The 65,918-nt window shown below is 55.8% G+C and overlaps 4 protein-coding genes across 4 annotated transcripts; all 4 read right to left on the reverse strand.

Moving 5' to 3' along the window:
- Positions 1-552: 552 nt before the first annotated feature.
- KRT14 (keratin 14) lies at positions 553-4,833 on the reverse strand. The gene is made up of 8 exons (XM_042966065.1): positions 4,260-4,833; positions 2,971-3,053; positions 2,255-2,411; positions 1,927-2,088; positions 1,694-1,819; positions 1,382-1,602; positions 1,242-1,288; positions 553-682 (listed from the first exon to the last, which is right to left on the reverse strand). Exons 1-8 carry the CDS (start codon positions 4,788-4,790, stop codon positions 585-587), a joined length of 1,425 nt encoding a protein of 474 aa, XP_042821999.1. The 5' UTR covers positions 4,791-4,833; the 3' UTR covers positions 553-584.
- Positions 4,834-24,460: 19,627 nt separating this feature from the next.
- Positions 24,461-27,428, reverse strand: KRT16 (keratin 16). The gene is made up of 8 exons (XM_042966115.1): positions 26,815-27,428; positions 26,255-26,337; positions 25,961-26,117; positions 25,706-25,867; positions 25,488-25,613; positions 24,961-25,181; positions 24,818-24,864; positions 24,461-24,706 (listed from the first exon to the last, which is right to left on the reverse strand). The coding sequence occupies exons 1-8, from the start codon at positions 27,358-27,360 to the stop codon at positions 24,606-24,608; spliced, it is 1,443 nt and encodes a 480-aa protein (XP_042822049.1). The 5' UTR covers positions 27,361-27,428; the 3' UTR covers positions 24,461-24,605.
- A 7,294-nt stretch (positions 27,429-34,722) lies between these two features.
- Positions 34,723-39,784, reverse strand: KRT17 (keratin 17). The gene is made up of 8 exons (XM_042966116.1): positions 39,253-39,784; positions 38,069-38,151; positions 37,532-37,688; positions 36,780-36,941; positions 36,235-36,360; positions 35,922-36,142; positions 35,785-35,810; positions 34,723-34,942 (listed from the first exon to the last, which is right to left on the reverse strand). The coding sequence occupies exons 1-8, from the start codon at positions 39,682-39,684 to the stop codon at positions 34,848-34,850; spliced, it is 1,302 nt and encodes a 433-aa protein (XP_042822050.1). The 5' UTR covers positions 39,685-39,784; the 3' UTR covers positions 34,723-34,847.
- A 1,809-nt stretch (positions 39,785-41,593) lies between these two features.
- Positions 41,594-48,430, reverse strand: LOC102970723 (keratin, type I cytoskeletal 42). The gene is made up of 8 exons (XM_015540021.2): positions 47,731-48,430; positions 45,843-45,925; positions 45,559-45,715; positions 44,266-44,427; positions 43,551-43,676; positions 43,076-43,296; positions 41,997-42,046; positions 41,594-41,874 (listed from the first exon to the last, which is right to left on the reverse strand). Exons 1-8 carry the CDS (start codon positions 48,247-48,249, stop codon positions 41,777-41,779), a joined length of 1,416 nt encoding a protein of 471 aa, XP_015395507.2. The 5' UTR covers positions 48,250-48,430; the 3' UTR covers positions 41,594-41,776.
- Between the last annotated feature and the right edge of the window lie 17,488 nt (positions 48,431-65,918).

The following is a 65,918-nucleotide window of genomic DNA, read 5'->3' on the forward strand; positions in this document are numbered from 1 at the left end:
AAAGAATATCTATAGCTTTCAGTATATTCTCAAAGAAATCCCTGATGAAAAAACTGTTAAAAAAAATCTTTAACCTGCTGCAGTGCCTGGCACACAAAAGGCATTTGATGATATTGGTGAATAAACAAACTAATAAATAAATGAGTAAACAAATAAGTGAGTGAGTGAATGAATGAATGTGCCTCCATGACCTTGGAGACACCACAAACAACCTAGTACACACATCCATCTCTACCTTTTGAGATGGTGAAAGCCATTCCAGGACCTGAGCCCAGTCCGCCCCCAAACCCTTTTTCCCAGTCCCAGAGGCCACAGCCAGGTGTTAACGACAGGCTTCAAAGAGAGGCTTCCCCCGCTTTCTCCCCACCTCCACTCCTGACAATGACCAGGTAGAGGCGGGAGCTGTGCAACTCAGATAATGAAGCTTTATTGAATGCCAGGAGAGGGCAAGGGTGAGGCAGGACTCAAGTGTGAAGTTCTTGGGGGGCAAGAAAGGGGATTCCCTAGTGTGGTCTGTATCCACACGGCGGGGGAGCAGCGGGGGGGGGGGGGTTGCTCCTAGGCCTGAGCAATGCTGAGCAGCCTTAGTTCTTGGTGCGAAGAACCTGCTCGTGGGTGGACACCACCTTGCCATCGTGCACATCCATGACCTTGGTGCGGATCTGGCGACTGGAGGAGGTCACTGGGGAAGAGGGGAGAGAAGGTGTTACCAGCAGAGGACAGGCAATGGAGAAATCAGGAGTGGGGAGACCAGGGAGTTGGGAAGACTTAAGCAGACTATCTCCCTGTTGCCCTCTCCCCTGATTATCTCTTCACTCACTGCTCTTATCCCAGCACTGATCCCATCTACACAGTTTTTTCAGCCTAGAGCTCCCAAAGGTAGGACAGAGTCTGTGTCCTCGAACTGGAGGCTCCTAAGAACTCAGAGCAGCTTGGTTCAGTCCAGATCAACCCAAGTGGACTGGTCTTGAAGGGAAGACCCATGTGGTGTCCTGTCTGTGGTGCTGACCATCAGAACATTGGAGTCTGCCACAGACACCAGTGACAGAAGTAAAAAGTGGAGGCCACTAGCTCCTAGCCCTAAGGAAGGTTTATAAAATGGCTTCTTCTACCCAAGTAGCTTTATAAGGGATCTTGGGTGAGAAAACTCTAACTCAACCCCTCAAAAAGCCAATTCTCTAGACCTGCTGGGAGACAGGAAGTGGTCACGAGTCCAGGCTTGATGAGAAGGAAAGTCTTACCGTCTCTGGACGACTGAGAGCCAGAGGAGAACTGGGAAGAAGAGAGGCTATGAAGACAGAAAAGGGCAAGATCATTAGACACATGGGATACAGCAGGTGAATGGTGGGGGCAGGACTGGGAAGGAGGGCAGTGCACTCACTGGGCATCCTCGCCCTCCAGCAGGCGGCGGTAGGTGGCGATCTCCTGCTCCAGCCGCGTCTTCACGTCCAGCAGGATCTTGTACTCCTGGTTCTGCTGCTCCATCTCGCAGCGCAGCTGGGCCAGCTGCTCCTCCACGCTGCCGATCAGGTCCTGGATCTGGGCCAGCTGCATGCAGTAGCGGCCTTTGGTCTCCTCCAGGCTGTTCTCCAGAGATGCTTTCTGTGACGGAGGGAAAGATCAAGGATCAGTGAGGGTAGTCACTCCCTCCCTCCCAGTCCTGGATCAGATCCAAGCCTGTCAGCTCCCCTACCATGCTGAGCTGGGACTGCAGCTCGATCTCCAGGTTCTGCACGGTGCGCCGGAGCTCGGAGATCTCGCTCTTGCCGCTCTGCACCAGCTCGCTGTTGGTGGCCACCTCGCGGTTCAGCTCCTCTGTCTGCAGAAAAGAAAAAAAAAAGTCATTCACACCAGAAGTTCCTGGAAGGCGGGTCTCCTGGGTCCCTTCCCCACCCCCCACCCCCCCGCCCCCGGGATGACACCCACCTTGCTGAAGAACCAGTCCTCGGCGTCCTTGCGGTTCTTCTCCGCCATCTTCTCGTACTGGTCGCGCATCTCGTTCAGGATGCGGCTCAGGTCCACGCCGGGGGCGGCGTCCATCTCCACGTTGACGTCTCCGCCCACCTGGCCTCTCAGGGCGTTCATTTCCTGCACAAGCAAAGAACGGTCCATAGTCAGGAGCCATGGCGACATGGCAACCAGTTGGGGTTCCCTCCTCTCAGGTGATCCTGGCCTGAGCATTGCCCACACCACCACCACCCCATCTCAATCCCATCCTTTCCCTCCCAGCTTCATCTTCTAAGCTGGTTCTCACCTCCTCGTGGTTCTTCTTCAGGTAGGCCAGCTCCTCCTTCAGGCTCTCGATCTGCATCTCCAGGTCGGCCCTGGCCAGGGTCAACTCGTCCAGCACCCTGCGCAGGCCGTTGGTGTCAGCCTCCACGGTCATCCGCAGGTTCAGCTCAGTCTCGTACCTGGAATGATCCGAGACAAGAAGAATTGGACATCCATCCTGGCCACACTGAAGGCTTTGTTCTCTGCCCCCTGCAGCTTCTTCCCATAGCTGGCACCCTGTAGGTGGTTTAGGGAGTCAGTTTTGAAAATGGCGTGGTTGGACACAGCACCCATTGAGGACTCAGATCTGAACACTCCTGGGGCAGGGAATAAGGCAGTTCATTAGGCTGCAGAATTCAGGGAGGGGAGACGCTTCTGGCCTCACAACCAATAGCACACAGGCCTCCAAATGTGACTGCCTCCTACACTTCAGGGGCAGGTGGAGGAGTGGGGAGCCCCTCTCCCTTAAAGCAATGGCACCCAAACCTGGCCGTGGATCAGAATCTCTCAGGTAGCCTGTTAAGAATAACTGAATCAGAACTCCAGGTTGGGGCCCAGGAGTGTTGTATTTTTACAAGCACCCCAAGGGGTTTTCATGTGGCCATCCTGGCAACTGGTCAGCCCTGTTTAGGGGACGCTGCCCCCAAAATTCCCCACCCTGGGGAGATTGGACATCCTGAGTCACTGCTGCGAACTCACTTGGTGCGGAAGTCATCAGCAGCAAGGCGGGCATTGTCAATCTGCAGGACGACATTGGCATTGTCCACGGTGGCCGTGAGGATCTGCAGGTAGAGAGGGCACAGGTCGTCAGCCAAATGGACGTCACTAGCCAGACCTCACTGCAGCCTGCATACATCAGGCCTTTGCTTTCCTGCTCTCACCTGAGTCTCCCCTCCTCCCAAAAACCTTTGCCACAGCAACCTAAAGGGTAACCCCTGATGGCCCAGCTTCGACCCACGACTTTGCTGACTCCGGGTCAGAAAAAAATGGATAGAAAGAGCCCTGGCCCTGGAACCAAAAGCCCTTGAGTTAGAGTCCTGGTTCTACCACTGATGAGTCTCAGGGTCTCAGTTCCCCTACCCACAGAGTGGAGGAGTGACCTAAGGTCCCCAAGTCTCCCTTCCTGGTCTGAATTCTCCTTTTTCTATAAGGGCCAATCTGCCCATCTTCACACCTTCCTTTTAAGCCCGCAGAACATGGGACCTCAGGTGTGGCTTTCCCAAAAGAGGAGACCCCACTAGCACAAGGGATGAGAAAAGAAGAAGCAGAAGAAGTACTAAACCCCGGATTGGCTGCAGTCCTCTCCCTCACCATCTAATTTACCTAATCCATGTGAGGCATCAGAGCCAGGCGCGAGAGGAAGCAGGATCAGCGGGGAGGGCTCCCAGGGTGAGGGTGGAGCAGGGGTTTGGGGCTCGAGCCAGGTGATACAAGTCCCCCAGTCTCCCTCCTGTGCAGGACACGTAAGGCGGGGCTCCGCTGATTGCCTCTGTGGGGTTTTTGTGCCCGCCTGCCGGTGGGGAGGGGCGCCGGTGCCAGGGCTCACGGGCGGCAGCCGCCACAGCCCAGACTAATGAGCTAATGAGTGGTTTGGGTGTCTAGCCTCGTCCCGTTACAGCCTCGCTCCTCCCCTGTGCTGGGGAACAGGTAGCTGCCTCGTGTATTAGCAAGTGGGCACACGGGTTCTGGCCTCAGCTCTGCCATTGATTCGCAGGCCACAGCACCTCTCAAAGCTCTGACTCCTTCCCCTGTAAAATGTAAGGGTAGGAATCCCCAGGCCCTCGCGGTCTGCGGTCTGGAGCCCCGAAGGGCGTGAGCAAAGCGGGGAGACACTGACCGGCTCCGCGGGGGGCGTCCAGAGCCAGAAGAAGGGATGCGGGGTTGGCGTCTGCCCGGTCTAGTAATCTAAAGATGCCAGTGGCCTGAGGCATCTATCGCTCCAGAGCGAGGGAGCTAGAATGGCAAGTCCTGCCGCCCGGTCCACACACCTTGTTCCTCAGGTCCTCGATGGTCTTGAAGTAGGGGCTGTAGTCCTTGGTCTCAGCGGGCCTCTGCCTCTGGTACCAGTCGCGGATCTTCACCTCCAGGTCGGCGTTGGCCTCCTCCAGGGCGCGCACCTTGTCCAGGTAGGAGGCCAGCCGGTCGTTGAGGTTCTGCATGGTCACCTTCTCGCTGCCGACCAGGAGCCCGTCACCACCACCGAAGCCACCACCGAAGCCAGCACCAAGGCCACCTCCAAAGCCAGCACCAAGGCCACCACCATATCCTCCACCGAAGGCGCTACCCAGGGCCCCACCAAAGCTGCTGCTGCTGCTGAAGCCGCCTCCGTAGCCGCCCCCCAGGCCGTAGGCCCCCCCGGAGGAGTAGCGGGAGGAGGAGACCGACAGGCCCCCGTAGGCGCTGGGGGCCCGGCAGGACCCTCCGGCCAGCACGGAGGACATGCGGCTGGAGCCGCCCCCGATGCCGCAGGAGCCCTTCATGGAGCTGGAGGAGGTGAACTGGCGGCTGCAGGTGGTCATGATGCCAGGAGGGAGGTGAGTGAGCGAGCGAGCGAGCGAGGAGGCAGAGAGGAGAGAGAGGTGCTCAGGTAAGTTGGAATAGGAGGTGGGTGCTTTATACTCCTGAGTAGGGGGCGGGCCTGGCATTTTCCATTCCCCTTGGCTTTCACCACCCACAGTCCAGTGCCAACTCCCAGTCAGATCCCTCCTCTCCCCCGCCTCATCACGTCTGTCATATTTTACTGGAAACTCATTGTTTAGGATGTTTTTGGTTTCTTGTCCCGCCAGGTGTGATTCACATAAGGAGGTGTGGGCCTGCAGGCTATACTTTCCCATCTGGCCCTGGAAGCCGCGGCCCTCAGGAGCCTGCATGTTGGGCTCGGCCAGGCGGCGGGGAGCAGGACGTCTGCCCCAGAAACCTGGTGACCTGTTCTCCCATTAATGAGGTGGGCCTTTGACATCCATCCAGACATCACTCCAGGTGGCTCCTGGCTGGAGAAATGCCAGCATGGCAAGGCTACGTTAGCCACAGTGATGCCCCCTCAGCATTACCGTCTATAAAAAGAGAGAAGTTCTTGGGGGTCCTCCCAGATGCGACCCGCTAGGCTGTGCCGAGAAGCCTGTCACATCCCCGGAACACGCCCAGCCAATCAGCTGGCTCGGGCTTCCACCCTGACACCCCCATTAAAGGGAAATCTAGGCAGCTTTTCCCCAACCCTGAGCACAGACTCTAAGATCCTCCACACACCTGTGGATGGGCCCATGGCATTGGCTGGCCAAGAGCAGGTGGCCAAGGGTGGGGGGGCCTCACAGGCACAGCCAGAGACGTGCTAAAAGAGCATGGAGTCACACTGAGTCTGGGCTCTGCTGTGTGCCCCTGTGTGACCTGACATTTCTCCGAGCCTCAGTTTCCTCACGGTAAAGTGGGAGTAAACATAATCCACCCTGCCTACTGCAGAGTCAGCTCCGAGAATCCAAGTGGCAGTGTATATGTGAGGGTTTTATAAGCCAAGTACGGCACGAAGTCTGGTTAGCATTGTTGTAGCCTCATCTGGCCACAAAGAGGGTGTGCAACAGCCCTGGCACAGGACAGGAGAGCCTTTCTGCTTCTAGCCCCAGGTGTCTCCAGGCCCCCAGGGCAGCGGCAGTGGGAGAGGCCGGCTCGGGCACCCTGGTCTGAGCCCCTTGTGTCGCTGGCCCAAGAGATTTGGGGGTGGAGAGGCAGTGCAGGCACTTGGGAGTGTACTCGAGGGTCCCTGACTCCTGAGACCCTGAGGCTCAGGGGGACATTTCCAGGGGTCCCTTTGGTTCTACCTCAGAGGCTTGCAAATTGGGACCTCAGCTGCCCCCACGTCTCCCAGGCAGCCTCCAGAGGCACCCCCTCCAGCCACACCCACCTTCCCACCAGCCCCTCAGCTCCACGGACCCCAGCAGGCATGTTGGGAGGAATGCAGTCGTGTCTGGGGCTGCCTGACGCGTCCCATCTCCCCAGACAGGCCCCAACAGCCCCCGCTGCAGGCTCCAACGCTCTTCCGGGGATCAACAGCTCCCAGGAGGGAAGCAAAGCCTCCCTCTCCCCGCCACTCCGCCTGCCACCAAAACACATGCCAAGGGAGCACCCCCTCACCGGGGCTTAGGAGCTCAGAAGACAATGCTGAGACAGACACTTGAGGCTGTGGGCTCCCCAAATCTGCCGCCCAAGGACTTGCAAGGATGAGTAAGCAAGGGCCCCGCCTTGCCCCACCCACCCCTGACAGACACTCTAATCTCCTTCCAGGGAATGGTCCCCCACCCGGCCCAGCCCTACAACTACCCCAGTGAGAGGCAGCAGGGATTTTGGCTGAGGGACAGATGCATTTGTTAGGAGGCATACTGCCCTTGGGTGGGGCAGGGGGGTACCTACCAGAGAAAAATGCAGCCTCCACAGAGACCTGCGGGACAGGAGTGGGTGCAGAGCCCAACACCAGCTTTCTCTGTGCTGCCCACCACCCTGTCTCCCTCCACGGCAGGAAGCCACAGATAAAATCCCTAGAGCGCAGGACGTGGGCAAAGCTCTCCTCCCCCAACCTTCCACCTGATTCGGTGGAACCCAAAAGAGGCTCCTTCCTTGGCCACCTCCAAGGGAAATCCAAAAGTAAAGAGCACAGGGAACCAGAGACATGTACACTCACACACACAATCTAGGAAGAGACTTTTGCCAGCCCTCCTTGCCCCTCCGGACCCCGGAACCCCAGCCTGGAACAAGTCTGAGGTCCCCCACCCCTTTCCGGCCAGCGCCCAGGATTAGACCCCTGGCCTCGATCCTGGGACTGATCTCTGCAGACGTGGAACTAGGCACAAATGGTCCAGTCTGGTACTCATGACATTGGAGGAGAGACAGCTTTCTGGACAACAGGGATTAAAGGGATGAGGGCTTGTCCGCTGGGCCCTAGACTCCTAAACAAGCTTTAAATGGGCACCATGACCTGGCCCTCACTCCACCTACCCCAAAGAGGAGGGGGCCAAAATGAGCTTAGGGTGGTGTCTCTTGTGGTTGGTGAGTCTTCCTGCCAGCCTATGGAGGGGGGGATCAATGCCAACCCAAACAGGTGAGGCGGCAGGGCCAAGCAGCCCCCCACAGAGCCTGCATTGTGTGCTGAGGACGGGCTGGGCACCAGGGGATGGGTTCCTAAGGAAGGAGGGGACCTAGTGACAGCCCAGTCTGAGGAGAGAGGCACAGCCCCTGTCTTCAGAGCCCCGTCTAATGGAAGAGACTGCCCCTGCCCTTAAGAAGCCCCCAGCCTGAAAGGGAAGAGAAGTACGCATCAAAAGTACTTAAGACATGGACAAGCATAAGAAAAGCACAATTCATATGTATTCGTTTCCTGGGACCGCCATGATAAATTACCCCAAGCTTTGTGGGTTAAAACAACAGAAGTGTATTCTCTCACTGTTCTGGAAGTCCAAAATCAAGTTGTCGGCAGGGTCACACTCCGTCTGAAGGCTCCAGGGGAGAACCCTTTCTTACCTCTTCCAGCTCCCGGTGGCTCTTTGCAGTCCTTGGTTTGTGGTGACACAACTCCCGTCTCTGCCTCCGGCTTCACATGGCTCTTTGTGTCTGTGTCTCTCTCTGTGTCCTTTTCTGTCTCTTCTAAGGACACGCATTGGGTTTGGTGCTCACCCTAACCCAGTGTGATCCCATCTCAATTCTTACCATAATGGCATCTGCAAAGACCCTGTTTCCAAATCAGGTCACATTCTGAGGTTCCAGTGGATGTGAATTGGTGGGGGGGGGGGGTGCACTGTCCAACCCACTACATGTGTAACGGACCAGGAACTATCCACATCGCAGCAGGAGTGGTGAAAACGTGGTGGATGAATGACTGTGATAAGATGCGGGCAGGGCCAATCTGGAAGGCTTCTGGGGGCAGCTGTTAGCTCAACATAGAAGGGTGCTGGGGAGTGGGCAGCAGAGAGACAGAATTCTCAGGTGTCTGGGCCACGGTTCCCACCATCTAGTTTCTCTGGGTCCTTTACGTATAGACAGCTGCTCTGGAGGAGAGCTTTTTTTTTATTTTTGTTTTAAAATTTTTATTTCGAGATAATAAAAAGTTGCAAAAGTAATACAGAGAGTTCATATGAGCCCTTCACCCAACTTCCCCAATACAATCATGTTACATAAACATTGTACCATGATTCAAACAAGTAAATTAACATTGACCCAATGCTATTAATTAACTACAGAGTTTACTTGAATTTCACTGGTTTTTCTACTAATGTCCCTTCTCTGTTGCAAGGTCCCACCCAGGACCTCACTTCCATTGGTTGTCACGTCTCCTTGGTCTCTCCCAATCTATGACAGCTCCTCAGTCCGTCCTTATCTTTCATGACCTTGACAGTTTGGAAGGCGACTAGTAGAATATCCCCCAGGTTGGGTTCTCCTGATATTTCCTCATGATCAGATTGAGGTTATGTGTTTTGGCAAGACAACCACAGAAATGGTGTGTCCTTCTCAGTGCCTCAGCTCAGGTGTGGAAGACATTAATTGAATGGGTCTTACTGCTGTCCATTGGCTAAGGTAGTGTTTGCTGGATTTCTCCATTGTAGCGTTACTGTTTTTCCCATTGAAATTAATAAATACCTTCAAGAAGATACTTTGAGACTATTCAACCATACTGTTTCTCCTTCAACTCCTTTTTTTTTTTTTTTTTGGACTAATTCTGCATCCATTTGTGGTGGGAAAGAGCTCTTGATACCCAAGAGCTCTTCACCTTAAACTTAAGTGAGCTTAAGACCCTCATTCGCCCTGGACTCCTTGAAGGAATGTGGCTTTTAAGAAACACATTGGAGAAGGAAATCCAGCCCCAAGAAAGAACTCTTTCTTCCTTTCTAATCCAGCCCCCAAAGCCAGACTCTGTACCCTAAGACGCTCTCAGGCTACTTCCCTGGAAGACCTACCAACTATTTCTGTAGTTGTTAATGTCTAGAGTCGTTCCTTAGGCCCCCACCAGCCTGGAGGAAAAAATAGGACAGTCAGGGTCCTCCCCATGTCACAGGTAGGAAGTCTGAGGCCCATAGAGGCTCACAGTCAAGTGACTAATTAGAACCCCCCCCCCCACTTGGTATTCTCAGACCTCTGCCAGAGGCTGGGCTCTCCCTCTCCTCCTAGCAGAGTCCTATATCCCATGCCCTTCCTTCCCTGTCCCTCCACCACCATTCCCTGCCCACCCTTCTCACTTTTGCCCATCCTTTTCTCCACCAAGTCCCAGCCAGCTGCTTGACTGTAGCCCGGGTAAAAGTCTCCTAGAGCTGAGGGCTGTCACTTCTAGAAGTGACAGACTGAGGCCTGAGCTGACCTAGAGCTCGATTTCTGCCTCCAGGAATGCTGGGCTAGCATGGGGGCAGGGAGCAGGCTGGCAGGCAGGATTGCAGACAAAAGAGGCAATCGGGAGCCTAGAGTACCTCCTCGAGGCCCTGAGTCCTCTTTCCTCTAGAAAGGTCTGCCACCCACTGGTTTCCCAGGCCAGCCTGCCCATCTGGGCCTTGTCCTTGTGAGAGCCTTCACTGACACAACAGATGGGCTCAGCCAAGTGTTTCAGTGTCCATGGCCTTGTCTGTACCTGCTGCTAAGGATGACAAGACAGAAATCGACTGTCCCACATTATAGATGCAAAAGGCTCAGAGGTTGAGGAAATTTGCAAGGTCCACAGTGAGGAAGCCGCTCAGCCAGGATTCATTTCCAGCTCTTCCTGGCTGTGAGCCTCGCTTTTCAAACACAGAGAACGGTCCTTGAAAGTCAGAGCCAAAAAAGGGATCAGGGGTCATCTAAACCAACCTCTTAACTTTGCAGTTGGGAAAACTAAGGCCCTGAGATGGAAAAAGTCATGTCCAAAGTCACTCATCAGAGCTTGCTTTGCAGAAATGGCAGAGGTCTGAGAATCCCAAGAGGGGACTCTAACTAGTCACCTGACTATGAAATGTGTGACAAGTGCCTCCCAGAAATCTGAGCTAGGCAGGCTGAGAATGTGTGGGCTGAAAAGAGCTGTGCCTGCACCCCAGAATCACACTTAGGTTGTTAAGAACATGAAGAGTTAGGTAGCCAAAGCCCGGCAACACATGGGTTCACTAACCATCTATGAGCTACCTACTCAGGGAAAGTAAGGCTTATGTTCTCTAGCCAATTACCCATAATGCTCACTTAAAACTGAACTCCACCACCAACAGCCCAGTCCCCTCACTGACCCTTACATCACCTTCCATCTTCCAGCCTCTGCCTGAATTTCCGCTTCTGTCCTCTCTTCCTGCCCAAATTTTTCATGTTCTTTAAGGCCAAGCTTCTGTTCAACACACAGATTTAATATACGATCTTCTGCAGACTGTGTGGCATAAAGTAGATGGAAAATGAACAAAAGGGAAGGAGGTGTGGGAGGAAGGAAGAGAGGAATGGGAAGATGATAAGGGAATGTGAAAGGATACTTGGGATGGATGAATGGATGGATGGATCAATGGATGGGCAGGTGGATGGACGGATGAACGAAAGGAAGGATAATGGATGGAAATAGAAGAATGGAAGGTGGATAGATGGTGGGCGGGAAGCTGGGAAAAGGATGGATGGAAGACAGAAAAAGGGCGGTCATCACACCTGTCCCAGGGTGGACAAGCATCCACCTTGACTGGGGAAGGACCAGGGCCACAGGAGTTCTCAACTTAGCTGAACCTTGACAGTGAATAGATGCTGAGCAACAAAGGAAGTGAGGAGGGACATCCCATTTGCTCACCTGAGCAAAGACTCAGTGGCATGCAACCCTGGTCTGAGGACAATGCAGCACCTAAGCGTCGCTAGAACACAGAGCTGAACTGCCTGGCAGGACTGAGAACAGAGGCCAGGTCATACACGTGGAGCTAAGGAGCCCAGACTTTATCCTAACAACATGGGGAGGACCGAAGGTTCTGCACACGGGAGTTACGCTGTCAGCTGTGTTTCACAAAGGCCACTCTGGCATCCACGTGGAACGTACTTCTGGAGAAGGGACAAGAAAGGCAAAGCCAGGAAGATGTTGCCTTGCCACTACCCAGGCAAGAGATGGGGTTGGCTCAGACCTCTCCTCTGCCGGGAAGCCCCCACCCCAACACCTTGGATCACCTGACCTTCCCCTTCTCAGCCTTCCTACTGCCTCTGTGATATGTGCCACCCCTCAGGAGAGCTTACCACAGTGCCTGAGAGGGCCACAAAGTGTCTCTCACATAGTAGGTGGTCAGCACATTAAGTTGGTATAATTACCCCAGCCTGTTTGGGGAGACACAGTCCCTGTCCTTGGGGATGCCCAGTCTGATGGGGGAGGGCAAAAATGAGGGTAGAGCCTACTCTGCTCTCTGAGGGGAGCCTGGAGCCAAGAAGCCACCAGGTGGGGTGGGTAGTACACAGAAGGCTTCTTGGAAATGGTGCGTTTGACTCAGGTTTTGAAATAAGGAAGAGCCCTCCATGGGTGGAGTGGGGAGAGGGCATTCCCAGGCAGGGGCGTGGCTGTGGGAACTGCAGCACCAGCGGTGAGTCGAGAGGAAAGTCAGCGCCTGAGTTGGAATGGCTGTGTCAGGAGTCCCGAGCTCCGGGCCCGCAGGACAAAGGGCAGGGGCGAGAAGGGAAAGAGGTCCCCGGGTGTCTCCAGCCTCACGGGCGGAAAGGAAAGGACCCCCACCAGCCAGAGGTTAGGAAGTGGTCTCAGTGCTGTGCTGCCCCAGACTGAGCCATCACGTTGGACTGGGGAAGGACCAGGGCCTCCCAAGTCAGTCAGGCCAGGGCTCCAGGCCAGGCACCCCTCAATGACAAGCCACGTGACCTTGGACAAGTCACTGCGGCCCTCCCAGCCCCGTTTCCTATCAAATGGGCATCATAACAGTTCCTACCTTGCAGGATTATCGAAAGGACTAGATAATTCATGGCAAGCGGCCAGCAGGGTGCTCGGCACAGAGTCGACGTGTGGCAAAAAGTTCTCTTAAAGTAAGCCCCAGAGTTTGACCAATGGGGGGACAGTGGGTGAGCTCAAATGGAGACCAAGTGTCGCAATTCAGGCAAAGACAGAGACAAAGAACAAAGAGGGTCCAGGATAGTGGTGGGCAGTGGTGGAAGGAATGGGGAGGCCTTGGGAGGGCTGCTGAGGCCAGCAGGCCGAGGTGATGAACTGCTGAGTCTGAGGGCCCGGCCAGGGCGGAGTCTATGGGAATGGGCAGGCCCGGAAGCCCTGCTGGGGAAGAGTCAGCAGGACGGTTTGGGTGTGAGGAGAGAGGGCCTGAGAGCTGGCGTGGGGCCCACATTCTGCGGATGGAGGCCCAGCACTGCCTCCCCTGACTGGGAGTGAAGGGGACGAGGAAGCAGCCAGTGCAGGTGTCCCCATGAGGCCCTGAGGCCCGGGGAAGCCCCACCAGCCACTCGACATCCAGGGCCTGGTTCTTCTCCCTGCCCTGGCTATCGGTGCAGCAGGGCGACATCTGCACACACACACACACACACACACACCGATTCTAGGTCACTCACCTGCAAAAGAGGGGGGGCTGGGTCAGCTTATGATAAAAGACATGTGTATAATAAAACTGAAAATATCCAAAAAGGGTTGAAGACAAATCAAAAATTAGGTACTAGGGTATATTGACAAACATGTTTTTTTGATTGCAGGGAGCCTGGATGGCTCAGTCAGTTAAGCGTCCGGCTCTTGATTTCAGCTCAGGTCATGATCTCATGGTTCGTGAGTTCGAGCCCCACATTGGGTACTGTGCTGACAGCTCCTGCTTGGGATTCTCTGTCTCCCTCTCTCTCTCTGCCCCTCCCCTGCTCTGCTCATTCTCTCTCTCTCTTCCTCTCTCTCCTTCTCTCCTCTCTCTCTCTCTCTCTCTCTGTCTCTGCCCCTCCTGTGCACTGTCTCAAAATAAATAAATAAACTTCAAAAAAAAATACATGTTTTGGTTGCAAGCAATGGAATGGCAACACTTCACAAAGAGGCAATTCATTGACTCATTGTTCTCTCCCTCTCTCCCCCTCCTGCCCCAACACAGGCATACAAACACCCACATGCACACACACACCCCTCAGCCTTGATCTGCCTCCTGGCTTCACCTGCACAGGCCAGACACCCTCACGAGGCTGGAACCATAACTGAGGGAGCCCTGAACTCACCCTTCAGCCTCATGGCCAGAGAAGATCAGCTCAAATTTAACAAACCCCAGGGAAGGCTGATATGGCCAGTGGCCAAAATCTCATATGACCAACCCAGCAGGCACACATGCCCCCTGTCTGTGACCAAGGAAGAGGGATCTGGGTATCGGAAGAAGGAGAGCACAGATTTGGTCCCAACCTTTATGAGCTAAGCCCCAGTGTGTGTCTATCGCAAAACTGTACAGAAGAAGTTTCTATACCTGATCTACCTCTGGGTAAATCTACCTCTGGGTTTCCTGGCAGCCAAGGCAAAAAGGAAAACATGATGGAATATGAAACGTCACTAAGAAGGAGGCATATCTGACTGTCCAGAGACACAAACATCTTCTAAGTTCTGAGGTCTGAGAAGAATCTCTTCAGAGATTCTGAAGGTTACCAAGAGGTTCTACTCACTGAGCCCTGCCTCTATCAGACACCATGCTAGACATTTCCACCGATACTGTCATTTAATCTTACAAACCTCCTTGGGGAGGGCATTACTGGGTCCACGTTATAGACACAGAGAGGTAAAAGCAAGGAAGTTCCACTGGACCTCAGTCTCCAAGGGCCAAGCACCTCCCAGCTGCCACTGAACTTGGAGGTGTCCCAACAGTGGGGACTGTTGCAGGGAGCCCGGATGGCTCCAAGGTGCTCCATAAAGCCAGATCCCCTAACCCTGGCAGCATCATGGCCTGCCTCCTATGAGCACCAAGCTCTGACCACTTCTCCTGGGCACTTACTGGCCAGACTTCAACTGTCAGCACCAGAGACCTCTGCCTGAGGGTCTTCTCTGGCCATCAGAGCCCATTCTGCCTGTGCACAGGACAGGCTGTGGTGCTGGAGAATTAACACCACTCCCCTGACTAAAAGCATCCTCAGCCTATCAGGTTAGGAGGATAAATACCCCAGCTCCTTCGTCCCTTGGGAGGAACTCTGAGGTGTTTGTTCTTCACTGTCCCTAAGGATTACGCTACAGCTGTCCACAGCATTCACTTGCTTGGTCACACACCCCTTGTTAGCTTCCTCCCCTTCCCCGTCCCAACTACCCACCCCCTAATGGGGTTTCGTGAACTCCACCCAAAAATACTTCTTGCACTCAAGTTTTTGTTGAAGGCTCTGCTTCTGGAACCCAAACCGAAGCACCTGAGAGGGGAAATAGATATATATAATAAATAAGGTATTTTACTAATATATAAAATATTATATACAGATTATAATAATATAATAATATATAATATAATAATAATATAAGTATTATAAATGTTACTACTATAAGGGCTATGCAGCACTTAACTCACAAATAATAAGAAGTACTCTTTGTAATAAATGCCACAGAGTCCATCGACCTTTATAGGATGCTTTTGTTGGTTTTTGCCAAGCTCTTGCAACCTGCTTCTGGTGGCAACTGACAAGCAAGTATGGTTCTGACACGAAGGCTAGTTGAAATTTTTGTTTGTGTTGAGGAGGAAGATCAATGGGAAACAGCACAGACATAGGCCCTAACTCGAGCCATTCATCAATGACACAAGTGACTTCTTTGCCGAACCAGATTGTAGATTTCAAATCCAGAAAGCATATTTTCTTGCAGGTTTTGCTGTTAACAATGCAATGGCTAGAGACATGACACATTTTTTTTGAAAAAAAATTTTAATGTTTTATTTATTTTTGAGAGACAGAGACAGAGACAGAGTATGAGTGGGGGAGGGACAGAGAAAGAGGGAGACAGAGAATCCAAAGCAGCTCCAGGCTCTGAGCGGTCAGCACAGAGCCTGATGTGGAGCTCAAACCCACGAACTGTGAGATCATGACCTGAGCTGAACATTTTTAACATGTTTCCTTAAAATATTTAAGTCTGGGTTTTCTTAAGTCTAGACAATCAATAAAACACAACAAATCTAGCCCTGATTCGTAGCATTTACCATTTCCATGGTGTAAATGCCCTACCAAATTACCACCTGGGAGAGAAAGGGGGGCGGGGGGCAGCATCGGCCAAGACAGGGCTGAGGAAGAAGAGCTTGGCCACCATAGCACCACCCACCCTGAGCCCAGCACAACTCCTGGCCCAGAGCAGCCCCTTAGTGGATCCAGAGCTGAGTTCACTCCTCTCCTGCGAGAATTCGCCCTTTCTGCAAACTTGACCAAGTCCAGCAAAGCCAGGATTCTGCTCATCTGGAAGATCGACACGCAGGTAGCATGAGAGGGCCCTGTTCAGATAGCTTACCTACCAGTCATGCATCCTTAAGTAGGTCGCTCAGCCTCCCTGAGCTTCGGTTTCTGCACCTGTAAGATGGACTGAGTACAGTGCAGGGACATAACGAGGAGTTTTGGCAGAGAGCAGGCTGGGAGGAGACATTTGTTCAAACTCAACCTTAGGAAGCAGAATGCAACTGCCTTTCCCCAGCTTTGGTGTGAGAATCAAATGTAATAACGGGTCCTCTTCAGGTAAGTACTAATCCCCTAAATTCGCAGAAGAAGGAACCAAAATTCAGAGATGAAGGGATCAGCCAAGGTTATGCTCCAAGTTTAACCACAGGTTGGCCTCTTGCCTCCTTCCACTATTCCACATTACCTTCTACAAGGGACTACAGTCTTGCTTTATGGTTTTTCCCTCCTTTTGGTTATCACTTTTGATTTCTGTAGTCATATTATTATCTAAATACAAAGTTAAGTTAAAATCTATTATATGGTATCACAGGCTACAACGCAGATGAACCCTAAGGACATTATGTTACATGAAATAAGCCCATCACAAAAAGGACTAATACAAAGTATCTAAAGTAGCCAAAGCCATAGAAACAGAAAGTAGAAAGTTTGTTACCAGGAGAAAACGTAATTTGGGGTTTAGTGAGTATAGAGCTTCCATGTTGCAAGATGAAAAAAATTCTAGAGATCTGTTGAACAACATTGTGAATATATTTAACACTACTGAACTCTGCACTTAAAAATTCTTAAAATGGTAAAAAAAAAAATCTATTACAAGGTAATATAAAATTGACAGACCAGGATATTGGTGTGTGTAATCTGTTTTTAACAAGGAAGTTGATGTGGTATTCAAGATGAACTAATTTTATGGTTTTTAAATTTTCTATTTGAAAAATTTCTTTGTTCTGGGGCGCCTAGGTGGCTCAGTCAGTTGAGCGTCCAACTTCAGCTCAGGTCATGATCTCGCAATTGACGAGTTCAAGCCCTGTGTCAGGCTCTGTGCTGACAGCTCAGAGCCTGGAGCCTGCTTCTGATTCTGTGTCTCCCTCTCTCTCTGCCCCTCCCCTGCTCATGCTCTGTCTTTCTCTGTCTCAAAAATAAAGATAAACATTAAAAAATATTTTTTAAATAAAAAATTTCTTTGTTCATACACACACATACACAATTTTGTGTATAAAAGCAGGTGCACTCTTTTTTTTTTTTCTTTCCTGTTTTCTTGGATCTCTTCTTTCCCTCTACTATCCCTTACACCCACCTTAGGCTCCCACCCTACCCCCAAGGTAACCCATGTTAATAACATATGTCCCTTTCATATTTCAGGTGTGCGTGTAATTATACACACACATATGCCATTATTTAGACAAGGGGCTGGGTTTGTTTATACACACAAGTGATGTCAGTACACCGCCTGTGTTTTTCTGCAGCGTGCATTTATTTCCCTTTCCCCGATGCCTCCAAGAGTCCTCTTGCCATCTGACATAGTTCCAATTTGTTGATTGTAGTGGCTGCTTAATATTGCCTAGTATGAGTGGACCACCATTTACCCAGCTCTATAAGACCGACCAAGGAGTAGTCACTTTGTTTTCCTTTTTCGGTCACTATAAATAATGCACCCTCTTATGTGCAAGGTCTCTTATTTCTATTAATTTATTCTATTCTATTAATAATGAAACCCCTTAGTCATTTGAAAATCATCACTGATGTGTACTCACACATAATGAAGCCAGAAAGGAGTCCAAGAGAGTAAAGACTCTGGGGACAGAACGATGGATGAATGTTTTTGTGTTTTATGTTCCTTTTCTTTTTTAATGTTTATTTTTTAATGTTTATTTATTTTTGAGAGAGAGACAGTGAGAGCCAGGGAGGAGCAGGGTGGGTGGGGGGCGTTGAGACACAGAATCCGAAGCAGGCTCCAGGCTCTGAGCTGTCAGCACAAGGCCCGACGCGGGCCTTGAACTCACGAACCGTGAGATCATGACCTGAGCCGAAGTCGGACACTCAACCGACTGAGCTACCCAGGCGCCCCTGTTTTGTATATTTCTGTTTATGTTGTCACACTATTCATATGGCAGATAAAAGCTGGAAGGAACAAAACCTACCTGTTTTGTGTGTAACAATCCTATAATCGTAGGAGAGAAAGTGACCCCAGGCCCCAGCAATGTGTTCACAGGGAGTCAAGTCAGAAGAGGACTCTCTTTCTAAATAGCTGACATCTTTGCTGTAACACCCCTTGACCTGCTCAGAGCCCTTCAGGGGTCCTGGACTGTCGGGAAAAGGGGGACGCAAAAGGTCCTCCCGTGGCAGTGACCACGCAGTACATCAGAGGAAAGGCCACATAAAGCTCTCTACTTTCTCGGTGCCTCAGCTCTTGCCGACCAGGCTCCCGTCCTTCCACCGCTCAGGAGGACACTCAATTTCTCTTCCATGCAGCTCTTTTCAACACCTACCATGGCGGCTGCCTTGTACCAACATGGCAAGGGGCGCGTGGGATCAGAGAAGTCCTGTCCTCAAGAAACTTGCTTCTGAGGGGCGCCTGTGTGGCTCAGTCGGTGAAGCGTCTCACTTCGACTCAGGTGCTCGCTCGGTTCGTGAGTTCAAGCCCCACATAGGGCTTTGTGCTGACAGTGCAGAGCCTGCTTGGGATTCTCCCTCCTTCTCAATCTCTGCCTGTCCCCCACTTGTGCTCTCTCTCTCTCTCTCTCTCTCTCAGTGAATGGATAAACTTTAAAAATGAGAAACAAACCCTCTTCTGACAAGATTCCGTGGAGACCTGAAAGAGCAGAGGTCTATACCCCAAACCCATTGCTTGACTCCACAAATCCTTACTGAGTGTCCCACACGTGCAGGGTGCTAAGGGTTGTGGGAAACAGCAAAACAAAGAGCTTCCTCTGTGTTTATGTTTCAGGGAGCTGTTGGAAGGTCTCAAACAACAAGCCTCGGAGGTGGGAAGGCAAACATAAGAAATTGCTTATCTCAGACACAAGGAGGGACACTGTGCTTTTTATAGCTCTAGGAAACAATGGGCCCAAAGAAGGCAAAACCTGACGGGCTTACCACTCATTCATTTACATCAGCAGATACACTTTATGGGCTATCATTAATTCTCACCCCAGCCATTGTTTTAGCTCTTTATGCAATTATCGAAAGCAATATTTCACAAACTTTGACACTAACTCAAGCATAAAGAATCTGAGGGTGTGTTCAAAATAAAGTTACAAGAACGTTCTGGAGCACTCCACTGCCTCCTCTCAGGTGCCAGGATCTCACAAAGTGGGAAAGGCCGTCTGATTTGGGACTGGAATCTTAGCTTGGGAAATCCAGGCAGCAAGACATTTCCGAATAGAGAAGCCAGTTTGCTCATACTTCTGCCTTGATATCATCCTTTAAGGGGGTTCATGTTTTATTTCCACAGGATACAATAATGAAAGGGAGAAACATGGTTCCTGCTCTCAGGGAATTTTACTAACTAGCTAGGAGACCCTAACAAAGGTTTTTTGGGGGTTTTTGTGTTTGGCAGCCCAGGCCAGGATGCTCTCTCTATGTGAGGGTCTTTCCATAACGTCAGGTTTAAAAGTGACAGATGAACCAATTAACCAAAAAGATTTTGGGGACACCTGGGTGGCTCAGTCCATTGAGCATCCAACTTCAGCTCAGATCATGATCTCGAGGTTCGTAAGTTCAAGTCCTGCATCGGGCTCTGTGCTGTCAGTGCAGAGTCTGCTTCGGTCCTCTGCCCCTCCCCTGCTCTTTCTCTCTCTCTCTCTCTCTCTCTCTCTCTCTCTCAAATAAACATTTTATTTTTTTAATTTTTTTTTCATTTATTTTTGAGAGAGTGAGACAAAGTGAGAATAGGGGAGGAGCAGAGAGAGAGGGAGACACAGAATCCAAAGCAGGCTCCAGCAGGCTCAACACGGGGCTCGAACCCGCAAACCGTGAGATCATGACCTGAGCTGAAGTCAGACACTTAACTGACTCAGCCACCCAGGCGCCCCTCAAAAATAAACATTTTAAAGAAAAGAGATTTTTAAAAGATAACACCCAAAGTTGGTGAGCAGGTTTTGAAATAGGCACCCTCATTCCCTGCTGGAAAGTATGTAAATTGGTACCACTTCTCTTTAAATCAATTTGACGGCACAAGTCAAGATCCTTAAAACATTTGTTATCCTCTCACCTAATCATTACACTTATGAGAATTAAGCCTGAGGAAATAATGCAAAATATTTGTAAAAGCTTTATGCAGAAAGATGTCATTGCTGTATTATTTTAATTTGCCACAGCAACAACAAAAAACAGTGGAAACAGCATTACACGTATAACACTTCTCTTAAAATATTAATAAAAATCAGGGGCTCCTGTGTGCCTCAGTCGGTTAAGCACCCAACTCTTGATTTCCGGTCAGGTCATGATCTCACAGTTAGTGACTTCAGGCCCATGTCGGGGCTCCCTGTCATCTTTCAGCACAGGGCCTGTTTGGGATTCTCTCTCCCTCTCTCTCTGCCTCTCCCCTGCTTGTGCACATGCACACATGCTCTCTTTTTCAAAATAAATAAACTTCCAAAAAAATATTAATAAAAATCAAATGCAAAACAGTATGGTGTGGTTGTAGATAGATAGATAGATAGATAGATCTGTAATATATATGTGAAAGAAATTCACCAAAATGTTATTAGTGATTGCCTTTGGGTACTGGGATTTGGGGTTCAGCTGAATCATAAACTCACCTATGGCCTGGAAGACAGGATCGTTGACCATAAAAAAGGAGACATGTCTACTGAACAACCAACAATGATTATGGATTGCAGAGTGATGAATCAGACTCAGCAGACTTGAAAGATGAAAAATATTTTGCCATGTATAAAGCAGGGACTCTGGATGACACTGGAGGTTAAATGTATCATTTATCACCACCCCTCTAGACATCCCTAAAATTAGCATAAATGGATAAAGCGTGTATTAGACAAAGAGACCAGGAGAAGGGATTATAGTATGAAAGTTTTGGAATCTGGAAAACAAACAAACAAAAAATAATCTTGGCGCTTTCCCAGGGAGAAGCCAAGAAGCAAGCAGATTCACACAGCAGGACCCTGGGAAGCTTCTGGAATAGGAGGCACCAGGCACATCTGAAAGGGGAGTGCACATGGGCTGAAAGGAGGACGACAAATGGGTCAAAAGTTCATATAAAAATCAGTGAGACCTCCATAGCTCCTTTCTACCCCAACCTCTGATGCCAATAACTCCTCCTTATCCCAGGAGAAGCTGGGGGTGCACTCTGGAGAATTTACCCAGAAGGACTAAACCTTGAGAGACCAAGCACAGCTAACAGTGGGGACAATAAACTGATATAAGTCAGATTAACTGAGACTGAGACTCTTTCAGTCCCCTTCCTCCACATAGTTTCCTGAAAGCTGGTAGCTCTTCCTTCCTGAGGAAGACCCTACCCAAGAGAAAAAGCCTACAGATACTGACATTTGGGGTCCCCCCCATAAAACAGCATATTCTGCACCAGATTATTCTATAGTGAGAGTCACTGGGGGAAAGCCCCCCTACTGTACACACACACACTTGCATTCCTTACCCATTCCCTACACACTTCTTACCCTACCCATAAATATTAGTAGACAACCAAGAACCCCAGACATTTGAGGGAAACCTCTGACATAAAGGACGGAGATGAGACAAACCAGGAAAAAGGCAGCTGAGAGGAAATGGAAATGATGACGGAAATGGAAGAAATGTTAAAGCCCTGATCAATAGGGTTAATGAGGTAAGAGGAAATCTTGGATCTTCAAACAAGAACAAGAGACTATTTTTAAAAAGTATCCAGAGTTATAGGGTACTAAAAATATATCTGATATTTTAAAAACTAAATCATAAGATTAGATGGTAAAGTTTAGGAAAATCTCAGAAAGTCAAAAAAAAGAGAAGGTAGAAGAAAAATAGAATGAAATACATAGGAAAAGGAGGAGTTCCAGAAGGAGAGAAAATGGCGGGGGGTGGGGGGATCATTAAATAAACATTCAAGAAAATTTCCCAGAAGTAAAGAACATGAATTTATATGCTGAAAGATTCTGCCAAGTGCCCAATCCAACAGATCCACACAGCCACATCGAGGGAGAACATGTGATACTGCAGCCTGCTAGAGAGAAAGAGAAGAGCCTAAAAGCTCTGGGGTTAGGGATAGGAATAGGATAACATAAAAGATCTAGAATCAAAACAGTATTAGACTTCTCAGTAGCAACACTGGAAGCCAGGATGCAGTGATACAATACCTTCAAAATACTGAGGGAAATTTATTTGCAACCAAGAATTCCATACCCAGCCAAACTATCAGTCAAGAATGAGAGTAGACTCATGATGTTTTCAGACATGAAACGTCTATGAATCCTTCCCCAGGAAACTGCCAGAGGATGTGTTTCACTAAAATGAAGGGGGAAGAAAAGAAAAGGGAAGACATGGGATCCAGGAAACAGGGAAGCAATGGAGGAAGAAGGGATGTCCACAAGGACAGTGAAGGAAGATTTCGGGATGACAGGAGACATAGAGAGTGCCCAGAACATGCTGGGACAGGATGCAGGACAGCAGGTTCCAAAGAGTAATATCTTCAAGAAGATAAAACTTATGAAATACTCAGTGTTTTAACATGTTAGGAGGAGATCTATATTTCTGGCAGTGAATTAGGGAATAAATTTAGGATAAGTACATAGAAAACCTCAGCAAATTGAAAAAGAGATGTTTATCCCAAAAAAATCTAACATAGCATAAAATGTTTTTGGGCTGTAAATAATAGTTAAATAGTCATGATAATGTAAAATTAAACATTTACCTAATGAAAATAGCATATATTGAAAGTATAGGAAGAAGTAGGGAGCGGCCATGTTGTACAAGAGAGCTGAATCCCTCTCCTTCAGAGTGGGAAGTCAAGCAATTAGAAAAAAAATTGAAAAAAAAATCAAGAAATGGTAGTATAAGCCTGTGGTTTAGAAATAAGGCAGTGGCTCAGTTGGCTGAGCGTCTGACTTTCGGCTCAGGTCATGATCTCACGGTTCGTGAGTTTGAGCCCCACGTCGGGCTCTGTGCTAACAGCTCAGAGCCTGGAACTAGCTTCGAATTCTGTGTCTCCTCTCTCTGCCTCTCCCCAGCTTGTGCTCTCTCTCAATAATAAATAAATACACTTTAAAAAATTATAGAAATAAGGCAAACGGGGCACCTGGGTGGCTCAGTTGGTTGAGTATCTAACTTCAGTTCAGGTCATGATCTCAAGGTTTGTGAGTTCAAGCCCCACACCGGGCTCTGTGCTGACAGCTCAGAGCCTGGAGCCTGCTTCGGAATCTGTGTCTCCCTCTCTCTCTCTGCCCCTCTCCTGCTCATGCTCTGTCTCTCTCTCTCCTTCAAAAATAAAATAAACATTAAAAAAATTTTTTAAGAAATAAGGCAAATGCTGGGGCACTTGGGTGGCTCAGTTGGTTAAGCATCAGCTCAGGTCATGATCTCACAGTTCATGGGTTTGAGCCCCGCGTCGGGCTCTGTGCTGACAGCTCAGAGCCTGGAGCCTGCTTCGGATTCTGTGTCTCCCTCTCTCTGCCCCTTCCCCAGCTCCCACTCTTGCCTCTTCTCCGGTTCACTTTCTCTCTCTCTCTCTCTCTCTCTCTCTGTCAAAAATAAATAAAAATTTAAAAAATTAATTTAAAGAAATTAGGCAAATGCCAAAAGTAATAGCTAAGAGTTGAAAGTGAGAAGTGGGAATGGAGGCATGGGACACAGCCTCGGGATGGCTCTTTTTTATAGAAAGACTTATGTGATACATACATAACTTTGATTTTGTACATTAAATTTTTTTAATATGGAAAGCACTCATGGTGTGGGATGGGATGGTTGACTCAAGGATACAGAGCAGGGCCAGGCAGAAAAGCACCCAAGTGGGTTGAGACAGAGGGTCAAGCATTGGAGGGGAAAGAGAACATCACAGGTGATTAAACAGTAGAGTCCTGATCGTGTCCGCATACTTGAACTTGGCCATATTCTTTCTAGAGAGCCAGCAGGTAGAAATGGGGCTGGGAGAGACGGACAGCAAGGGGCCCAGTCAGTTATCCTGTGCCCAGCTCTAGGGAGAGAGGCAGCAGGTCTGAACATGGGGGGGTGGAGGGTGGTGATGAAGCAGGGCAAGGGTGACAGATGTTTCCCAGGGGACCCCTCGCACTCAGTCTCCTGCCTGATGACAAGCAGGGGCTGATAAGGGGTGAAGAGGAGGACAGGTTGGGAGAAAAAAGTTCAGTCCTAACCACGGACACCATCCCCAAGGCGAAGGCTCTCTTTTCTACCGCCCAACACAAAAGTTGTGTAATGTGAGGAGCCAAAGGGTAGAGTTAAGAGCTCAAGCTTTGGAGTCTTTGGGTTAAAATACCTAAAACGAGAGAGCGGCATTTAAAAAAAAAAAAAAAAAAAAAGCGTGGCCTCCGTAACCAGACAGCAGGGCTTGAACCACAATCATGCCTCTTAGGATCCACATGACTTTGCGAAAGTTACTTAACCCCTCTGAATGGCAGAGCTGTCTCCATTCCAAACCCAGCCTCACCACACCCACCTCACAGGGTGACTGTCAACACGTGGGAGCTCCTTCCCCTCCTGCGTCCCACCTCCCACGCCCACGATATGGGGGGGGGGGGGGGGCAAGGCGGCGGGGGAGTCTTCGGGAAAGACCCCACCAGTATTACTGAGCTTTGCTGTGTCCTGGACCCGTCAGGCTGTGGGGTCCGAGAAGGCCTCGGGGAGACACCTTCAACCCCCTCCCATTTGTTCAAGAACAGAGACCACACAGGTTTGCGTCAACCGGAAAGTCAGCTTTATTAGCCCACCACCAGCAGAGGGGGAGGGGAGACAGCTTGGGGACCGCGCTGGGAGGACAGGGCCCTGACGCAGGCCTTCAGGAGGTTGGGGCCGGCGGGCGGGCAGGAGGCTCCGGAAGAGGCAGCTCATTGCTTGGAGTTCGGGCCCTGGCTGAAGCTGGACGAGCCCTGCTCCTTGAGGATGGGCCGGGTCTGGTAGCCAGAGGGGGACGAGGAGGAGGAGAAGACTGTGGGGGAGAGGCGAGGGGGTGAGAAGGGTTCTGGGAGCTTAGAGGCCCCACACAAGGAGAAGGGAGGGCTGGGGGCTCAGGGGCACCCGGGAGCCTCAAGGGTCTTACCGTTGTGGGAAGAAAAGGACTGGCTGGACGCTTGCTGAGAGGAGAGGCTGCAGGGGAGAAAAGGCGGAGCAGTTAGACGCGCTGGGAGCGGCGGGGCAGCAGGGGCTGCGGCGCAGGACCCGGAAGGAGGGCAGTGCACTCACTGAGCATCCTCGCCCTCCAGCAGGCGGCGGTAGGTGGCGATCTCCTGCTCCAGCCGCGTCTTCACGTCCAGCAGGATCTTGTACTCCTGGTTCTGCTGCTCCATCTCGCAGCGCAGCTGGGCCAGCTGCTCCTCCACGCTGCCGATCAGGTCCTGGATCTGGGCCAGCTGCATGCAGTAGCGGCCTTTGGTCTCCTCCAGGCTGCTCTCCAGGGATGCTTTCTGTGAGTGGGGGAAAGGGAAAGAGTCAACAGAGGGGATCATTACTCCCCCCCACCCCAGGCCTCTGGGCATGTTCCTGAGAGGTACATGGATTTTGGTCCCAGCTGGGCTACTGATGGGCCAGACGATGTGGAGAAAAGTCACTCCGTTGTTCTGGGCCTTAATTTCTGTGTCTATATAATGGGTACAATGACCCCTCCATCCCACTCCTGGGAAAAGAGGGGCGGAACTGTATTGTGGCAACATTGAGGGGCCGGCGGCATTACTGGTGACTTGGGGACTGCGGCGAGCCGGGGTCCTTCATACCATGCTGAGCTGGGACTGCAGTTCAATCTCCAGGCCCTGGAACACCCTCCGGAGCTCGGTCACCTCCGTGCGGCCACTCTGCACCAGTTCGCTGTTTGAGGCCACTTCCTTGTTCAGCTCCTCGGTCTGAGACAGGAAAAGAGGAGCAGGTGTGAGGCACCCTAGAGGTGGCCCCTGGCTGGGAAGTCCTGCAGGAGAGCTGAGCGCCTGAGCCCCACCTTGCTCAGGAACCAGGCCTCCGCGTCTCTGCGGTTCTTCTCCGCCATCTGCTCGTACTGGTCGCGCATCTCGTTCAGGATGCGGCTCAGGTCCACACCGGGGGCGGCGTCCATCTCCACACTGACGTCCCCGCCAGTCTGACCCCGCAGGGCAAGCATCTCCTAGGAAGGGATGGCGGGAGATGACCAGCTCAGCTGAGCCCTTTCCTGGCCCCTGAACCGGCCTCCCGCTGCCAACACCAGCAGCGACCTCACCTCCTCGTGGTTCTTCTTCAGGAAGGCCAGCTCCTCCTTCAGCCCTTCGATCTGCATCTCCAGGTCAGTCCTGGCCAGGGTCAGCTCGTCCAGCACCCTGCGCAGGCCGTTGATGTCGGCCTCCACGCTCTGGCGCAGGGCCAGCTCGTGCTCATACCTGGCAGGACAGAGGTCGAGGCATCAGGCTCCATCTGCGAGGCCTCTGAGGTTCAAAACCAACAGCCCCACAGCTTGCCCACCCCCCCCAACCCCCGCCCTCTGCACCACACTCCGCCCACCACAGCGGTGGCTCACTTGGTCCTAAAGTCATCGGCTGCCAGCCTGGCATTGTCAATCTGCAGAATGGGCTGAGCGTTCTCGATGGTGGCCGTGATGATCTACAGAGAAGGTAAAAGGACAGGCCTCGTTAGCCAAGACCCCAAAGCTCGGGGGTGAAGAGCAGAGAGGGGAGGATACGGTGTCCCCAAACTTGAGGGTCGCCTGGCTGGCGAGTCAGGCCCGACACTCTTCCATCCAGCCAGCCTGGGTGTCTCTTGCAGCCGGCTCAGGGTGCGCGGAGGGAGGCCCCCCCCCGGCTCCTACCACCCCATCCTCGGCCCCAGGCTGAGAGAAGCTGAGGGAGCAACGCAAAAATCACTTGCAGGGAATAAGAGAGTCAGGGCTCCAGCCAAGCTCGGACAGCTGGATGCTGAAAAGGGACCCTCTGCCAGCAATGCGGAGTGGCCTCTGTCTACTCCCCCAAGGTGGCCTCACTCTCCCAGTTTGTGAAACAAAGATGCTAGAAAGTGATTTCTAAGGGCCGCTGAAGCCATGGCCTGTCGCAGCCACCAGGGTCGCCCGCCTGGCCCACACACCTTGTTCCTCAGGTCCTCGATGGTCTTGAAGTAGGGGCTGTAGTCCTTGACCTCACTGGGCCGCTGCCTCTGGTACCAGTCGCGGATCTTCACCTCCAGGTCGGCGTTGGCCTCCTCCAGGGCGCGCACCTTGTCCAGGTAGGAGGCCAGCCGGTCGTTGAGGTTCTGCATGGTGAGCTTCTCGTTGCCGGAGAGGAGGCCGCCATCACCCCCTCCAAAGCCAGCGCCGAAGCCACCACCGAAGCCAGCACCAAGGCCACCTCCAAAGCCAGCACCAAGGCCACCACCATATCCTCCACCGAAGGCGCTACCCAGGGCCCCACCAAAGCTGCTGCTGCTGCTGAAGCCGCCGCCGTAGCCGCCCCCCAGGCCGCAGGCCCCCCCGGAGGAGTAGCGGGAGGAGGAGACAGACAGGCCCCCGTAGGCGCTGGGGGCCCGGCAGGACCCTCCGGCCAGCACGGAGGACATGCGGCTGGAGCCGCCCCCGATGCCGCAGGAGCCCTTCATGGAGCTGGAGGAGGTGAACTGGCGGCTGCAGGTGGTCATGATGCCAGGAGGGAGGTGAGTGAGCGAGCGAGCGAGCGAGGCGGCAGAGAGGAAAGAGAGGTGCTCAGGGAGGCTGGGAGGATGCTGGGGCAGCTCAAACCCCCGGAACCTTTATAGGCGCCGGGGAGGGCGGGGCCTCCCGACTGCTGAAGGAGGGTTCCCCTGCCCGTTTCATCACACCAGGTCCTGTCCAACTCCCCGCTCCGGATCAGGATTATTCAGCCCGGGGTCGACTCACTTCGCTGGGTGCTGCTCGGAGTTCCCACCCAGCTCCGGGGGTGTGGGGCCGAGAGAAAAACTCACAAACACCAGTCGGCCGTGACTCAGGCTGGGCGGCGGGAACCGGCTCTCGTTCCCGGAGCCTAAGGGGCCAGCGGGGCCTTGGCACAGGCAGTTTTGTGGCGGCTGCGTCCCCAGGCGGTGAGTCAGCCCGTGAAGGACTCCTGCCCCACGGTGACAGCCTTGACTGAGAAAGGCCTCACCGATGCCGGCCTGGGGCCGCCTCAGGATGTGCTGTGGGGATCCTGCCTGCCCGGCTCTGAACAAGGAGAGCTGGGTTCATGGTCTAACTTTGCTTTGCTCTCTGTGTGACCTGAGGCCCCCTTGCCTCCCCTCTCTGGGCCTCTGTGTCCCCTCAGTAAAGTGACAAAGCTGGACTGCCTAATCGTGGAGTCCCTTCTAGTTTTAAAATTTCTCGGGGCGCCTGGGTGGCTCAGTCGGTTAAGTGTCCGACTTCGGCTCAGGTCATGATCTCACGGTCCGTGGGTTCGAGGCGCACGTCAGGCACTGTGCTAACATCTCAGAGCCTGGAGACTCCTTCAGACTCCGTGTCTCCCTCTCTCTCTCTGCCCCTCCCCTGTGTGCTCTTTCTCTCTCTCAAAAATAAATAAATATTTTTTTAAAGTAGTTGTTGTTTTTTTTAATTCTCTGACTCTCTTTCCCTTATTGGATCGGATCCAGTGTCAGAGGCTGCCTTTGAGCCCCCAGAGTCATCAGAAGCATTGGGTACCATGGGACCAGTATGTACCATTGAGCCAGGCGGGTGTCGGCTCGAATCCCCGCTCTGCCCCTTACAAGCTATGCAGCGTAAGCCATCCTTTAGCCCCTCTGGGTCTCAGTTTTCTCATCTGTAGAAGTGGAGGACACAACACAGAAGGACCTACACACAGAACCCCACTGGCCACTCCCCAATGGTGGCCCGGCCCCTCAGTTCCCTATGTCTCCTTTGCAGTTAGGTGCCCCCTCACCTGCCTCCTCACACCCACCTCTGCCCTCTGGCACCTCCCTCCCACAACCTCACCCTCTCCTCTTTACCCCAACACTCCCACCATTTGACCAGCCCACCCCCAATGCATCCACCTAGTCGTGGATGCCCATCATGAACTGTGGTGGGAGGGAGTCCCCGTCCTGCCATTAGTGCCGTGTGTGACCCCTGACCCCACCAGGAGCCTCTGAGTCCCCACACTGCATCCAAGGCTCTGTTCCCAACGCTTTCCTTTCGAATGTCCATAGATTCCAGGCTGGGCTGGACAGCTTCCTTCGTTCAGTTGAGAAGAGGGGGAAGGTGACCTCTCTGGTCACATCTGCCGTGCTCCAGTATTGTATGGAGTGCCCTACACGTGCCACACAGTTTGTGAGAGGCAATGTTCCCGCCACAGGTTCACAGACGAGGGAGCTGGTAGGTTAAGTGGGCTTCCCAAGGCACCAGTCAACAGCGAGCTGAGGTTTGAACCCCTGCCCGTCTGCTGCCCCAGTCCGAGCCCTTCCCGCCATCCTCAACCACCCTCTCTGTGCATCTCCAACGTGCATCATTGTCTTGAATTCACCTTGCGAAGTCGGGAGGAGAGAGGGAGACTCAGAGGGAGGGAGTGATTCCCCCAACGTCACTCGGCTTTAAGTTGTAGAGCCAGGATTAGAACCCAGGCTCAGGGCATCTCCACTCGCCCACGATGCCTTGCAGGCTGGGACCAGGTACATCCATTCTCATTTACCTCCCACAGTACCTGGAATGAGCTCTTCCCACAGTGGGCATGACCTTGGCCTCAGGGCTGGAGGCAGGATTAGGGAGCTCTGAACCCAAAAGCTGAGGATTCTTCAGGGTGCTCTGGGGGGTGACACACAGAACTGGCCACTGTCCTTGTTCTAAAGTGCCTCCGTGGCCCCAGAGGAGCCAGAAGAAGGCTTGCCTCGGCCTGAGCACTGCTGGGTGATATTACTGGAACCTAGGAACAGGAAATTCTGTCTCAGCATAACCAGGACTTTGCTGCTGCCATATCGCGCCCCATCAGTCACTCAGCTTGTAGGAACAGGGCCCAGAGGTCTGAGCAGAGCTGGCATCCAACACACGCCTTCAGGGCCAGGCCTGGGAGACAGAACCCGATGCTCCTGCTCCCCTCTCCCAACACCAAACATGGGCAAAGTGGGTCCTGGAATCTTGGACAAAAACCTTGCCATCCCGGTGTCAGGATGGGCCTAGAGTTCAGGTCCAACCACAGACTCATTACCCTCGGAACTAAAAATGACTCTTGGGGGTGCCTGGGTGGCTCAGTTTGTTGAGTGTCCAGCTCTTGATTCCAGCTCAGGTCATGATCCCGGGTCATGGGATCGAACCTCATGTCAGGCTCTGAGCGGATTGTGGAGCCTGCTTAAGATTCTCTCTCAAAAAAGAAGAAAGAAAGAAAGAAAGAAAGAAAGAAAGAAAGAAAGAAAGAAAAGAAAAAAGATATTCTCTCTCTCTCTCTCTCTCTCTCTCTCTCTCTCTCTCGCAGCAACATAGATGGACCTAGAGAACATTATGCTGCTAAGTCAGACTGAGAAAGAAAAAAAAAGATTTTTTTTTCTCTCTCTCTCCCTCTGCCCGCTCCCCTGGTCACATTTTCTCTCTCTTTTAAAAAAATAAAAATAAAAATCACCTTTGAGGCCACCAAGCCCCATGCAGAGAGAGAGACTTGTCCCAGGTTAAATAGAAGCAGAAACTCGAACCCGGCACCAGCACTGTTCCTGAGCTTTACACGGACTCTCCCTGTGGTCTCTGGGATGTCCTCCTTCTCTGCCTCAGCCCACCCTCCACCACCCTCCCTTCTTTTTTTTTTTTTTTAATGTTTATATATTTCTGAGAGAGAGAGAGAGAGAGAGAGAGAGAGAGAGAGAGAGCTTGTGCAAGCAGGGATAGGGGCAGACAGAGACAGAGACACAGAATCCAAAGCAGGCTCCAGGCTCTGAGCTATCATCACAGAGCCCGACGGGGGCTTGAACTCACAAACCATGAGATCATGACGTGAGCTGAAGCTGGACGCTTAACCGACTGAGCCACCCAGGCGCCCCCACCTCCCTCCCTTCTAATTGGATCCCTGCCCCTCCACCATTCCTAGAGTCAGGGTGGGATTGCACATGAGCCCAGCACTGATGCTTGGGGACCTGCATGGGCTGAGAAGCTACAGGAAGTTACCAACCAACCCATCAACCCACTCAGTCAACACTGCAGACCAAGCACCCACCGTGTGCCTGGCACCCAGGGCATGGGGGCTGGGGAAGATGATGACATAGTTTCTGACCTTGGAACCTATCATTTGGTCCCGGACAGAAAACTAAGGCCGGGAATGCAGCACTGCATGGCAGGAAGCCCTGGGGTGTTTGGCCCACAGGATGCCACTGGGTAAGTGTTACCCAACGCTAAGCCTCAGCAGTAAAGGAGGGAATATCAACAGAGGCTCCATCTGGGCCTCAGAAGATCTGAATTGGCAGAGAAAGACCAAGGGGCACATTTCCGGCGTGCCAGCGAGGCAAACCTACCCAAGGTTGCTGAGAGCCAGGAGCACTAGGTCTGTGGGCACAGAGCACAGACTCCAACCAAACTTGCATGTCTCCAGGCAGCGGGTTCCTTCCCCCACCCAGGCCTCTTCCCTCTCTCCTTCACCTACCCCGTCTCAGGTATGATGAGGTCATCTCATACCTGAGTTGGCCAGGAAATATCATTGGCCAATGCACGCCTCAACGTGCAATGACTCCCCAACCCGACTGATCACCAGGATCCCCACACAGATTCCCGACCCTGCTCTGACCCACTGTATCAGCATCGCCCAGGACAAGCCTGTTCGTGGGGACGTTTTACGAGCTCATAGGGAATTCTGGAGACCAGCCAGGCTGGGAAGCAGGAGAAGAAGGGGAAAGAAGGGAAGGAGGGGAGGCCCTCAGGGGACTGAGGGGAGAGAGGGGGCTGCTGCAGGGCCCCCAGCCCATCCATGGTGGCAGCCAGAACCACAGGCTTCAGGGCAGGGTGAAGAAAGAGAAGGTCCCCAGTGAGCTCGGACAGAGCAGCGTGCAGTCAAGCAGGAGCCAGATCTGTGCTGGGCACTCAGATAAAAAGAACAAGGCAGAAAAGCCCTCAGGGCATACTTAGAGACAACCCCGCTACCGCTACCGTGTGGTCAGGCCGTGATGGGGGTGCAGGGGGCCTGCAGGGAGGGGGCAGGCTCCCTGGGAGTGAACACGTGTTTCCAGTCCAGGCTCTGGCCCCGCCACTGCTCCCAGCATCTGGATGAAGCTGTGAGAGCCAGATGGTAGGTGGTCCTCCCACTCCCCCGTGTTTCACGCCCCCTTTCCGAGGGTGGGTGCTGTCACAGCCTGTCACACTGGTCTGCACAACCAAGGGGCCCTCAGGGGCCCATGTGGCTGGATCAAGCTCTGTTAACAGCCTTGGCTCTGAACCGCCCTCTGTTCTCCTCAACCTCGCCCCTACCCACACCGCATAAGGACTGAAGGAGTATTGTCAGCCCCAACACTGTGCCCTGCCCGCCACCCCTAAACCGGAGCCCTTCAGGGTCCCTCCAGGCCAAGGCCTGTGTCTCCTCCTTCCCCCGGGCCCGGTGCAGAAGAGGCACAGAGAGACGCCGCGCCACAGACAGAGCGTTCCTGCCACATTGTCTCCTTGCAGAAAGCACTGCCAGTCATACTTTCGGGGCGTGGGCGTGGCAGAGGAAGAGTCACAAGGGCTGGCGACTGCTGTCCTTGGCCTGGGCCTGGACATCAGGCCCATCATGTGTGTCCATCACATGAGAGTGTGTAAGGCAGCACCGAGGGTGGTTACAGACCGGTTCGCGGACGGCGCGGGGGGTGAATTGTTTGGTGCTGGGGTTGGGAGGGGGAGGGTGCGTGGATGAACTGTGGAGTCCCACAGCTGGGCCGCCCAATCCAGCCACAGGCACACGTCCTCAGCACCCGGGGTTGGCTTGGGGGTGCGACAAGAAAGTCCAACCACCAAAATTCCCCAAGGGGACCACAGGTCTCAGCCCCCCATCGCTCCCTCCTGTGGTCCTACCTGCCCAGGCATGGGCTGAGCACTCCAGGAAAGGGTAGGGCTTTCCCTGTCTGGGCCCAGGACCATCCCCTAAGGACCCCCACCCCCAGCAGGCACCACTGCCTCTCCTGGCCCAGCTCTCCACACTTGGCTTCTCTCCACTCCGGCCTCCTGAGCCACCCACCCACTCACTTTGTGGGCAGAAGCTTCTTCCCCAGCAGAGGGGTGCAGTCCAGGGCTATCTGTGGCCACCCCACCCTATGACCCCTCCTCAGTCACCCCAACAGTAGGGATGGGCCCCCAGGATCTGCAGGGAGAGAATCTGCAGAATCTGCCTAAGAACCTGGGGCGGGGCAGGGGGTGGGGCCCCTCTTCCCAGCATAACCCCGACAAGAGCTGAGTCACTGCTCCTTGAAGCCTCAGTGTCCCTATCCACACAATGGGGCGCCTCTTCCCAGACCCTCCCTGCTTCCTGGGGCTGCCATTTAGATAAATGAGATCACCGTCCAAATGAGCCACCCTCAACCCAGGGCTGGTTCTTCTGGTTGTGGCTGGAAGTGTGGCGGGGCCTGGTGGGCACAGGGCCTCCCCTGCCTCCATCCGTCATTGCTGGTCAGGCAGCTGGGAGACACCGGCCTCTGATGGAACGGAGGCTGCGCTCCCAGCCTGCTCTGGTTCCGGCTCTGCACCCCAGCCAGTGGTCCCTGCCTCGACTAGGAACTCACTGTCCTCAGCGGCCCCTGGATCAGGGCTGGAAGGACCATCGTTGAGGCCCATCCCTCTCCTCAGCGACCACAGCCTCAGATCCAGAGAAGGCCTGGGAACTGTCCAAAGACGCACAGCCACCTGCTCACCTCGTAGACCATGCTCTTACCACCACCCTCCGCGGTCCTCCCTGGTTCTCACTAGTCCCAATCCTTGCACCCCGCCAGGCCTCGGGGGCTCTGGCTGCTCAGGCGCAGGCCCCACCTTCAGTGTCCGGGCACTAGGAGAGTGTTTGATGGGCCCTGGTCTGATTCTACAGCAGCAAACAGTCCCAGGCCTGTCAGCAAATTGAGGTGGGGGCGCCCTTCCTCTCATTAACCTCTTCAATCCCTTCTCATTTCCTGAAGAAAACCAGGAAGGCCTGCCCTGTCCAGTGGTTTCCAGATTTACTCAAAGGAAGACTTCCTTCCAGGTGTCGGGGCTCCTCCCCACCTGGCTCATTGCCTGCCACCAGAATGAAAGGGGCTGAAGCCCGGAGGGTCCTGGGAGTGGCTAGGGAGGGACTGCCCCCCTTCCCCAGGATGCACTTCTCCACCTTCCCCACCTCCAGGCTCCCGGGGAGGGTGGTGCTGCTCCACACCAACCCCCCCCCCCACCGCTATCCTGGCACTCTCCCTGGGCCCCATCCTGAGCAGCAGCTGACCATTTGAGGAAACGTCCCTGAGAGAGGACCCACCCTTTCTCCCACACCTGCCTGGGGCCCTCAGCCTTCTCTAGAAGCCTAGACTACAGTTCATATTCCTGGGTGAGGCAGTAGGAGTACCCCAGGGGTGCCCACAACCCCTTTTGGGGATTTCCTGAGACTCACAAAGGAACGTGGGCCCTAACCACCCCGCCTGCCTCCCCCGCCTTCCTTATGCTCCTGCCTCTTCCAGGAGGATCCTGATTCCTGTCCCACCCACCCCCTGCCCCCTCTTGGAGAAGGGCATGTCCCTCTTGGAGTAATTGACTGAATGCGTCATCCTTTAGGACTCTGGCTCCCACCTGACATCTCCTCAGCCATTTATGGATGAGAAAACCTACTTACAGGGCAAGAAGAGGCCACCTAAGACCTCCCCGGGTATGCTGGCCTGACCCTGGGTCTGGCACTGCCTGGACCACCCTCCCAAGGATCACTGACCCTTCGGAGATGCAAAGTGCCCCCCTAAGCCCTGCCCAGACCTACTCTTTACCCCGATCCTAGACCACCCTTGACCTCCAAGTCAACAACAGTTGGTGTCCACGGACTTTTCCCCCAGTTCACCCATTGCTCACTAGGGCCACCTCAGTGGCTACAACCAGGACGAATTCCATATGAGTCAACAAGCTTTATTGGTCAGGCAAGGGGTTATGGAAAAGGGACTAAGCCAGGAGTTGAGGCTGGGGAATCCAGAGGCTACAGGGTCAGTGGGGGAGCCTGGGGGGCTGGCTAGGAGGAGCAGAGTTCTCAGCGGGTGGTCTGGTGGACCTGCTCGCGGGAGGAGATGACCTTGCCATCCTGGACCTCTTCCACAATGGTGCGCACCTGGCGTGTGGTCACGGCTGCAGGAGACAGACAATCCGAGGTGGGGTGGGGGCCGAGAAACCCTGGCTCAGCCCCCAGTTCCCTGAGTAGAGCTAGCTCTCCCGCCACAGCCATTTGCGGTCCCTGCCTCTTCTCACCTCTCAATATCACATCCAGACACTCGTCCCTCCTGCTCTTGCCACTCCCTGTCCCATCCCCTCCCTGTGGCAGTGCCCCTGTAGGAGTCCAGCTTCCCAGATGGGAGGTTTGATCCTGACCCACTGTGTCCTTCTGCAAGACTGGGTGCTACCCAGTGGGGTCTATCTCTATTTCTCTGCAGTCTCCAGGGCATGGGCTAGGCTCCTGTCTCCTTCATCTCCAGACTGGGATCTCCAAGACAAGAACCAGGTCCGCATCACCCCCGTTAGACTAGATTCCCCGGGGCCAGGATCTTATCTTTCCCATCACACTGGGATCTAGAAGGCAAGGAAGGCAAGGACCATGTCCCTTTCTCCCTTCAGACTACAGATCCCAGGGTCAGGACTGCTCATCTGTAAGGTTCTCAAGAACAAAGACCACGAGAGACCATGTCCCTAATCTCCCTGTCAGAGGAGAGTCTCCAGGGCTAGGACCAGTTCTGCCCCAATCAAACTAGGATCTCTAGGGTAAGGACCATCTCTCTGCCCTGCCCCCATCAGACTAGTGTCTCCCTCATCTGATTCCCTTGAGCATCAATCCTGAGCCCTAACAGGTCCCTTTCTACACACATCCCTACTGAGGATCAGCTGTCATTCCCTGCAGGTCCTGGGACCCTCCCCAGCAATGAGCAGATGGGTTGCCTGCCCCGTGCACCCCCACCCTCAGCTACCGAGATCCTTACGTTCTTTGGGCTTGTAGTGAGTCAGGCTGGAGGAAAAAAAAAGAGAGAGAGAAAGAGGAGATTAGATTTGGGTCTGAGAGTTCCACCCCCACTCCAGACCCCCAGCCCCTGGCCCCTGGCTCCCCGCCCCCACTCACTGGGCATCCTCGCCCTCCAGCAGGCGGCGGTAGGTGGCGATCTCCTGCTCCAGCCGCGTCTTCACGTCCAGCAGGATCTTGTACTCCTGGTTCTGCTGCTCCATCTCGCAGCGCAGCTGGGCCAGCTGCTCCTCCACGCTGCCGATCAGCCCCTGGATCTGGGCCAGCTGCACGCAGTAGCGGTTCTCTGTCTCAGCCAGGCTACCTTCCAGGGATGCTTTCTGCAGGAGGGCAGGAGGCTCAGGGGTCAGCAAGGGGGGTCAGTGCCCCCTCCAGGGTCCCTGGTGCACCCCAGGCCTGGCAGCTCCCCTACCATGCTGAGCTGGGACTGCAGCTCGATCTCCAAGGCCTGCATGGTGCGCCGGAGCTCGGAGATCTCGCTCTTGCCGCTCTGTACCAGCTCGCTGTTGGTGGCCACCTCGCGGTTCAGCTCCTCTGTCTGCAGACAGGACACAGGAGAGTGCAGCGTGAGCTTGGGATCCCTTCTCCAAGTCAGATGACACCCACGGCCTCCGTATGATCAGCCCAGGGCCCATGCTGTGCCCACACGGGCACCTGGGGCTCTCCCCACCCCCCATAACTCCCCTGGACACGGTCACCTTCCTGATCTCCGCTGGGCCTCTCAGCCCCCTCCCAAACCTAACTGTGGGAGCAATGTGCCTTCTCACCAGCATCCCACTTTCCAAAGCCCAGAAACCTCCTGGCCTGTTGATGCAGTGGGTGACCCTGATCCCATGGGGTCGATATGGCTCACTGAGGATAGGGCACCCCCAAGATGCCAGGTACTGGGCATCAGTCAGGATTCAGTCCTTGCCCCCCATCCGCTGGGAGAGGCCTCCGGGCCGCAGCAGCCCCCACCTTGCTAAAGAACCAGTCCTCGGCGTCCTTGCGGTTCTTCTCTGCCATCTTCTCGTACTGGTCACGCATCTCAGACAGGATCCGGCTCAGGTCCACGCCAGGGGCGGCGTCCATCTCCACGTTGATCTCACCACCCACCTGGCCTCGCAGGGCGTTCATCTCCTGTGGGGGAGGGAGGTGTGGGTGTGGGCATGTGGACCTGTCCTGCTCTCTTACTCTCCAGACCCCTCCCAAGGAGCCCCCCTTCATTCTGCCTCTACCCCCTGCCCCTCCTGTTGACTCTTGTTCATCTGCTCTGCATGGGCTCTGCCTCCGCCGTCAGACTGGAGGTTCCCTAAGGACAGGTTCTATGCCCCCCCCATTAGACTGAGGGCTCTCCAAAGATAAAATCTAATTCTTAGGCCAGTACACCTAAGACATCCCCTTGAATTCCCAAACTTCCACATAGGGTCCAGGTTCAAGGGTTTGGGCTAGAACAAGGAGACCTCCTCACTGTCCCCTTGTCCTCTTGAGGGAGGCCAGGATGGGGAGAAGGGGCCTCTGTGGACCCTGGGAGGGTCCCCAGATTCAGGGAAACAGGGTGGTACATGGAAGGGACTAGGGGTCAGGGCTCCACAAACAGGGCTGTCCCATAAGGTGACCAGCCCTGGAGCACCTGCTCTGTGCTCTTCCCTCGGTCCCAGCCCTGGCACAGTTCCAGAGCCCTGCCACCCCCTCCGCAGCCTTTTTGACCTGCTGCCCCACCACCGCACCTCCTCATGGTTCTTCCGCAGGTAGGCCAGCTCCTCCTTGAGGTTCTCGATCTGCATCTCCAGGTCGGCCCTGGCCAGGGTCAGCTCGTCCAACACCCTGCGCAGGCCATTGGTGTCGGCCTCCACACTCACCCGCAGGGCCTGCTCCGTCTCAAACCTGCAAAAGGAAACAGAGACTTAGTCTTGATGCTTGGACCCACAGGCAGGCCCAGGTCCTGGCCAGCATCCGGCCTCTGATGGTGAGGCACCATGGAGGTGAGGGTGTGGAGTGGAAGCAGAATGCTGCCTCAGGGCCCTGGGACCCTGTGGGGCCAAGCCCCACCCCCACTGGGCTTCTAGCTTCTCTCTTCTCTGCCTCCTGCCTCACCTCCCTCTCTCTGCCTAAGCCCAGCGGCCTTCAGAATTTGCTGCATTTGCCACATCCATGACTAAGTGGTGGACTCCCCCACCCCAGCTGCTGGCCCTTGCCATAGCAACTGCGGTCCTGGGGTGAGGAGGGGGGCCCCGGTTCCTCCCAGCCCCCTGGCCAGGGCTCACTTGGTGCGGAAGTCATCAGCTGCCAGGCGGGCGTTGTCAATCTGCAGCAGGATGTTGGCATTGTCCACGGTGGCCGTGAGGATCTGCGGAGACGGGAAAGTGGTAAGGCCATCGGTAAGGAGTAGCTCAGCCCAGACCAGGGTTCTGAGATGGATCTTCCTGCCTGGAGGCCAGTATGTGGCTGTCTTCAGGAAGGCTCTCTTCCTGCCCAGCCCCTCACCTTTACCAGGCAGTAATTGTTGGCAGAGGAGGGGCCGGCAGGGGTCTGAGGCACTGAAGCTTGCCTCCTCTCCCCACCCCCAGACCTGCCTCCTCCCACAAGGACCCCCATGCCAGGCTCCCTTCAACCAGAGCAGGCAGCCAGCTGGGAGTGCCCAGCTGGGAAGAGAAGAATGGGAGAGATCCCCTGGGGCAGAAGTTGTTCCAGAATCCCAGACAGAGCAACAGATGTGAACAACCCCCTCATTTTACAATTGGGGAGATGGTGCCCCTGAGAGGCTCCCCCAAAAGGCCCCTACAAGAGCCCTCACCAATGAGTAGTTCCAAATCAGAAGTCATGACCCCTGTTGGGCCCAAACCCCAGACTCCAGCAGGCAGCTCTGCCCTTGGGAGGTCTGCTGAACCGCATTCTTGAGGGGACAGTGGGAGGGGACAGGGGGAGGGGGACAGATGGGGAAGCCAGAAAAATCCCCAAATAAGACACACAGAGGCCTTCCTGAGGTCCCGCCCCCTGTCTCCACCTCCCCCTCCCAGCAGGTGCCGTCTTGAACTCACTAGATCCCTCACCCCACCATCACCCAAAATCCCCCTCTTGCTTCAAGAAGAGAGATGCCCACGTATCTGGCAGCCCATGGGCCCAGCCTCTACGCGCATCCACTCATCTTATCCTCCAATGACATGAGGTGGTGGCAACAAGCTCTGTGATGAGGAAACTGAGGCCCAGAGGAGCTCCATGAGGCTCACTTGTCCCTGGCCCAGACTGCTGCCCCCCGTAAAGGGGAATGTGGGCCACACAGTGGCTCCAAGGTGGGTTCCCAGAGGCCAACCCAGAGCCAAGCTGTCCTCAGCTCCCTGAGAGCCCGTGGCAGCCCCCTAGGCTGACTCCAGGCCATGGTCAAGGATACCAGATGCGGGGGAGGAGAAGCCATGCCCTCCAAAGGCTCTGTCCCACCAGCAGGCCCTACCTTGTTCTTCAGGTCCTCGATGGTCTGGTAGTAGTGGCTATAGTCACGGGCGGGCCCCGGGGCCTGCTTCTGGTACCAGTCCCGGATCTTCACCTCCAGCTCAGTGTTGGCCTCCTCCAGGGCGCGCACCTTGTCCAGGTAGGAGGCCAGCCGGTCGTTGAGGTTCTGCATGGTGGCCTTCTCCCCACCCGCCAGCAGCCCGTCCACGGCCCCAAAGCTGCCGCCATAACCACTGCCAGAGCCAAAGCTGTAGCAGCTCGAATAGCTGCTGCCCCCGAGGGCACTGCCCAGGCCCCCCGCAGACCCCAGCCTGCAGGAGCCAGGGCCCAGGCTGCCAGACAGCCGGCAGGAGGTGCGGGACGAGCCGCCCCCCAGGCCAGAGGAGCCCTTGATGGAGCTGGAGGAGGTGAACTGGCGGATGGTGGTGGTCATGGTGGCAGCGGCGGGTGGCAGGCAGGCACAGAGTAAGAGGGCGAGAGAGGAGAGAGGTCCGAGGTGCGTGTGGCTGCCGGGACTCGCCCGCCGCCTTTATAGATCGACAAGTGGGCGTAGCGATTACAACAGGCTCGCTCCTCTGTTTCCATTCTCCTGAGCTTTCATCACTGCTGGCTGCCTGCCAGCTCCCAGGTGGCTGCCGGCCCCCTCCCCTCCCACCATTGGGGCTTTGCCTCATTTCCCCGAACCCCCGTGCTGGGTATCTGCGCAAGTGCATGTCTCTGGTCTCAGGCCTGTCACCTGTGATTCAGGCAGGCCCTCCAGCTATGCTTTCCCATGACCTAATACGGAGAAGAGGAGAAGCAGGACGTCACCGTCACCGGGCCCTCCCAGGCAGCTGCCACCCCAGCCCAGCCCACCGGGCCCCCGTGTCTGGCAGGGAAACCGGTCGGGGAACCAGGCAGACCCCGGCCTGAGGCCGGTCTCCTTCACCACATGCCACACCACAGTCCTGGCCCGGGGCTGGGTGCTGGGGAGAGGGTGAGGACTGAGACCCTGTCCCACCTTGGACACTGGACTTAAGCCCACTAGGCTCACCACACAACACAGCGACTCTCAGGTTACCACCCCATTTTACAGATAAGGAAACTTCGAGAGGGATAGTGTCCCGCTGGCCCATCTGACCACAGAACCGGGCTGGCAGGGCTCCTGCTTCCTTCATCCCCAGTGTGCCACAGAGCCCAACACTTCCCACAGCCCCCGACACACTGCCCCCGCCCTCTGCAGAGCCCTGGCACCAGCTCCAGGAGCTGTGATTCCATCTGGCCACACTGCCCCTATCCCTGGAAACCCCAGGGACCCAGCCTGCCCCTCTAACCTTTCCCCACCTCCCTCCTGGGCCAGGGTGGGCAAGGAAGAGCTTAAGTAGAGAGCTTAAGTGGCGAGCCGGGGGTGGGGGGGCGAGGGGAGACCCTCCCTGTGAAAGGACGGCCGTGCCCCTGGCCACTCTCCTTATCCCTCCTGTACCCAAAGAGGCCTCAGGGGGAGGTGAGGGGCAGCCACCTCAAGTGCCGGCCAGATGGAAATATAAAGGACACTGCCTAAGGGTCTTCCTGAGAACCCCCAGCGAGTCCTTCCCACCCCGAAGCCTCCCCCAGAAGCCCACCCCAGTCCCCTCATGGAGCCCCCACCCACCCTGCCCACCACCCTCAGCCTGGCCCTGGGTCCCGGGGTCCCGGCAGGCTTGCTGAATGGAATGTGGCCGTGTCCCAGATTGCTGATGGCTTCCACTTCCCAGGCAGGCCCAGACATCCCCTCCTAGCAGCTGAGAGAGATTCCCCAACAGCCCGGCAGCTGCCAAGCCACCAGAGCAAACAGGACGCCCCCCACGCTCACACACACAGCAGCCACCCCGCCCCACAGACTCCCCGAGCTGGGCCAAGCTGGTCTCCTGGGCTGGCCGTGCCACCGCCACCCCCTCTCGCCCATCAACACCTTGGACCATGCCTTTAGAAAGCCCCCTGCCCAGCCCTTCTCCCTCTGATCTTGAACCCAGACCTGCCCCAGGCTGAGGCAGGGAGTTCTCTAGAAGGGGTGTGGTTCCCCAGAAAGTCTATGGGGCCCTCCTGCAGACCAGCCCATGGGGACCCACGGGCTGATTCTTAGAAACTTTCCCAGCTTGATGGGCTCTCCCATCCCTTTGCCCTCAATCTCCTGCCTTCTTCCCTCTGGCCTCCCGGGAGCCCCCCAGGCCTGGATGAGGCGGACAGAACAGGTTTGCAGGTGACAAGTGTCACCCAAGCCCTCAAACTGTCCTCCTCCCCAGTCCCTCAGCACACACCGCCCCAAGCCAATGACTGGACCAGATCACACGAGGCATTGAACTTCAGGCAAAGCTTTAATAGCAGACACTGGGGCAATTCTAGGAGGACCCTCGGTGAGGGGCTGCAGGAAACAGATACAGAAAGGCAACAGCTCTTGGCTGGTGGCCCAGATGGGCACTCAGGGTGCGGCACTAGCATGCTGGGAGCCCAAGGCGATGGCTCCCCCGTGACCCTCGAGGCTGGGCTGTCACAGGTGGAAAGGGGCCTCAGTGTGTGGAGCGGTGGACCTGCTCGCGGGAGGAGACCACCTTGCCATCCTGGACTTCCTCCATAATGGTGCGCACCTGGCGGGTGGTCACTGTGGCTGCAGGCGGTGGAGGAGGGGGCACAGGAAATCTCAGGCCCGAGCCCCTCCCCCAGTCTCCCGCACAGACGGGTCCCCGGCCTCTCCCCACTCCCTTCGGGCCAGACAGGGCAGGCTCTTACCTTCCCGGGTGGGCTGTGAGATCAGGGAAGAGGAGTACTGGGTGGCCAGGCTGCAGGGAGGGAGAGGGAGACCTGTCAGTGCAGGGGTGCGGGCCAGGAGCCCGGCCCCGTGGAGAAGGAGCGGCTGGGGAGGACTAGGGCGAGGGGAGAGAGGTCCCAGCAAACCAGAGAGAAATCACAGCTGAGAATACCACAAGGGTCAAAGGGCATCGGCCCCGTGGGCAGGACTAAGGAAAGGGGACACCCCCACAGGAGGCCCAGAGGCACTTTGTGGCTAACCAGGGATTTACAAGGAGAAGCTGAGCAAGTGGTTTTTCCATATCCCAAAGGGCCCAACAAACAGACTCTCTTAAAGCGGGAGAGAGAGTGGTTAGACTATAGGTGCGCTTTGCCATCGTCAGGGAGCAAAAAGCTGGAATGTATGACTTAGCATGGAGATTCCAGGACATTCTCAGCCCCTTTACACTGGGGCCCGGATGTACCCTCCCAGCTCCAACCCAGATCACCACCCACCCGGCTCCTTATTCCATCCCGGGTAATGGCATCACCAGCCAGTCATCAGAACCAGAAACCCAGGGTCATCGTCCTCCGCTCCTTCGTGGGCTCACTCAACACGTGTTGCGTCCCTCCAGGGAGCCACGCTCGCCCCCACGTCCAGGCATCTAGCGCTGCTGTTTTTAACTACAACACATCCTCTCCACACACCACCTGCCTCTCCCTGCCCTCCACCCCCGCCTTACAGCAGGGCTTCTCTGGCCCGACTCCCTGCTCCTGCCTCCTGACAGGTCTCCCTGCCCCCACCAGGGCCCTTCTGATGCATTTCTCCCTATGCAGCCAGAGCGAACATTCTAAGACATCTCGATGATAGTACCACTCCTCTGTGCAAAATCCCTCCGTGGCTCCCCGTTTCCCACACCGTCTAGTCCAGACCCTTTCGTTCGGCCTTCAGTGCTCCTCACGGCGGGACCCCTGCCAGTGTCACCTCCTGCAGACCTCTGCACCTCCCCAGCACAAACGTCCCTGCTTGGATGCAGCGGCCCCCGACCTACCCAAGGGTGTGCCCCGGTGCCCCCACTCACTGGGCGTCCTCGCCCTCCAGCAGGCGGCGGTAGGTGGCGATCTCTTGCTCCAGCCGTGTCTTCACGTCCAGCAGTACCTGGTACTCGTTGTTCTGGCGCTCCATGTCACAGCGGAGCTCACACAGCTGCTGCTCGATGTTGCTGATGAGCCCCTGCAACTGGGCCAGCTGGGCCCCGTAGCGGGCCTCGGTCTCCGCCAGGCTGCCCTCCAGCGATGCTTTCTGTGGGCCAAGGCACGGGTGGCTGGGTGAGACCCAGCTGGGACCCTTCTCCAGGGCAGAGCACCCAGCAGGGGGACACATCCGCGTGGGTTTGCGGGTGCCGCCAGCACCATGGGGCAGTAACAGAGGCAGAGAGGGACCCATGTGAAGTGACAGGCTGGGTGGGGAATTCGGGTCCTCCGAATGGAAGTCTAGGAGGCTGGACCCACCCTGGGGTGACAGGTACAGGCCAGGGAGGGGGTCAGAGGCCCTACCATGCTGAGCTGGGACTGCAGCTCAATCTCCAGATTCTGCACGGAGCGGCGGAGCTCTGTGATCTCCGTCCTGCTGCTCTGCAGGGCCTCGGTGTTGGTGGCCACCTCACGGTTCAGCTCCTCCGTCTGGAAGGTGGGTCGGGGGTAGGGGGGCACAGGGGCTTGAGAAGGCTTGCAGAGGTGGGGCAGAGGACAGGGTCCACCTCCGAGCCCTGACCTCCCCGACCTGCTCCCCCAGCCCCTCCCTGGCTCTGGGGGCTGCAAACACACCCGCACACAGACACCCTCTGTGCCCACCCTGGGACTCAGTGGACCCACCGTGCTTTGCATTCAATAGTCCTACTGAGCACTGCGCAAAAACAGCTTTTACTCTCTTTGTGCCTGTTACTGTCCTAGGTACTGTAGCTGCTAGGTGTGTGTTTACTAAGGGCATGAGGTATTCATCCAAACACACACATACCTACAAATATGCTGGGGGAAGCCCCAGACAGGGATGACGGGCCCTGGATCCATTCCCCAGGCCGCAGCGTGGCTTGTGTGAGCCTGAGGCCCCTCTGAGCCCCACAATCTGCATCTGGACATGAGCAGTGGGTCCAACTGGTTTCCAAAGGTCCTTCCAGCTGGGACAGCTGTGATCTACAAGTTTTCCAGCCTGTTCTCAGGACCCAGCACACATATGGAGCAAGTTCACACTTGCTCATGCACGGCCACCCACCTTGCTGAAGAACCAGTCCTCGGCGTCCTTGCGGTTCTTCTCCGCCATCTTCTCATACTGGTCGCGCATCTCGTTCAGGATGCGGCTCAGGTCCACGCCGGGGGCGGCGTCCATCTCCACGCTGACGTCCCCGCCCACCTGGCCTCTCAGAGCATTCATTTCCTGGGCAAGAGGAGAACAGGAGCTCACCAGGGCCATCCCAGGGAGAGACCCTGGGGCCGGGCCTCTCTCCCTCAGGGAGATGGGTACCGATGACCGACAGACACAGACAGACAGCCCAATGGCTCCTCCCCTTGAAGATGGAGGTGGATGTGATCATGTCTTGAACATGCAGGGCTGTGAATATGGACCATCTCCCCCAACTCTCACTCAGAGATGGACTTTGCCCAGTTCCAATGTGTGCGGGGCAAGGAGAGACGGTAACTCCCCAGCCCGTCAGGGGATGAGCTGGGACAGCCTCACTCACCTCCCTGACCACCCGCCTCGTCCCCTGCCCCCAACCGCACAGGGGAAGCAGTCCCGTGCTGGCATCTGCAGAACCAGAACTTGCTAGGAGATGTTAATCTGCTGGGGCGGGGACGCAATCTGTATGACCAGCCTCAAAGCCAAGTGGAGACACTTTCTGGGCTCCTGCTTCTCCAAGATTAGACTCCCCTAGCATGGGCCAGCCCAGAGGTTGGCCCAGAAGGAAGCCGCAGGCTCATTAGTCTCCCTACAGGGTCTGGGATCCTGACCCTTGGGTTGAGCCTTAGGGTCTGTAGGACTCCAAGACTCTCTGAAAAAGGGAGGTGGGAGAGATGGCAAAGTGGTGGCGTCAGACGTGGGTGTGGCTATGGGTCAGACAGACCTGTGCAGCTCTGGATAAATCCCTTCACCTCCCGAGCCTCAGTCTCTTCACTGGTGAGGGAAGGAAAGAGCACCCTTCTCCCAGGGCCACTGTCAGTATCAGCTGAGATAATTGCCATGAATCACTTGTAATGTGCTGAGCAGATTTTGGTTGTTGTTATGACTATCACTATTACAATTAATTAGAGTAATTAGCATGCGTGTTCTTAGACTGATTTGCTCATCAGATAGTTAACTGCCACCACTCAATAGGTCGTGCCTTGAGGGACAAGGGAAGTATCTTCGGGGGGAGAGGGTCCTCCAGGCCTCGTGCAGGGCCCCCTGAGGGTCTCCCAGGTTCAGGGCCAGAACTAGACTGAGAGCATGGCCTTGGCCCAGGAAGATTTGGGAGCCCCAGCCTTGCTTATTCCCAGGTGAGTTTCTCTTACACTTCCAGGACAGCCTCACCTCCTCGTGGTTCTTCTTCAGGAAGGCCAGCTCCTCCTTGAGGTTCTCGATCTGCATCTCCAGGTCGGCCCTGGCCAGGGTCAGCTCGTCCAGCACCCTGCGCAGGCCATTGGTGTCGGCCTCCACGGTCATCCGCAGGTTCAGCTCAGTCTCGTACCTGGAAAGGGTGGAGGCATGAGCCAAGGAGCGCCCCAGGACACCCCCTTGTACGCACAGAGAGCTCTGGTGTGCAGAGCCGGGCCCAACACCCGCCCCCGGGGACAACCCTGGAGGCGCAGGCTCACTTGTTGCGGAAGTCATCAGCTGCCAGACGGGCGTTGTCGATCTGCAGCACCAAGCTGGCATTGTCGATGGTGGCCGCCAGGATCTGGGAGGCACAGTGGGCTGGGTGAGCAAGCACCCTGGGAAGGCCCCGCAACACCCTTCTTGCAGCCCCTTTGGAGAGTGGACCAGATAGAGGAGATGAGGGCCCCGCAATCTCCCCCTCAGGGCACCCTGCGAGAGGGCCCACAGAGTGGTGGGGGCGCAGTGCCCAGGCACAGGTAACCATGAGGTCAGGAGAGACCCATAATATTCCCGTGCACCTCACTCTCTCTTCCCCAACTGAGATCACCTCTAGGCTCGGTTGCCCCCTCCTCCAGGAAGCCCTCCTCCACACACCCCATGTGTGTCCCTCCTTCCGGTCACACCTCCTCCCTGCCCATCTCCTTCACAACACTTCTCCCAACTGTGATTTTCTCCACAACTTTTTTGGTCATTTCCTCCACTGGACTCAGCTCCAGGGGGACAAGGCCATATCTGTATCACTCTTCGGAATCCCTAGCCCTGGGCAAAGTACCTGGCCCAGAGTCAGCCCCCAAGAAACATTGGTTTAATTAGGCAATTAATTAATTAATTAATTAATTAACAAGATTATGACCAGCCCCACCTCAAACCTAAAGCAAAGTTCTCTCTTCCCACAGGGTCACCTGAGTGGTTGAAATGAGAGCAGGGAAGGGGCTTTGGAGGGGGCAGAAGGTCAGTTATTATTACTGCTGCTGTCACTGTTATCGTCAGAAAAGCTGAGAGGCTGTACTCCAGAGCCACGTGGGCAGAAGGAGAGGGAGGCCCCTAAATGCTGCCCAGAGGGAGGAAGAGGAAGTCTTAGTGGAGGTGGCAGATGAGCTGGGAAGAATCTGGAAGCTTTTAAGGCTGAGGGTTGATGTGCAGAAGGTGTAAGAGGAAGCAGCCTCAGCAGCCAAAAAGTAGCTCCAATAGCCTCGTTCTGGGCCTCAGAGTCCCCTTCGGGGCCGTGTGAAGTGACCCTGGGTCTCTGTTTCCAGAGTGAGCCCAAGGGCCAATTTGTTACCCATCCTTGGCCTCAGTGGCCTACAGACCCGTCTCCTACCCACCTCCCTGCTCAGGAGGCTGATTGGGCTTAGCAAGGGGCCCTTGTGAAAACCCCCGAGGGGCGCAGTGACTCAGAGGGGCGGAGGCCTGATGCTCGGGCACAGGGGGGTTGTGGTGAGGAGCTGGCTGACCCCGAAGCTTGGAATGCTGACTCACCAGGGCTCCCCTGGGTTCCCTGCTGCTCAGACCAAGGCCCATATCTGATCTGGCACTCCCAGTCATTCTGCTTCCAGGGGGCAATTGCAGGAATTCCCTTCCTGGCCGAGGTCCCGGGAAGGAGCAGACAAAGCCCCTCACAGGGCAGCACCAGACCTGACTCCCTACCAGGAAAGAGCAGGCCCCAGCCTGGCCTCCCCTAAACATCCCGGCATTTCTTTCAGCTCTCACCTGCCTCCGGGTGGCACGGGCTGCAGCACCAAAGGACCCTCCGGGGCGGGTCTCGTGCAGAAGACCCAGGCACCCCGTTCACAGAATGCCAAGGCCATGCTCTTAGAGGTCATGAGCATGTGGGTATGTGTTGTGTTCTCCTTCAGACTCACTTAATCCCTTCCCTTGGGAGCTTCCAGTCTGAGCAGGAAGACATAGATCCTTCTCTCAGGGACCCCCAGAGTGACTTTCCATGGTCATGCCAGTGAGAGAGTGAATGAAGGAAGGAACCAATGAATGATGGAGACCCAGGGCAGAGAAGAAATGTGGGAAAAGGTCCAAAGTTGGGAGGGAGGGAGTCAGAAGCAGGTAGTAAGGACACAAGGCAGAGGGCAGGGAGCTGGCTGGCCCACACACCTTGTTCCTCAGGTCCTCGATGGTCTTGAAGTAGGGGCTGTAGTCGCGGGCGGGCCCCGGCCCCTGCTTCTGGTACCAGTCCCGGATCTTCACCTCCAGGTCTGCGTTGGCCTCCTCCAGGGCGCGCACCTTGTCCAGGTAGGAGGCCAGCCGGTCGTTGAGGTTCTGCATGGTCTCCTTCTCGCTGCCCCCCAGCAGGGCGTCCGCGGCACCAAAGCCAGAGCCGAAGCCCGCGCCGAAGCCGGAGCCGAAGCCCGCGCCGAAGCCAGAGCCGGAGCCGAAGCCCCCGCCCAGGCTGCAGGTGTAGCCCCCGCCGTAGCCGCCCCCCAAGCCCGCCGAGAAGCGGGATGAGGTGACCGACATGTTGCCACAGCTGCCGGCTCCCAGGAGGCTGGGGGCCCGGCAGGCGCCCCCCACACGAACCGAGGACACCCGAGAGAACCCCCCACCCGGCACACACAGGCCCTTGACGGAGCCGGAGGTTGAGAACTGGCGGATGCTGGTGGTGGTGGCAGCCATCGTGTCCACAAGTCAGGAGCAGGGTCTGGTCTGGACAGAGACCCCAGGCAGCTCTTTATAGCCAGGCTAAAATGGGGCTGGGCCCCCGGCCCTTGAAGTCAGAGCCAAAACCCCAGCCATGTAATTTATTTCCGTACCGGCCGCCCAGGGCCTGGGGCTCAGGCTGGACATGCCGAGTGCATCCCCCGGGCCCCATCCCCTACCAGCGCCTGGCCTGGACAGGTGGCCTCTTAGCAGCCCATTGTCTGTTGGGAAACAAAGGTGGCGTTGGAGCCGCAGCCCCGGGGCAGGGTGAACCTCCATTCTCGGCCACAATTAGGCGGCTGAGCTCATCCTTGGGGGCAGTCCGGAGAACCCAGCCCTGGGAGCCAGACAGGGCCTAGAACAAGGCTCCACAAGCCTGGAGCACGGAGGCTGGTCTGGCCCCCCAACCAGCATTCCCGAGCCCCAGGGAGAGGGTGGAAAGATTTGGGATGACACCCTCTCCCAGGTACAATGTGGCCCTGAGAGAGCACACGCACTGCCCCCCCCCCCGGCCCCCAGACCAAAGGAGAGAATCAGCCTCTACTTGAGGGATTCCCCCAGCTGATCAATCCACGTCTGCGGGAGGGGACACAGCACCTGGCCTGGGGGATCGGGATCTGAGGGGAATAGACACTGCCATTGGCCTGAGGAAGCTTTGGATCCAAGCCTCACAGGAAGTCAATTCACAAGACTGTTCCCTCCTTTGTAAAATGGGGGTCATTCCTGCCTCCCATGGTCTTTGAGGGAATCTGGAGAGGTGGTGGCATCAGTGAAGCTGGGGGTGGACTCAGGAGTTTGAGACCAGAGGGAGAAAAACGAAGCAGAGAGTTAGGGTGACCGCTCCCGCTCATCCCCCCAGGAGCAAAGGAAGGCCACTCTGGAAGGGCTCCCTGGAGGAGGCGAAGCCAGATCTGTCTGTGCAGCTGGGCGTGTCCGCTAGCACTGCACCCAGGGGAGGGCCACCCCTGCGAGGGAGCAGAGCTGTCCCACTTCCTGGCAGCTGGCACCCGCCCGCCGCCCAACAAGAGATTACAGCCTAATCTCCTCGGCGCTAATGATTTAGGCACTGCCAGGACACTGGCGTCTACACCGGGCCTGTCTGAATGGGGAGCTTCCAGGGGTGGCCAGGGCCTGAGGGATGGGCAGGTGAGGGCGAACCTGGCTCCCATGCGGGTGGCCCGGGCTCTCAGCCCACACACGGGGACACAGAGGGAGTCAGGTTTTCCATGCAGGCCTCAGCAACGGGGCTGAGGCAGGCTGCTAGAAGGACTTCCTGCTTAGAAAGTGGGTGGCCTCCCAGGCGACGATGTCTCCTTGCTTGGGAAGTGGGGACAGCACAAGCTATCTGGGAGAGAAGGGATGAACCCCAGCCTAACCCTGCTCCAGCCCTGCCTGCGAAGTCGAGGGGTGCCCAGGGCTGCTGGAGGAGGATGGAGAAGGGGCTCAAAATCAAGGCAGGGGAGCAAGGTCAGACCTCCAGGGTTCTCTCACAAGGTTAGACACCAGGGAGGACTTCCTGGCAATCCAGGATGGTCTCTAGGAAGGACCTGGGGTCACCTGAGTGTGCCAGAGACAGGCTCTATCCCAGCCGATCACCCTGTCACAGAACGACATGCAGTGAGACCCTCCCCATCCCTGCTGGAGCCATCCTCCCAGGAACACCCCCTCCCCCAGGAGCTAAGTCCCTTCCTCCCTCCAAGCAGCCTCGCTGGGTTGTCTGCCTTCCACACTGAATCTGGAGTGCGGCCAGGGGCCCTTCAGTGCCTCTCCCTAAAGCCCACAGCCCAGCCTTCACCCTACCTCCAAATCTCCCAGACCCTAGTCTTGAGGTCCAGCTTCAGGGGGCAGAGAGTTTATTAACCTTCCTTCCTCCCTCCAAAATCACCAAGGCCTCATCTACCATCACCACCATTTGACCCCCTCAAGCTCCCTCAGCCCTAACATCAGACCACATGCCAAGGTCTGAGCTTGCTTCCCCACACTGGTGATTCCCAGGCCTTCTGTCTCTGCTCTTTGGAGACTCTACTGTCTGTGGATCCCCCTAAGGCACCCCAACCCAGAAAGGATTCACATGCTGAGGGATGGGCCCAGCCAGCCCCTATCCCTGAGTGAAAGGGCAGAGTTAGACCCCAGGAAGCTTCCCTGGCCCTCTGGAATGCATGACTATCCCTGGCCTACGAAGACCTAGACATTCCACCCACACAGCTCAGGGACAGCCCTCGCCACATCTTCCCAGCAGTGCTATGAGGAAACTGAGGCACATGGCACTTGAGTGGCCAACACACAGGTGGGGCGGGGCAGGGGGGGCCGGCATTAGCAGCAGAGCCAGGCCCGGGGCCAGGGCCGCAGCAGCTCCCACTCTCCCTGCCAGTTGGGGAAGGAAGGTCTGACAGGAGCCAGCCGGAAGGCTGCACAGAGGTCCTCTCGGCCGTGACTCCTCCTGCCCGGGCCTGTCCTCCACCCCCGGCAGGGAGAGGCCCCTGGCAGCCGAACGGGCAGCACCAGACCCGCAGCCCCCGCAGTCGTCAGCAGCTTGGCCCACGTGGAAGATAAGAAGAAAAGGAGGAAGGGATCCAGCCCCAGAGGCTTCTGGGAGTCAAGCACAGTGGGAGAGGGGACCCGTGGACCCAGGGAATGACTGGGACAACTCCCCTCGTCCCCCACTGCCTTCATGCCAGCCCTAGGCTTGACTAACCCCACAGGCCCAGGGCCTCCTCTCCAGGGGTTGCTGAAAAGCCAGCAGGCTCAAGGGAGTAGAGACAGGCCTCGCCTCGGATCTGAGTGGGGAGAGGGTCCATGAAACCACACCCACCCCTCTGATGTTGCTGGAAGGCTCAGAATGGAGAGTAACCTGGGGGCCCGGTATACAGTTGATGTTCAATAAACACATATTAATAGGGATCGCGGGCTGACTCAGTCAGACAAGCATGTGACTCTGATCTTTGGGTCATGAGTTCAAGCCCCATGTTGGGTGTAGAGATTCCTTAAATATATAAATAAACTTAAAAAATAATGGGTGCGTATTAATACTGATAAAAGTCATGCCACATCTGCCTGGCTTCTTGGCACCTCTAGGCTCCCAGCATTAACTGTCACCCCGAGGACAGTGCCCACATTTCACCCCCACCCAGAACCCAGAGCCCAGCTTGTACACAGCAGATGCTTTCTTTTTTTTTTTTTTTTAATTTTTTTTAATGTTTATTTTTGAAAGAGATAGAGACACACAGTGCGAGTGGAGGAGGGGCAGAGAGAGAGGGAGACACAGAATCCGAAGCAGGCTCCAGGCTCCCAGCTGTCAGCACAGAGCCCGATGCGGGGCTCGAACCCACAAACCGTGAGATCGTGACCTGAGCTGAAGTCGGATGCTTAACCGACTGAGCCACCCAGGTGCCCCACACAGCAGATGCTTTCAGGTGCTTATTGAATCACTAGGGACATGGAGTCTGGGCCATGACTGGGGCGGAGACAGGGACCCAAATAGGAAACACACGATCACCTACCCTCTCCACCAAGGAAAAAGGTCCATATCAGGTGAGGTCGGGGAAGTGAGAGGTCCAGGAGTCCAGGATGGGGGGGTGATGCACCCAGCTGGGACCTTGGCTTGGCTGATGAGGAGAAGACCCCATATCCTTCAGGAATCCCAAAGACCTTCCTTCCACCTGTGACACCTGCCACTGGGGTACCTGTCTGCCCCTTTCCATATTCTACAGACACTGAGGCTTTATCACCTCTCCTCTGGGGGACCTTTGTCTGCAACGGGATAGGCAGAGCCACCAAGCAGCTCACAGGTCCCCCGCCTGGCCAGCCTGTCCTCAGAAGTGCACCTGCACCTAGCCACACCTGCCCTCAGCTGGAACCCTCCTCTTCCTCTATTGTTTCCTCAGCCTCTGTCCTGAGGCCCAAGGCCCCAGGACCACCCCCACCCAGATCCACCCACTGAGGACTTTCGTCCAGCTCCAAAGAGAGCCCCACCCTCCACTCCCGGGACTGTGGGAGATGCAGAACATTCTTGGGGCTCCCGAGAGTCTCCTCCCAGTTAGGAGAGTCAGGGGTGGGTGTCCCTCAATGCCCCCTTACACACCAGGAGTCTCTGGGTGCTTTCTTGTCTCCCCAGGGACAAGCAGACTCAGCCACCTCCCTCTGACTGGTTTCCAGGAACCATCAGCCTGGAATGGACCCAACACATGAGATACAGCACCCAGAACACCTCACCCTTTCAGGCAGAGCCACCTCGTCTGCCGAGGGCTCCTCCCCTAAAAGGACCCAGAGGTCCGAGTGCCCCCAGTGAGACCCAGGCAGGAAGACAGGGCAGGGGAGGGAAGGGTGGAAATGGATGGAGAGGAAGTCTGGGAGGGAAACCCAGGCCTGAGGGAGGCATGCATGGGAACTCTTGCTGCCTTCTGCCTTCCCTCCCCCTTCCCTCCTCTTCCTCCTTCTTTCCACTCCCCCTTCCCTGGCCTGAGGGCAGCATCCCGGGTGGGCTCCTCTTTCAGGCCTGGGGCTCACACCTCCTCCCCACCTGGCCTGGCAAACTGGCTTGGGGACCCTAGAGCCTGGGGGACAGAAGCCAGAGACCCTGAAGGGACTCTAGGCTCCTCCCAGCCTTCCAGGCCCCACAAGTCCAGGGCCCTCAGGCCCCGCCGCACCTGCCCTCCGCTCTTCACCTGAGAGGCCAGATGCTCCCTGTTCATCGGCACCCGTTTGTACCTGCTTTTCAATGCTCTAGAGTGATCTCCTCCAGGGGCAAGTGTGGCCCAGTCTCCTGGGGAGAGGCTTTATCTCTCCCCTCAGATTTTTAATTAAATTTTTAATTAAAAAATTACAGCAGCAGCTGTGTCTCGCAGGAGGCCCAGGGGAGGGAGGATGAGGGAAGGAGGACCCAAGGAGAGAAGAGCAGGAGAGGAAGGATTATGGAAAGGCAGAGAGAAAGCAGGCAGGAGGAGGCCGAGGGGGCCTTCAATCCCCCTGTTCCCAACTGAGGAGGTCCACAATGGAAAGCGAGGTCGTCCGTCCTTCCCGAGGGCAAAACAGGAGGACAGAGCGGGAGCACACCTGTGCAGAGGCCTGGGCTCCGTGGCATACTCTGACCCCCCGACCTCCCACCAACTCCTCCCATCAAGGCCTGCCTGGCCCCTGAAGCTGCCCCAGCCTGCTGGCCAGAAGCCAGCTCCCTCCGCTGAACTTCACAGCCCCCTTGTCCTGCTGCCCAGCCTCAGGCTCTGGAGGCCCTGGGGCTTGTTATTTAACATCAGAGAGGAACCCTGTCATCAAGGAGGAATCACAGCTTCTATTTGGTCCAGGGTCAGGCACACATTATCTGTGATCAGAAGCCCAAGTCCAGGGGTGGCTCAGTCGGTTAGGTGTCCGTCTCTTGGTTTCAGCTCAGGTCATGATCTTGCAGTTCGTGAGTTCAAGCCCCACATCGGGCTCTGTGCTGACAGTGTGGAGCCTGCTTGGGATTCTCTGTCTCCCTCTCTCTCTGTCCCTCCCCTCCTCAAAAATAAATAAATAAACATTTTAAGAAAAGAAGAAGAAGCCCAAGTCCAAGGTCTTGAGGTCAGTGGAAACTCTGTGTAGCCTTGGGCATCTCACATCCCTTCTCTCAGCCTCAGCTCTCTCCCTCATCTGTAAAATGGGGCCACTGGACTTCCATGACAAATTCATGAGGCTGAAACAAGACAGTTTGTCAAGGCAGCCGGTGCTACACCTTCTTCGTACTGGGGATCCAGGAAAGGTTCAATGACTCCAAAGTTGGTTGGGTGAAGCATCCCAGCAGGGAGATATAATCCTTCCCTCCCCAGGCTAGGCAGAGTAACAAACCCCAAAGATGTCCACATCCTAATCTCCAGAACTTGGGAATGTGCACCGAACGTGGCAAAGGGGACTTTGCACGTGTGGTTGAGAAACCTGCAATGGGGAGATTAGTCTGGATTATCTGGTTGAGCCCACGATCATCACAAGAGTCATTTATAAGAGGGAGGCAGGAGGGTCAGAGTCAGAGATGTGACAATAGAAGCAGCGGTCCAAGTGATGAGACCACGAGCCAGGGAACGTGGGCAGCCACTAAAAGCTGAAAAAGGCAAGAAACAGGGACGCCTGGGTGGCTCAGTCGGTTAAGTGTCCGACTTTGGCTCGGATCATGATCTCACGGTTCATGGGTTCAAGCCCTGAGTCAGGCTCTGTGCTCACAGCTCAGAGCCGGGAGCCTGCTTCGGGTTCCATGTCTCTCTGACCCTCCCCCACTCACAATCTGTCTGTCTCTCTCTCTCTCTCTCAAAAATAAATAAACATTAAAAAAGTTTTAATGAGAAGCACAGCCCTACTGACACCTCACAGAACCCATTTAAGACCTCTGACTTCCAGAACTGTGAGATGACAAATACGTGTTGCTTTAAGCCCCCAAGTTTGTGGTAATTTGTTACAGCAGCACTTGGAAACTAATACACTCCCCTGGCCCATTCTAACACCACTGAGTGCTAGCCACTCTCACTTGTGTGAGAATTATTTGGAGGTGGACCTTTCTAGAATCATCATCCTTTACAGCCAAAAGATGGCTTTCTGTTCATCTCTGGACCCAACGCAAGGTCTAACTCAGCACTTTGCATACACAGCGGGTGCCCAGCTGATGCCTGCTGAATGGATGCAGGCCATAAGAACCCAAAGTTGGATTTCATTCAGCACTATTCATTGCATTCGTTGTGTGGCAGTCAGCAGGCTGGGTGCTGAGAATTCAGCACTGAGTCAGCCAAGCCCTGCCCTTAATGAGCGCAGGCCGATGAGCGAGAGACGCACAAACAGTCCATCGCGGCACGGTGTTTTCTGTGTGGTGATAAAGGTATGTATGTACGAGCACCTTGGGAGGAGGAGAAGGAAGAGACTCACTCAGACCGGGCCGCTGAAGACAGTTTCACAGGGAGGGACAAAAAGCTGGGTCTCGAAGCCAGGGCAGGGCTTTGCCAGGCAGAGAGGACAAGGGGAGAGATCATCCAGGCACAGGCGGGAACGCACCGGGTGTGCTGGGGAACACCCAGAGGCCACAGCTGCCTCAGTATTTCCAGGAAGGTGCAATAGCAATGTTCAGGAAGATGGATCTCACAAGGAAATGCCTTCGTTCAGCCACTGTTGGTAGAGTACTGCTGCGTGCGGGACATCGTCCCAGGCTCCAGCGATACGGTCGTGAGCACAACAGACAACACCCTTGCTCTTAGGGAGCAGACCTTCTAGCGAGAGAGACGGGCAATCATCAAACCAGAGAATGATATGTTCTCCAGGGAAACACAAAAGCGATATGAGAGTTTCAGGCGGCCAAGGAGGGCTTCTTCTAAGTGACATTCAAGGAGGAAACTGAATGAAGGAAGGAGCCAGCCGTGTACAGGAAGGGCATTCCCGGCCGAGGTGACAACTAGTGCAGAAGCCCTGAGGCAGGACCAAGGTACACATCTTGGGGGACTAGAAAGAAGGGCCAGTGCGGCTGGCGGCTGGCGTGGGGGTGAGCAAGGGAGAGGGTGGAGCCACCTCAGGCCAAAAAGGGGCAGGGCCGACCCTGCAGAGCAGCGGTTCTCATCCAGGATCCACCAGAGCTGGGCCCAGCCGGGCCTCCTGAGAGATGGGTGGGCTGAGCATCCGGTAGGCCAGGGCAAGGCACGTCCTTGTCAGTTTTTGTTTGTGTGTGTGTTTTACTGCAAACTTCCCAGAGTCCTTAGCAAGCCGATGCGCATTGTGACTGTGCAGGGAGGGGATAAAGTGCTAAGCATTTCTCAAACTTACTCACCCAGGGTTAGTGGGTGGCACTAGGGTTCCATGGGACCCGCTTTGGGAATCTCTGGGCCAATGCATAGGGCAGGGAAGTGGGGAGAAATGGCTAAACGGAGGCTGGAAAGGGAGACTGCCATGAAAAGACGTGCTAAAAAGTTTGGACTTGGGGCGCCTGGTGGTGGCTCAGTCGGTTAAGCGGCCGACTTCGGCTCAGGTCACGATCTCACGGTTTGTGGGTTCGAGCCCCGCATCAAGCTCTGTGCTGACAGCTGGGAGCCTGGAGCCTGCTTCGGATTCTGTGTCTCCCTCTCTCTCTGCTCCTCCCCCACTCGTGCTCTGTCTCTCTCTCAAAAATAAAATAAACATTAAAAAATTTTTTTAAAAAGTTTGGACTTCATCTGCAGCACTAGAGAGTCTTTCAAGCTTTGCTGCGCTGTTTTATTTTTAATGTGTCTATTTATGGAGATTCTAATTCTATAAAAGGGATAGTATCGATCTCGTGGATGCCTCAGTTTCCCAGTTAATCATATCTCTCGGAGAGCCACCTCGTTCTGTTTAATGCATCATGACCATGAGCTGTAATTGACTTACTCCTGACCCTACCAAACACTTCTCTGGTCTCCCGGGTTCTTGCTTTTACCCACGACAGTGAAATAAGCCTCCCCGAACATACATGACAGTGAACTTCTGCATACACCTCCATAGGGCCAATCTTAGCGGTGGGATTACTGGGGTAAAGGGTGAATCCAGGGACGCCTGGGTGACTCAGTCTGTTGGGTGTCTGGCTCTTGATTTCGACTCAGGTCATGATCTCACAGTTGGTGAGTTCGAGCCCCACATCGGGCTCTGTGCTGACAGTGGGGAGCCTGCTTGGGATTCTCTCTCTCTCTCTCTCTCTCTCCCTCTCTCTCTCAAAATGAATAAATAAACTTTAAAAAATAAGTTTTTTTTTTTTTAAAAAAGGTAAATCCAGAGCACCTGGGTGGCTCAGTCATTTAAGCATCTGACTTTGACTCAGGTCATGATCTCGCGGTTCGTGGGTTCCAGCCCCGCATCAGGTTCTGTGCTGACAGCTCAGAGCCTGGAGCCTGCTTCGGATCCTGTGTCTCCCTCTCTGCCCCTCCCCCATTCGTGCTCCGCCTGTCTCTCTCAAAAATGAGTAAACATTTTTTTTTTTAATTTTTTAAGGGTAAATGCATTGTTCACTTTGATAGCTACTGCCAGATTTTCTTCCAGTGTGAACTGAAATGACAGAGAGAGTCTGCTTGAAGATACTCTAGTACCCTCCACAACAGATGATAGTGGGAGAGAGAGAAGGGACAAGAGCAACAACACGAGGACAATTAGCACACCGGGCAATGGACGTCCGGCAGTTTGTTTCACTATTCTCTCCCTGCTTTTGTGTATGTTTCAAATTTTTCACAGTAAAGAGCGAAGTCTCCTCGGGAAGCTCTACATACTCTCACCGGCTCCGCTGGCACTGGGTCTCATCACGGCTGGAAGCTTTGTCTGGTGCTGCTGTGTTCCGAGTTTTGTCTTTTTGACAGCTGGAGGCCCCCTGCTTCATGCTCCCTTTCTTTAATCACCACTGAGACTGGACATCCCCCCCCAAGTTTCTTGGTCCCTCCTTATTTTCCTTCTTTCTTATGAACCCACGGTTCCTATCCTTTACCTAGTTTTCCGGTGGGGTCTTTTCCTTCCCAACTTGTGTGAGCTTTTGGCAAATGTAGGAAGGAGGCCTTTGGCACATGGGTTACACACGGGTTTCCCCAGTTGGCCATTGGTCTTCCAACTTTGTCCACAGCGTCTCTTCCCAAACAGATTATCTCCCTTAGATCACAGTTGATCGTTGTTTCTCGAATGCACCCAGGCACCAGGCGCACTGCAGCAGGGGTGTGAAATCTGGACAGGGGCAAGGGCAGGCCTGGGGCTGAAGTGATGGCCCGGGAGAGAGACGGTGAGGGTGAGGACAGGACACGGCGGCCAACCCGGAGGCCTGAGCCAAGTAGGCAGCAAGATGACTCAGCATTTTCTGGGCTGAGCAGGTGGGCGGGTAACGATGCCACTGACTGGGACAGTCAGAGCGAAACGCAAGGTTCAGAGGAAGAAAACAATTCTCTACTCTCAAAGCACTTACCACCCTATGTGGTCACACCTATTTGCCTGTCTCCTCCTCTAGACGAGGGCAGAGACCCTCCCCTGTCCCCAGAAATGGAAACAGCAATGGCGCCTGAGAACTGTAGAAGTTAATGAATAAATGAATGACTTGAGTGCGAAGTTCCTCTCAGAGCAGAGATGTCAGGAAGTGAAAGGTGGCATTCACAACTCGAGGGATTATCTCTTCCACAATGCCTCCCTCCCCAGGAGTTGATGGGGATGATGGCCATGCCTTGTGTGAGCCAACCAGACCCGGCTGTGCCCACCAACCAGTGCCAAAAGACAAGGGGCTGCACGTGGTCCTGAGAACTCCAGAATCCACAGGCTCCTTGGATATGACAGGCTGAGGGACCTCTCTGGACACCAGGCCAGGAAGGCCTCCACCTAGAGGTGAACCAGGGAAGCAGGAAACCAGTGAGGTCACCACGGAGACCGCAGAGGCAGAACCCTGGGCCTAGAACCTTGGAGAACCTTCTAGAAAGACTGGCTGGCTCCAACAGACCACAGTGGCCCAGGGGAAGACCTCCAGGGCAGATGAGGCAGGCCGGTCACATTTCTGGGGGTGATTTCAAGCTCACCACCTGGAGACACTGGTCAGGGCTGGAAACCCTGGCAGTGCCTGACCAGGGAGCAGAGGGAGGGAAAAATAGAGGACACTATGGGGTTCCCACCTCATGTAGGCATCTCATCTGACCCTTACGCTTCGTAGCTCCCAAAGGAGAAGCCAGAATGCTTGCATCAGGACTCCAGGCCCTGCTCTTTCCAAGAACCTCCCGGATTAAACCCGGACTCCCGAGAGCGCAGGCTGGAGCCTCAAATCTGTACCTGGAGCGCCCTCTGCTGGCCACCCCGGGTCACGCGCCTCTGCTTCGCAGTCCAACCCCTGCGCCTCACACCCGCCCCTTCTCACCATCTTCGGCTCCTCCTTGTAGTCCCATGACCCTCACAGCCCCTGGCGCCCAGGTTGGGCCGTGTGTCCATTCCCCTGCCTCCAGGCCGAAGGACACGAAACGCCTTTCTGCAGCCGACCTGTACATTGATCCTGCCCATCCTTCCGTTCTCCATCGGAATCTGGAGATTCCGGCCCCGGGGAGAATCTGGCCCCGAATCTGGCCCAAAGCCCTCCTCCCCACCCCCAGTTCAGGTGGTTCTATTAAACCGCTTGCCCCAAAGTCAATCCTCCTACCCAGCCTCCCCCAGCCCCGACTGTGACGTTCTCTAAGGTAGGCCACGCTCTACTCTGTGGGGACCACCTCCTACCTGAGGCCAGCTCCCGAGAGACAGCAGGTGTCCTTGGTTCGCCCTCCTTGGAATACCCCACACAGAGTATGACCCTCCACTCAGTTCACAAAAGATGGAACGCGTCTATGTGCGAACCATTGTGAGTGCCCAGTGTGTATATCTGTGTCCAGGCACGGCCCGTGCGTGTGGCACAGGGAGTGGGGCCCCCTCTGTGAGGTCTCTGCAGGGGACCTGGGTGGGGCCGCCCCCCGCCCCACCCCTGCCGCCTGGCTCAGAGCGGAAAGAAAACTGGCGTCCCGCGCCCGCAGGGGGCAGCACCGAGCCGCTCTGGCCCCGCCGCGTACTCGATCCGAAGGAGTCCCGGCGGCGTCACCGGCCAAGAAGGGCTTCAGATCTACAAAGAAAGCAAAGAAACCCTGTGGGTCTAAGGAATGGCATGGGAAGGGGCACCTGGCAAAGTTTCCAGAACTTTGAGTGGCGGGTTCACAGGCGTTTGTTGTACCTTAATTTTTAAATCCTGCCCATATGTTGTAGGTGTTATTTTAAATCTATTCAGAACTACTTTTTTTTTTTAATAATCATCTTCGGGCTCTCTCTAGGACAGGAAAGACCCCTCACTCCTCTGAGTAAGCCGCCGAGGGCAAAATTGAGCCTTCCAGCCCCCTGGGACTCCCCAGAAAGCCTGCGGAGGCTCTGAGTTTCCCCGGGGTTGACCATGGCCTTGGGGGAGGGCAGAGCAAAGCTTCTCCTACAGCCCCGGGTCCCACCAGCCTCCCTCCAGGATACGCATTTACACACAGCTCTCACGCACAGTCATGTGTTCACAGGGCGGCCTATTCACTCAGACTCGGCACACACACGCTAATTCACACTCACACATTTACACACAGCCCACACTCATTCACACTTTCCTTCTCACACAAATCACACTCACTAACTCCCCCTTGCGCACGCGTGCATTCACACCCACCCAGACTCCCACATTCACACACTCACAGCTCTAACATACTCACACTCACATACTCTCACAGACTCACACACTCATAATCACCGACACATACACTCACACTCACAGATTCATACACCCCCACACACCTTATGTACACACTTACAGACTCCCATACTCATACGTCCAGTCAGCTTGCACGCACATTCGCACAGACTCTCATGCGTTCCCACTCACGGACACACACCCTCGGGCTCACAAACCCTTACGCACACACACCCACTCAGATCCACATTCACACATTCAGGCAGGCTTCACAGCCTTATACACCCGTACGCACTCACACACTCCCGCGCTCACATTCTCACATACTCGCGGACATACCTGTGCGCCTTCACACGTGTGCACACTCAGCCTCTCGCTGCTTGCGCTTTGCACACTCATTCACACACTCACACAGAGCAGCCGGTTCCCACTCACGCTCTGGCCCAGTGACCTTGAGTCATCACAGGCAGAGAGAAGGAGCTGGGTCTCAAGAGAGTTCTGGGATCTTCCCAGGAGGCCCAGTCCCAAGGCAGAGAGAGGTTTCTCCTCAGACTGAAGGAAACAGTTCATGTGACAGCCCTGTGCGAGTCCACATGCCTCAGAGGGAGTCCCCAAACTTCCTGCACTCGTTCACTAGCTCGTTCTCTCGCTCCCTGACCTACCTGAGGGCGAGCCCGGGGACACGACACGGACACATAGCGAGCCCTGATCTTGGGGAGCTCTGTCTCCAGGGGAGATGCCTGGACTTCACGAGCTGGCTGAGCAGGGCATCATGGGGGCCTGAGCGGGTGGAGCTGTGGAAACATCTAGGAGGGGCCCCTGTCCCAGCGCAAGGGGCAGAACAGCTGGAGAAGGGGTCTGAACAGGACCTGCACACATAGGGGTCACAGGTAGACACCGGCCTCCCAGGCCTGGGGCCTGGCACCCTCAGGAAAGAGCGAGACCTCCTGGACGAGGGAAGTTAGCCAGGGAAGCAGAGATAGGGGCTGGGCCTGGAGAGGCTGGAGGGGCCACCTGTGGAAGGCGTGTGGCCTTTCTCTCTTTAAGAGAAAGGCCACAGGGAGCCCTGATCAACTGTGCAGAATGGGAGAGGACGCTCCACAGAGGCTGACAGTGCGTGTCCAGAACTGGCAGGTGCCCTCAGCCCCCAACCCAGGAACAGAGCTGGCCCAGAGAGCAGAGCCACTGGTCCATGAATGCCCACAGATGCTCCCCTAACTTGCCAGAATGAGTGCCCCGTGAGTGACAGAGGGTCTGTCTATACATAGGGTCAGAAACAAACACACAGCCCTGAGAACCTGGTGATCTTCAGGAAGAGTTGCCAGCTTCTCCCAAAAAGCCCGCCCCCACCAGGCCACTGGCTCTAGACCAGCCAGAAGCGAAGGGGTGCGGGGGGGCACCCCACCGCAGGGAGCAGGGTCCGGGAGGCCTGGCAAAGCAGAGCTGGGGATAGTTCAGGGAGGGTGCTGTGCCCTGGGTCCCCAGCCGGGACCCATTCCTGGACGAGGGAGGGCGGGACTGCTCCGACCCACACATTCCAGCTGCTGCCACACCCTTCCAGCCTGTTCTCACCTGTTCCCACGGTTTCCCAGACTGCCCTGGGCCCGGCTCTCACTGCCAACTCCCAGAATCCCTCAAGGCTCAGAATCCAACTACAGGGACTTTGGTCTAAGTGTCCAGAAACCCACTTCCACTGGGCCAACTGCCTCCGCACCAAAACACACACACACACACACACACACACACACACACACACACACACATTGAACCATCCTCAGCCCCAGGACACAAACAGGGCTTTCAGGGAGTTGAGGCACTACTTTCCACTGCAAACAGCACCACCCTCTGGGACACAGTGCTGCCCTCTTGCCACAAGGCCCTGGGCTACACCTCCTCTACACCCCCTCTCCCCGACCCAGGTCCCCTGGCTGCCTGGAGCTCAGCCTGCCGCTCTTCACAGGTGCAGGCACGACATCCCTGCTCATCCCCCAGCCTCTCCTCCCACCGCCCCGGTGTCACCCTTGCTGATTTTGCATGCAGGACGGAATTCCCACGCCCCCCTACCTGGGCCCAGGGCCAGGGCCCGTGTGTTCCCACCAAAGCCTGGGAAGTGATCTCTGCAGCCCGAGCTGCCCTGGGTCCTCCCAAGAAACAGCCAAGCCCTGCCTGCTGCAGGGGCCTGACGCAGGACGCCCAGGTCTCACAGGCTGAGCTCCAAGCTGCTGAGGCTGCAGAACAGAGTGACGGGCGGGCAAGGGGTGCCCTTCAGCCACTCACGGGGGTTTGAAATGCCATCTTCACCAGCAGACGTCCGAGGAAGAGGGTAAACAGTGGCCAGAGTCCCCAGATCCCAGACTTGAGGTCCTCCCCCCACCCACCCCCAATCAGGAGCCTGGCCTGACCTGCAGGGACTCATGGGGAAGCTGGAGAGCTGACCTGGCCTGGGCTGGGCCTGCAGAGCTCGGCTGGGCCTGCAGAGCTCGGCTGGGCCTGCAGAGCTCAGCTGGGCCGAGATCCCAGCAGGGCTTCCCCCGGCGGGAAAGAGGTGGGATCCCAGCAGAACCCACCTCGGGTCCCGAGCCACGTCTTCAGTCTCAAGGTCACCTTCCATCCACCAAGAGCCCCGGGGTTTTGTGCTCCTTTTACAGGAATGGAAACTCAGGCCCAGAGAGAGGCAGTGGACTGTGGGAAGAATTTTACTACAAGTGAGGGGTGGGGACTGACCTCCGCGGACCCCCATATGTCTCCCTCCCTGTCCCAGATGCCGACGCAGGGGTGCAGAGGAAGCAGGGCCCCCACAGGTACACGACCCCACTCATAGCCTCTGTCCCTGGCCCCCAGAGCTCCAAGCTAGTGAGGACAAAGTCTTCCCTGAGAAACTGGGGACAACAAACAGAATGGGACCCAGCTGCTTGGGGGGGGGGCCTTGCCACCCCCAGCTTTCAGACACCCTTCACTGTTCCACCAACATTTGCTGAGCAACGAGCAAGACTAAGGCCCAGCCCACAGACTGTCTTAAGCCTCAGCCTCCAGCTCTCCAAGCACAGAGGACATGAGTAGGGGCACCCCGAGAGCCCAGGCCATTGTGGGGGCTGCGCTTTAGCAGGCCGTCCCCGCCAGGCTGCACCCCACCCAGCAAGGACACGCAAGGCAAGCAGTTCCCGATACCGCCATTCCGAGTGGGTGCCAGACATGTTCCTTACAAGGCTGCGGAGCTGAGCTGGCTCAGACAGGCGGGGGCCCGGGAGGGGCACAGAACACCTGGCTGGGCCAAGCCCGGACGCACCCCACTCGTGAGGAATGTGGACGCCGCCCGGGCCAGCCCTGGGAAAGTTGCCACCCCCCTGGCTCCCGCCCGGCCCTGACTCAGCCTGGGTGGGCCGGGAAGGTGCAGCCTCAGCAGGACCTGAGTCTCTCCCACCCCACCCTCCCCGCTGGCCCACTGGGGACCGAAGCCGGGGGACGGGGCCTGAGAGAGGGGCCAAGAGCCGAGACGGCACCCACCGGGCCTCAGGATGTGGAGGAAAGGCAGGGACTCCATCAGACCTGTCCCTCTCCTGCTCTGCCCAGGGGCGTGCCCCCTTGAGAGTCCCCCACATGTCAGGAGAGCCAGATGCTGTAAACACAGTGGTCTGCACCCGTGTGACTCTAGCATGAGACTTGTCATTTTTCTGAGCCTCAGTTTCCTCATCTGTAAAAGGGGCCAGCGATGGCTCCTCCCCACAGTGCAGGGCTGAGGTGGTGGGGAAGCTACGGCTGAACCAGGAAGCATCAGACAAGCAGTGGTAAATTAACCAGGACTTTGACAAGGCCTGGGAACTTGGGGGAGGGTCCTGCCAGCTCTGGCAGGGTGCTTTCACTCTCAGAGGAAAAGCAGAAAGACCCTGGGGCCCCACCTCCCCCTGAGTCACAGAAGCATCTGCTGAGCCCCCCAGGGAGCTTGATTAGGTCAGTGCTCCCTGCAGAGCTGAGTGATTCCATGGGTCCTCTGTCCCCATCATCCACTATGGATATGCTGAACTCCCCAGGACATGGGCTGTGTCTCTCCCTCAGCTACGAGATTCCCCACGGCTGCGGCCACGTTTCTCCCCCAGAGGGGATCCCCAGGGACTGAGACCCTGTCTGCCTTTCTCTGTCTCTCCACATTCTCTGACCTGCTCCACAAAGACCAAAGACCAGTGAAGATCCAAAAACCTGTCCTTCCCCACCCGGTGCTGCCTCGACTTCCCCAAGCCCTGACAATTCCTCTGCTCAACCACCAGCCAGCTCCCAAACACCATGCTGGGCCTGCCTCACGGTCAGTGCCTGCCTTCACCCCCAACCTGGGGGCCAGCCAACCTGCCACCCCTCCTGTGCTGGGGAGGAGGCCGCCTGTCCCCAGCCGGGACAGATGGGCCCTGTCAGACCCTCCCTCCCTGGAACTCTTCCCACTGCCCGGCGGGCCCAGGAGAACTTTCTTCCTCAGACCCACACTTCTCTCCTGTGACTCAGGCACAGTCCCTGTCACCTGACCATTCTCCCAAGCCTTGCTAAGTCCAGGGCTGGCAGCAGGGGCTGGGGTTGGGGGCCACACAGTCAAAGGCAGCTCAGCAGCAGTCCTGGCTGGCCTGGGAAGGGAAAGGGGAAGGGAGGGGAGGGGTCTCCAGACCCATGGGGCCCCACCACCTCCTGCCCACCTCCCCTACCCTTCACCCCCAGCCAGGCTTTGGCCAGGCATGCAGGCCCCAGGTTGGGGTGCTGCGTTGGCAGGACAAACAGTCTCTAGTGTTGGGTGTTGTGCCTCGGTTACCAAGGAGGGAGGCTGGCTCCCTGCCGTGTTTGGGCCCCAGGCTGAATGCGTGGGTGGGGAAGGAAGGCAGAGGATTTGGGGTGTGGAGCCCTGGCTTTCCGCTCCCAGGGCCTGTGGGCAGGGAGGGCCCGCTGAGACTCGCAGCTCGCTGGGCAGACTCAGACTTGCTCCCGCCCTACCTTTTGCTGGCTCGGGGACACGCCAGGCCAGGTGAAGCCTGCTGGGGGAAGGGCAGGCTCCTCTGCCGCTCAGATTTGGGGCTGGGGGGCTGGAGCCCCAATAGGGCAAGCACTGCAATGTCCCAGGACTGACCACACCACAGTCTGGCTCAGGCAACCCAGGAGAGGGTCCCAAGACCAGGCCAAGTCACTTGGGCCTCAGTTTCCCCACCTGTAGAGTATCAAAAGCTAGCGTGGGTCGTCCCTGAGGGGCCCACCCGGTTCTGCTCTTCCCTCATGAGCTGAGAGACTGGGGAGTCAGGCTATGACCTGGGAGCCCCTGGCCCTGAGGGCTCCTCCCACATCTGTGCAGTCCCACTGCCCAGGCCGGGGCCGGCACCCATGAGTGCCAAGGGGTGGCTGAGCACAGGAGCCCAGGGCTATGACCAGGAATGGCTCTAGAGAGGAGGGGCCTCCCTCTCTGCTGGCCCTGATGGTAGGGGCTAGTCTTTCTCCCTCTCCCAGTAATGGCCGACCGATAGCCAAAAGAATC

Source organism: Panthera tigris, chromosome E1 (genome assembly GCF_018350195.1).
Source record: "Panthera tigris isolate Pti1 chromosome E1, P.tigris_Pti1_mat1.1, whole genome shotgun sequence".
In the NCBI taxonomy this organism is placed as follows: Eukaryota; Metazoa; Chordata; class Mammalia; order Carnivora; family Felidae; genus Panthera; species Panthera tigris.

Coding starts and splice junctions, on each gene's coding strand:
- KRT14 (XM_042966065.1), bottom strand. CDS start 4,790: ATGACCACCTGCAGCCGCCAGTTCACCTCCTCCAGCTCCATGAAGGGC. Junction 2,412..2,970: donor GCTGATGACTTCCGCACCAA/GTGAGTTCGCAG, acceptor GGATCATTCCAG/GTACGAGACTGAGCTGAACC. Junction 1,820..1,926: donor AGGACTGGTTCTTCAGCAAG/GTGGGTGTCATC, acceptor TCTTTTCTGCAG/ACAGAGGAGCTGAACCGCGA.
- KRT16 (XM_042966115.1), bottom strand. CDS start 27,360: ATGACCACCTGCAGCCGCCAGTTCACCTCCTCCAGCTCCATGAAGGGC. Junction 25,868..25,960: donor TGAAGAAGAACCACGAGGAG/GTGAGGTCGCTG, acceptor ATCCCTTCCTAG/GAGATGCTTGCCCTGCGGGG. Junction 25,614..25,705: donor AGGCCTGGTTCCTGAGCAAG/GTGGGGCTCAGG, acceptor TTCCTGTCTCAG/ACCGAGGAGCTGAACAAGGA.
- KRT17 (XM_042966116.1), bottom strand. CDS start 39,684: ATGACCACCACCATCCGCCAGTTCACCTCCTCCAGCTCCATCAAGGGC. Junction 37,689..38,068: donor GCTGATGACTTCCGCACCAA/GTGAGCCCTGGC, acceptor TTCCTTTTGCAG/GTTTGAGACGGAGCAGGCCC. Junction 36,942..37,531: donor TGCGGAAGAACCATGAGGAG/GTGCGGTGGTGG, acceptor CCTCCCCCACAG/GAGATGAACGCCCTGCGAGG.
- LOC102970723 (XM_015540021.2), bottom strand. CDS start 48,249: ATGGCTGCCACCACCACCAGCATCCGCCAGTTCTCAACCTCCGGCTCC. Junction 43,297..43,550: donor TGCAGTCCCAGCTCAGCATG/GTAGGGCCTCTG, acceptor CTTGGCCCACAG/AAAGCATCGCTGGAGGGCAG. Junction 42,047..43,075: donor CTGGAGGGCGAGGACGCCCA/GTGAGTGGGGGC, acceptor CCCTCCCTGCAG/CCTGGCCACCCAGTACTCCT.